Here is a 72,089-nt window from a genome sequence, read left to right on the forward strand (position 1 = left end):
CGGAACGAAAAAACATTGCCGCGCACAATTCAGTGGCCTCATTTACTTTTGAAATAGCACCAATTTTTTTCCGTTCTATCCAACTCTTCTTAAATTTTATTCAATAAAGGGATAGGAACCTTTATTGGGGTAGATAAGGCATACGGTTTGGTATTTTTGTTCATAGCTATGTTATAGATCCATTTTGTTTTCCCTAGACCTTTAAACAAATTTGGGAATTTTTCGTGATAATCGCTACCTAAATTTATGGATTTATCGTGAATTTTGCTTGCATTTTGTGAGTTTTTATCTGAGGCACCTACTGAGGACATATTTACCTGTTCAATAATCTTGAGAGCCTGAATCGCGGGCCTACCCAAAAGTGCCTGATTCAGTCCCTTTACAACAAATATGTCTTGTACACTGAATGCATTGTTTGATTCCAGTCCACGTGTAAATTTTCCCTGCACTTTAAGTTCAGAGTTTCCAGGTCCATACAGTTTTCTTTCAGACTTTGTTAGTTTTTGGTCTCCGATTTTACGTATATCCCTCTCAGGAATTACAGTCACATCAGCTCCAGTATCAATCTTGAATACAAGTGAAGTGTTGTTCAATCTCACACGCGTTATCCACGGCTGACCCTTCTTTGTGCTAACAGTCCCTATAAATCCAGGTTCCGCTCTCGATTCTATTGTGCGAACTGCTGATTTTGACAGTCAGCATTTTGCATAGTGTCCTTTTTTCTTACACTTATGGCATTCAGCTTCTTTTGCTGGACATTGGTCTCGAGAATGATTAACTTTCTTCCCACATCTCACACATCCTTTTCTGCTGACATTATATTGTTGAATATTTGGGATTTTATGTCTGTTTCCCATATTTCAGTGAAGACGATTTTCCTACATCCATTTCAGTCATTCGTTTCCACTTGCTAGTATCGTTGTTTGTTGCTTTTTCACAGCCCCTTTTGTCGAGCTTGACTAAAGGCAGACTCTAGAGTTAGATTTGCATCTGACTTCAATTTTTCTGACAGTTTTGAATCTCGCAGTCCAACTACAAGTCGATCTCTGATCATGTCATCATGTAGTGGCCCGAAATTACAGTCATCTCCTAACACATAGATAGCTGTAACAAAACAGTCCACTGTTTCTCCCTCTTCCTGTTTTCTTTAATTAAATGTTGCCCTATCAAAAATTGCATTCCTCTTTGGAATGAAATATCGCATGAATCTATCTGTCACGGGCTTCTACTTCTTTTGATCTTTCTCTGTCAGGCTGAACGAAGACAAAATGTCATCAGCCTCACTTCCCATGGAATAAATCAAGGTATTCACTTGAATTTCTTCCTCTTTTCCACTAAGTTCAAATGCTTGAAGAAAGCATTCAAAACGCTGAAACCACTTTTCCCAAGGTTCAGGTCTCGAAAAGTCAAGTTTTTCCAGATTTGTAAATTCAAATGAAGCCATTTTCAACTGATAATTTCAATCCTGTGTTTTTACCGCTGCCACCATGTAATGTTATTACAATTATCTGCTAACACATAGATAGCTGTAACAAAATTGTCCACTGTTTCTCCCTCTCAATGTTTTCTTTGATTAAATTTTCCCATTGAAAAATTACTTTCCTCACTGGAATGAAATATCACATGAATCTAGGTCACGGGCTTTCACTTCTTTTGATCTTCCTCTGTCAGGCTGAACGAAGACAAAATGTCATCAGCCTCACTTCCCATGGAATAAATCAAGGTATTCGCTTGAATTTCTTCCTCTTTTCCATTAAGTCCAGATGTTTGATGAAAGCGTTCAAAACGCTGAAACCACTTTTCCCATGTTTCAGGTATCGAAAATTCAAGTTTGTCCGGATTTGTAAATTTAAATGAAGCCATTTTCAACTCTTATAATTTCAATCCTGTTTTTTACCGCTGCCACCATGTCATGTTATTTGTTATTGAAGAATAACTGCTGAAGGCGTTCTATACTATTTATTAAATACAAGACATTAATATAGGTAAGAAGGGGAATAAGAACTGCCCTGAGAGTATATTTCCCATGGAACCTAAACCCTGGTGCGTGTATAACATATTAAACCAGCTGTTGGTGTGTAACAGTTCTAGTCCAGTGTGGAATATCTGATTACTTTTACTGTCAAGTGATATTTCAAAGCTAATTAGATTAAAGCTTACAATACAGAAACGAACATATTCAGTGTGTATGCAGACAAGGTGCTCACCCCGTACAATGAAAACCAGCTGCAGGTTGCCACATGGTTGGGTGTTGTGCTGGTTAAAGCAGGTTTTTGATAGATGCACACCTGACGTAAGGCCAAGGTTTATACTCTATTACCCATATTACATGCATCAATCATACATCAAATTAAGATAGGTATAAAAGGTCATTTTCAAATGGCCAGTTAAACTAGTGAGGAAAACCAGGGAAATTCTTTTTTTTTTTAAACTAACATAATATAAAATTCGAAAATGTAGAGCACCACCATAAACATTTACAATGAGTCTATCCAGGTAAAGAGAAGGAAGGATGTGTGAAGAAAGGTACCAGGCCCAACCAAGCTGGCAGTCAATTGGATGAACGGCTTGTCATACTGACCCCCAAGATTGATGAATTCATCTACCAACCAGGCAAAGTTGCGTACACAACATCAGGTGAATACATGGCATCCATAGGTTCCAATACCCCATGATACACTGAAACACAAGAAGCTGACATGCAGGATGTTGTTCACATCCTGTATACAGTTGGGCCTGGTAGGAAGACTGTCCAAACATGTACTGTGGACACTGGTAACTATCATAATACGGCTGTGACTCAATCTTTGGCAGACATCTGGCTTGGGCAAGAATTGCATATTTTACAGCATGACTGCCATATGTGCCAGTCTTGAAGGGCCATGATGTGAGCACTGCCAGTGTTCCTTGCATTCTCTGGTTGTGATACCACACCAGCCTTCAAGAGCAAGGGGAATGGCAAAAGTCAGTCTTACAGGCCTATTAAGAAATGACAGAGACATTTACATATCTGGCCCATCAGCCCTTTGAGGTCCTGAATGTAGATTATGATCACTTCCAGAAGGTTGAGACTGACTGCCGGTTTGTATCATTAATTCAACCCTTTAGCTCCGTCGATGAGACAATGATGGAACTCTTCCACCAGAGGCATCATGCCACCCACACAGGATACTAATTCAACATACTCAATGGGTAATACCAATCTTTAATATGAACAACCAGCACACAGACACAGCAAGTGGTTCTGTCTCCTGAGCCAAGGTGTTAGAATCATGAGTGCCAATTTGGATGATAATACTGGGCTGATTAAATGACCCCTGCAAAGGAGACTGTTCTAAATGCAAACATGGCAAAGTCAACCTGGACTGTTAAGCACTTTGTACCTGCAAATGTAATTAAATATAGCTCACTCAAACACTGAAAACATTGCAGAAAAGTGACAATCTGAACCGAGACACTGAGAGCACTATATACAGCATGTATGATAACAATAATCATGTTGACAATAACAACTGTGAATATTGGTGTTTATTGGAAAATGATAGTTTACTATAATAAATATGGTCTTGTAGAAGGCATTATCAGTGTCTTGGTAGTGTTATACTGCACAAAATCGGACTCAGAAACCCCTATTGTGGAAACGATATGATCTTCTTAATGACTCCTATAACCTTAGCCACATATTTAATCAATGTCAGCCATCATTCATTTTGGTGTAAGTTTTTTTGTGGTAAAAATTCAGAAAAGGTAGGATGAATCATGTGTAAAAGTAATTAAGAGTAGAAAATGCACCCCAATATTCTCAGGGTTTGAAATATTCATCTGTTCATCCCAGAGATGAATAATTGTTTTCTCTGGCACATCCAATATTTACATTGTCAGGACAATATGTTTTCCAGCAATCTGCTTATATTCTGGATGGTGAAGCAACATCTAATTTCATTGTAATCTATGGACTGTATATTTAATGTAGTCATTGTCAAGTGCACACAGAACATGGGATTCAGCATTAAAATTTACCCTAGCAGTCAGTAAACTGCTGCACTTTTAGAAAACTCTGACAGAAAAATTCATTGCGAAGTGAGGTGAGGTTCTCAAAAGTTACTACATAAACTGCCCATAATGCTTAATACAGCTCTACTCTGCTTCCAGTGCAAACAACCAAATAAATGGACTTAGCAGAATGATGCGCTACAAGTTCAACAACTAATATAAAAAATTAAGTTTATTCCTAAAGGAACTAATTAAAAAATCTAACTTCAACAAGAAATCAAACAAGACTGACAGTCTGAAACTTATAAACAAACACGATTGATATCTGGATCTATCATCATGGATGATCAATGTATATAATTTATATACATATGAATAATGTTTCATTTTATCACCAAATATAAAATTTGCAAAAGAAAAAAAGAATATGAATAATGTTTCAGCCACAAGTATGATGACTGAATTATTGATTTTCACTCATTCAGCGATATTGAATTACTGATTTATTTTAAGAGACACATAAAGAAACAAAACTGTTGATCAAGAAAAACAATCAGAAATGATAAGATGATTAATCAGTTTAAGATTAATAAAAAAGGAAACAATTTTTACAAAAATAAAATATTTTTCTACGGAAGCACTTTTATAAATTTAAATAAATTAATAAAACCATTGATTTTACTATTTCAATACAAAATAATGAAAGGAACTCATCCACTTATCTGTCGCTAGATGGCATGAATTAAATTATGGGATTTATAGACTGTTAATCCTATCCGAACAGCTTTTGTTCAAGAGAAGGTTTTAAAACAGGGAACCTGAGAAGGTTGCTAGTGCACACAAGTTTTTGGAGAAATAACTTTAGACGAGTTCATTTAAAACAAAAGAAATGGATTCACGTGCATTAACATTAAGTATTTTATTCAGCTGGTAACCATCTGAAACAATGATGTAAAAAACAGCTTCATATACAATCTTACTACCATTACCAAATGTCTTACTTCTGATCTGGAATAATGACAAAGATGGATGTGGGTTCAATGCATTTATTAAGTTAGAACAAAAATGGAACAAAAATAGAATGAGGCTGACATGAAATTACAAGCAAATAATTTTCTCATCTAGCATAAAATAAAGTGTTGCCTATGTACTAATTACATAAAAACATAAGTTTCTCATTCACCTTACACCTTATTAGAACATACATATGTGTTTTTGTGTGATTTGCATTTTCTACATCGCTTAATTATTTTTACAGTTTACAGTCATATCGCTATGATGTGGCAGTTTATAGTAATGTCTAGCACTGGGGCTTCATGCTGCAGATATGTAGCATGATATGTGCCACCGATCCACATTATTCTGAGACCAGGCCAACCAGTCCTAACACTAACTTCTTAATGTTGAGTGCCAAGTGAGGCAGCTATTTTTACCATTTTTAGAAGTTTTCCCTATAACTTGGCCATAGTTCGAACCTGCGATCGAATGCAACTGAGGCGGACGCTTTAACCACTTAAGCCTCCGGAGCAGTAGAACATATGTAAAACTGGACAACACATACTTAATCACAAATTATGAGACATATATTTCCATTAAGCTAGAACTATATTTAACAAAATAAATTTCATACTGACTGAGAAACACGTGTTCACAAAGAAAAGTTAAATTGCTGTACATGATAATCTGATACATGAATTTTACAACAAATGAAACCACCACGTACAAAATTTCCACATGGATTTGATATGGAATCCATATGTACTTTTACAGAAATATCCATATGGACATTTTTATTCTATAGTTGAAGAACTCTTATGGATTTCAGTGTATCCATATGGAAATGTTACAGATTCTGTACATTCTCCTTATGGAAAATCTCATGGAATAGGCTAATTAGTCCATTCAGCTCTGATTAGGTTGTCCATATGGAATAAAATTATAATTACATATGGAATTTGGCAATAATCCATACAGAATTTGTGAATAATCCATATGGAATTAGGAAATACTCCACATAGAATTTGTGAATAGTCTATATGGAATATGCAAATGGTCCATATGGAATTTGTAAATAGTTCATCCCATACAAAATTTTCCAGGCATACTTAAGGCGGATTTCAGATGGGTTTTTAAAGCGCTTTCTGTCTAAACCACAAAAATGCCTGCTTCAGATTTCTGTTAAACTGCCCAATGATTCTTAGACATTATTGGAAATCAATGATAAATATTCACCATAAATTTTATTTTGACAGACATCATCAAATCAGATTTAGGTTTTTCTTGTCCTCATTTTCTTTCTCGCATACAAAGCCTAATACATGATGGCATCACTTAAGTCTTTTTTATTTCACTAAAACGTCTGGTGAGATTTCACAACTATTTGACTAAAACTTTTGTGAGATTTCACTACAATTTTGATCATTATACAGTATTTTACTCAAGTTTTAAAAGTTTTTCATACATTTCAGAAGGTTTCAGATTAATAATGAATATGAATTAAACAGGACTTATTAACCAATGTGATATTAAGTTTGCATGAATTTGTTTATACAAATGTTGTAATTATATGCCATCCAAGGCAAGATATATGGGAGTTAATAATAATAATAATAATAATAATAATGACTTTATTTAGAGAAGGTAACTTAATAAATTACAGAACTAATCTACCTTGAGGCCTTCTATATGTTATGTACAATATATACAGTATATACAACATGATGTGAAGAATCTGGCTTGACACTAAATAATTAAGTGATTTTAAAAATCAAAGTATTAAACCTGGATTATATGCACAGGCAACTGTGAATGCAAAAACATATATAAAATATAAAATATTAACCTGCATTGAAAAATTCAACTGTGAAAATAATGCAAAATTACAAAAAAAAAGCATCAATTTGAGACATGAAAAGAAGAAATGCTAGAAGCCTGCCTTGTCACTTGTACTGCAACTTGATTTTTGATTAATGTACAAACTACGATGCTGTTGTGGTCTCTTGAATTAGTCCTTGTATCACAAGCAGCTGTGACAAACATTTATCATGATTTAAGTACTCTTATTTTAGACTGAATTCCAACACACCTAGAATATTTTGATAATATACACAATAATTCCTCATGATATTGAACGATGATTCTACGTGTGGGCCAAGAAAATTCGGCAAAGATATGACAATCTTTGATAGACATGGGTATTTCGCAACAATTCCCACCAGTGATCTATATGTTGTCCTTCTTAAATTGACCCTGGTAGTGAACCAGTTTTGAGTTATATAACTTTGAAATCACCCTGGTTCAATTCATTGTCCTATTTAGCACGTTTGCCGCTACTGTAGAGCTGTTTAAAACCAGTCACTAACTTGCCACACTTACTTGTGTGTAAGAATAAAACATCTTAGTGCAGGATAATCAGTGACTATGGAAAACTCATCATAAAATTATTTATATAGACAACAGATCTCTACTGGAATCCTAATTATTTAGTTTATAATAAAAAAATTTAATAGGGGACTTGCTCGCCTCTGGTGTAAAAATGTGAACAGCCCCTATATGTGGCTTACCTACTGAATTACTGGATGCTTACGAAATGAGTTGTAACATATTTTCATACATGGCATGTGGCATTCGTATCCCAAAGAATTCAAATGAAATTATTTTGAGAAGTTAGATAACTTGTCTGTGACATAATAATAATAATTATAATAATATATGGATAAAAGCTGAACGGAGGCACAATCAAGAACAATGCTAATATCATCAATTGAACCAAAAAATGAGTAATAAGAATGTTTATGTGTGTCTCACAATAAAATAATCTGATATGAAATGGGTGAAAAAGAACTAACCTGTTTTTTAACTTTTGTTTCAAAGATATAGCTGCTAATGTCTTTACTTTACCATTAAGAATAGTAGTTAATATGCTGTTATATCTGTTCATTAAGCTTTGAAAAGTAGTCCGCATTTCAAATTATTTGATCAATGTATAACTGTAATTAAATACTAAGACAGTGTTATGATTAAATGTGTGTGTGTGTGCATGTTTTTTGCTTCACCTGATCAAATATCATTTGACGTTTTTTTAGACTGACTGATGGAACTTAGATGATGTTCATCCAAATATATTTAGAGGAACACATACCCTCTGTTAAGTTTTCTTCCTTGTTGAGTAGTGTTCAAATTATTGGATATCTTTGAAATCGTTGAAATTTCTGTACTGATAAAGTTTTGAAACCTGGGATAAAGGTATCAAGTTTTGCATCCAATATTCTGAGTTGTGTATAATTTTTTTAAATATGAACAAAGAAAACAAATGCCAGAGTAAACATTCCTTTAAATTCTAGAAGAATATATATTTGGTATATACATTTTTATGACTTGCATTACTTTTATCAATATGTACAATATGATTGCGTGCTAATTAAATCAAAAACATTAGAAAAATCTATATAAATACAATAAATTCCACCAATAGGTTTACTCAGTTGTTTTGCTACTGCATATGATGTAAACAATGATCAGTTGTAGTGCAACCAGTACGATAACCAGCTAATGTTTCTAATGTACAGCAGTATTCTGTTCCCAACCCACCTACAGATATCTCCATTGACACTTTCCAAGCTCCAATAACCTGATAAACTTCCTAACTTATAAATTGCCTTTCATTACTATCATCAGCCAGTATATGCTGAAAGTTGTTGTTGTTGTTGTTGTTGTTCTAGGGTTTAACGCCATTTTTCAGCACAAGATAGGCTATACATGGCGGCCAGTATAACTGGTGGAGGAAGAACCCTGGAAAACCCAGGGAAGAACCACCGACACACGAGAAGCTACTGGCAGGCTTTCCCACGTACCCACGCTAGCCGAGCCTTGGACTCGAACACACGCAGACAGAGGTGAGATGGCAGTGATCCGGAACGGTGAGCGCTTTAGACCACTCGGCCACTCGGGGCCCCTATGTTGAAAGAAACTGTCATCTAAAAATGATGGGACTGAAGGAAGAGCTTGAAAATGAAATGCCTCCAGGAAGAGACAAAACTGAACATACTTTGTATGGAGGGAAGATTGGAATATGCAAGAAAATATCCTGAAAGTTGATGGCACACAATGATCAATCAGGATCTAAGAAGGCAGCCAATGTTTTCCACACATTCAACCAATTTTTGTTATGGTGTAATGAAATATCAACTACTGCTATAATTGTGACTTTAGAAAACATCCATTTTAAAAGTTCAGATGTGTCATTTGAGACTGATGTACACTTATGTTCTGCTTAAAGGTTTGTAAAGCATGCTTACACATTAATTGCCTCCAGTACTCTTTGAAAACTTACATTTACCCAGAAAAAATGGAGCTCAAAGGCTTCTTGCATAATATCTAACATACTATGGCATAATCTTTTCAATTCCATATGATGTTGTTATCTTACACCAAAATATACTCAAATGAACCCTACATAGACATAATCGTTGCCTTTACAGCTTTTGCCTTCCAAGAATCACAATATTCCTTTAACTGTTCTGTTTTGATTCTTTAAACTTCTTAAAGAGGCTCATTATTAATTTCAATTTCATATTTTGCCTTAGGTCATCTCCAAACCAAAGAGGTTGCTAAACATTCTTGCCCTGCAGTGGCATTAGGTTTTCCTAACAGAAGATGAATAAACATCCAAAGAAAGGAGGGTATAATCCTGTGAAGAAGAGGATGAATAAGGGCCTATCAACCTCCCCTTACATGCGCAGCAACTTTCATTCAATTCCCACATCTCACTGGTCCAACAACAGCAAAATTTACAAACGTCCATATGTGCAAACCCTGTGCACTCAGATCGGGGCTCATTTCCCACATCTTGCAACATAATACTCTCAAAGAGAAAAAAATTATATAAAAAAAATATTAAAAATGAAAAATGCCAGACAATACTTACAATAAAAGGGGATGAGAGTCAACAGAAACAGTGCCTCAGATAAGAAAGGCTACACCACCAAATTAAGAATAAAAAGGAGAAAAGATAACACACAAATATATAGCAATGACTGAGAAGAATAATCTGTTGAAGAAAAAAGGCGGATGGAATGACAATACATTTACAATCAAAAGCAGAGTCTGAATTTGCCAAGCAATATAACTAGTGTAATGTATACACTCGTCCAAAGATAAAGTGGAAAGTAATTTCTGTATCTTGGCTGAGAAACAGGAGTCTAGCTGTGATTTTGTTCATTTTTCTGTTCCCCCATACTAATTCGAGAAGGGACTAATCTGGCTTAGGCAAGGGAATGTGACTCCTGGAAAAAATAAGCAATACAATAGTAGCAGGTTTGTATTACTGCTATTAAATGTGAAGTTGCGGTCAAGTCTTTTCATAAGCATTTTCAAGTTAAAAAGTAATTCATAATGGTAAAACAGTCAAGCAAAAAATTATTTCACAATTTGTCTGACATATGTCATATTTTGATACACACAGTTAAAAGAGATCTTTTAGTATCTCAGTCTCATGCTGATAGGTCTTATATGAATAGTGTTACTGTAAAGATCTTTAAGATATTATCATTTCTGTTTTAATAAAATATCTGACATTTCAATTACTGAAAGTATACATTATCTATGTTTACATAAGATCTGTTAAGAAGCTGTTTAAAATTCAACTGCTCAAATTTCAAGTAGTGAATAATTGATGTTTTTGTTAAAGATTATCATCCAATGCCATGTTATTGCAAACCACATGGAGAACAAGGTTTTCTAGATTGCTGATAATTATGCAAAAAAATTCACTGTGTTTGCTAACTATTTGCTTTTGATAAACTACCTTGCAATCTAATTCCAGGTAATCTGTTTGCAAGGGGTCTCTGTTCAATATAAACATTTGAAAGAGGCACACAGATGGATGGGTAGCCAGACAGGGTGAAGATTAGGAATATTTTTGACAAATCAATACAAGCGATACTGCCAGAATTTTATTTAAATGGGGAAGTTCCCCTCCACCTTGTCACCATAAGAAGGGGGAATAGAGAAAAGGGGCTTGAGAAAGAAATAGCCATAGTTTATTATTAACCAAACCTTCAATATCCATCTTCCTTTCAACATGTTCCACCATGTTGGAGCTATGTTGAAATCAAAATCTTTAAAAGATGCTGCCTCAAGTTGAATAAGCATTGATCTGTTTGTTTCTAAGCCTAATCTGTTTCGTATCTGTGTATGAATTGTGTCATGTACTGAAAACATGTATTTTAGTCTGCTGTCTGAAGGGGCATATAACTAGCTAGCTAGTTATCTATAACAGGCGTCAGCAACCTATTTTACATAGCGTGCCACACAAAACCTCTTGATGTGTCACCTTCTGGCACTCATGCCATACATTGCCAACCACTGATCTATCATTTATGATAAGTGTTATTTATTTTTCCACAGTTCACAGGTATTATCATTTGAATACTTATGCTCCAAAATAATTTTTTACTAACATAAGCTGTGCCAAAGTATAACATTTTTGAATCTGTGCTTTAGTGACTTAACTATGCCAGTCAACCCCCCTTTCAGCTGTATTTAGAAATAAAATTTAGGAAAATCAAGATAGCAGGCATTATCAAACAAGTTAAAAGTAGAGTGCAAATTTCATTTCTTTTGTCAAACAATTTAGTCTGGTGACATCGTGTTCTACCAATATATATAGCTCTATCACAGTTAAGAGAAACAAAATAAATAAGAATCTAAAATTGAACTTAAGAATGAAAGATACTTATTTGATCAAAATCCCTGTCTGAGTAAGCAGAATATGGTACTGATGGAGATGATTAAGGAATGAGAAGAAGCTTCCTATGGCTTCTGTTTCATGCAATATACCTATATGTATATATACCATGCCCTGCTCCTCATATAAGAAATGCTTAATTTGCATACTTAGAGCAGTCACTGCCAATACACTCCAATGACCATGAAAGGCAAGACGGTGAAACCACTGCTTGGTTAAAAAATACATGGCAGCTGACCACAAAGACAGGTAATGACTCATTACATGACATTTATATAGAAAATTTTCAAGGGGGAAATTATAATGGACATTGTGACTGCTGAACTCAGGTAGTTGTTACAACATATTTGACTGTACATCTACTGCTTTGATCCTAAACTGTGATGACAAAAACAACACCTTTGATTGTTTGAGCTATGCTTTCAACATGGCAGAAGTACATGAAGTCACGGTAGATATGTGCCAGTGACTACTAAAGGCAGAGAGGAAACACTGTAAAGGAAACACCACTGCTCTTAGCCCAAATGGTAGGCAGCCACTACAACCTGGCCATTTAAATAGGAAATTTGCAGAGGGGTAATTAGAATGGCTGCTGTGAAGATGTGACCATGGAGTAAAGGTGAAATTATGACTTGTGTGACTGTATATCAAGTTCTAGAGGAAAATAAATATTTTAACTATTTTAGAATCTGTAATAGCAGAACTTTTTGTTACCTACTTGTGTTTTTCTACAGAAGGAAAAGTGGTATCAAACTATATAGTTACATCAAACAGTGTTGCAACAAATCTAATATTCTATTACCGGTATTTCAATTTCAGATCTTTTATCAACATTATCTGATTCTCATTTCATAACATTCTTCACTGCTTGCGACATAACCAAAGATCACTTTCTTTCTAAGCTAACAGTTACCTAATCACTTTCACAAAGCCGATTTAATACAGTTCAAACGGTTAACACATTCATCTGCATCTTCATCGGCTGCTGTGAATCTTTCATTCAATTCTGAAAATATAAGAAACACATTTTTTTTAAATTGTACATTTTTGGGGATGGCGGGTTATTTCGTGATAACATTGTTTTTTGGTTTGGAAAACAAAATAGTCTCAGTTTGCAAAGTATACTGATAAAGACTTCTTTAAGTGCATGACTGATAGCACTGATCCCGAATTAAGTTAAAAATGCCTGGACTCCCATTCCAACAGAGATTTTAATCACTACCAGCTGTAGAGGTTGTAATTGGTAAATCCAATTAAATTCTCTATCTTTCCTCAGCTTTTTATCAGATTAGAAGATTTTTATTATCTGACAAAGAGTACAGTTTGTATTGTGTTCAGATATTTTAAAGTATATCGACAATTATGTAGTAGCAAACTCTGGGCTTGTTAGAGTTTTTAACCAGAAAGTCCAGTTTTCTTTTTTTGTTAGTGATAATCAATGTAATTGTGGAGGAGAGATTCATCCGATTCTGTATGGTTTTGGGATCTGCCAGATTGGTATCCCACTGAGGGTCATCTTTTCTTCTGATTTAAAATTAATTGTTAAAACGTGATGACAGAAAGGATGTGGAGGTGTACCCTCTATTTCTTGGAGGAATCTAGTCACTCCCTGTCCCTGACTGTAATAAAATTGTTTCATTACATATACCAATACTGTACATGCGTAGCTGAAAGCCTATTAATCTGGATAAATATTTTAAAACTTACTAAATAACCAAGTGGCTAATAATTTTTCAATAGCACTGGTCTTCTTTGTGTAATTTATTAAAGCAATGTCATCTGTACTAATACCAAACATCATGTCATAAGGTATAAACTAAACTCACATATCTCCATATAATGTTTTCACATTCTTGACTCTTCACCACAACCCCCAGTTTAGTAAGTGCATACTGTGATATTTTTCCAAGTCTGTTATCAGACCAGGGCAGCTGCAGTTTTCTGCTAGATCATCATAAGCTAGTTCAAATGTAGCATCACCAGAATAAGGATTTATCAGATATTTAAAATAATTCCTGCTGACAGTTCTCTGAGGCAGCAATGAGAAGTTTTGTAGTCCATGCAGTCGCCTGGATCATTTAGTAATAATGTGAAAAGTGTCCATTGTTCAGAACATGAATATATCTTGATAATAAGGATGACAATACTTTAGGATAGATGAACTTGTAACAATCAAAGAATTTCAAAATTACTTTAGTTATGAACGTTTATGTTTGCAAAACCATTTTCAGTCATGGAAAACAAAGGTTGCCGATATATCATTTTGGGTTTTATTCGAATTGTAAAGAAACTTAGAGAAACATTTAACATATAGCCCAATAATAAAACATGATGACCAAGTTCAAATAATTATCTTTAGTGACATTGTTGAAGGTGTAATTTTAAATTGAAATTTCAAAAGTGATAAAGGTCTCCAATTTATTCAAGCAGAATTTTGATCACCAGATTTTTTAAGGAATACATATCATGACCCTTTGATTTGTAAGAGTGACAAAGAATCAGTTTCATATGAATAGCTCAGAACTTTAACTGCAAAAGGTCGTAGATCAGTCTACAACAATGGAATTTCATATTTTTCCATTTCTTGTACTGAAAACAGAGCTTTCAGTAAGTCATAATTGTCATATGTTGATAATATGTGTGTGTGATTTAGACTTTTAGTGTAGCTTTAAAAAATTGAGTCATATCACTATGATGTCTGCAGTGTGGCAGTTTATAGTGCTGACTAGCTCTGAGGCATCATGCTGCAGACAACACTAACCTCTTAATACCTAGCACAGGCCAGGGTTCGAACCTGTGAACTCCTGCATCTGATGCTCTAATCACTTTGGCCACCGGAGCAGTCAGGTTGATACTTCTTTAAAAATGGATTAAAAAATCAGAGAGCATGTTTCTGTCAAAGCCATTACTTTCTGAACTTCTAGTTGAATGCATATTTCCACAGATGAACATTTGATCAGGCAAAATAGTGTCATAACTTATACTATCCATATTTATTCCTTCCCCAAGTCTAATGATAGATATCAAAATAGCCAAGAACTTTCATCTGGATAAAACCGAAAAAATGACAACTTTTTCTGATCAAGTTACAAATCTGACACAAGATATGTTTAGTTCTCAGTTACTGTACCAAGATATATAATTACATTTGGGTTTGGGCTTTCAAAATAGACAATGAAACAAATTCTTCAATAGTTACAAGCAAGAACTGAATTGTCCCTCACAACGATGATAGCAACACAGCTAATTATACACCAAAAAGTAAACATTAATGTAATTTATACACTGAAAATGTTTTCAATGTTATAGATGCATCGCACGTTGGAAATCCAGTACAAAAATGGTTTGCTTGGAGAAGAAATTTAAAAAAATAAAATAATTATAGAACATATTACAATGATTTCAATCTAAGACCATTAAATGACTAGAATATCTCCGCTGATTAAACAACCCAATATCAGAAAAATGAGAATTGGCAAGTTGTTTTCACTGCAAACAAAATCCCATGCATGTAAGTAGACATTTATGTAGATTTGTGTATGTGCATGTCTTGTATGCCAAAACAAACATGGCTTTGTTTGAATGTGATTATATACTTACTGGATTGGACAGGTTCCAAAAGAGGCATGCTTCTGTTCAACTTCTGACCATATTTGTCTCGACCTGTAATTAAATTTGTTTGCTCATAAATGTCTAATACAGAAGCCAGATTAGTTCCTAAATTTGTAATGGCAGATATATAAATATTTAATGAGGCTGAGTAAAACAAATACCCACTTTCAAATTCAACCAACCCACAACAGAAGCAATTTTAAAAAATTATGATACACCATCTGATGTATTCTATTAGAAAAACATTGCTACTTACAGAGGCATATCATTGTACATAATTTCTGGCAATTTTAATAATGGGATGGGGACAGAAGTGATTTAAATGACACCTCACCAGAGGTAACCGATACTGAATTCTTATTGATCATATAATCCAATGCATATATTATTTGCAGTAATTCTTTATAATCAATCATCTTTTGTTCTCATTTTTGTTTTACTGTCAGCCATGTATGTTGCTAATAGTGTGAAATCACACATTTTCTTGGTGGCCTATTACATGATGACATGATTCAGTCCTTTAATACCTAATAATTTATACTCCATGAATACAGATTTTATATTAGGAATTTCTAATGTAATATATAAATTATGAATTGTATCCTTCCTAAATTGTCATTCTTTATGCTTATGATCATGTGTACTTATTTCCATGATCGCTGTTTTGCTAAATTGTCTTTGACATTAGCCATGATGCTTTTGTTTTGAATGATAGTTAAATCTTGTATTGCTTAAAATTTACGGATAAATGCTGTGAGTTTTTGTTATTCTTTATTCAATAAATGATTTTGTAAACAGATATTACATGATTTGTCAGAAAAGAAAAGAAAACATTATTGCCTGTGGAAGTGATGTCACATTATTTCTGCCCACTTTTACAGAATATACTCTCTTGTAAGAAAAATATGTTACCTTGTTGCATGACTAGTATAAAATTTAAAAAAAGTAAAGTATGACAAACAATGTTGCATCATAAATTTGATTTAAAAAATGGAGAGAATTTTTTCTCCAATGTACTATTCAAATCAGTGCCACTGATGTTAACTCTATTTTCAATCGTGGCAGCATCATCATCATTGATGTCATTGCAGTCACATGCTGGACTTTGAATCCAGGAGTCGCAGGTTCCAGCTCCCACTTCTAGTCCTTTGTATGAAACTAGTACTTAAGATCCAAGGGTCTTCCTCGGCTGAGTGATGCAAGATGGTTGCCTTGTGATCACATGCCTCTCATCATGCATATTCAAATCTGATTCATATGCAAGAATGTTGCCAATTACTTGAAGCAGGTCAATGATTCTACCCAGATAGTCATTTGCGCCTGAAAAGTACTTAGGTATTCTTCAACAGAAAAACTGGCTGCCATATATAGATTCACTTGCACTGAAAATGGTGTAAAACCAATAATAATAATAATAATAATGCTTTATTTATAGAGGGTCACTCATTAGTCAATGGACCATTCCGTAGGCCTAGTGGTTAGAGAGTTCACCTCGGATGGGGGAGGTCGTGGGTTCGATCCCCGGCCAAGTCATATCAAAGACTTACAAAAATGGTACTAACAGCTGCCTTGCTTGGTGCTCAGCATTAAGAGGTTAGTGTTAGGACTGGTCGGCCTGGTGTCAGGATAATGTGACTGGGTGGGACATCATACTGTATGTCTGCGGCATGATGCCCCAGTGCTAGACATCACTATAAACTGCCACATTGCATACATCATAGTGATATGACTGAAAAATTGTTAAAGCTACATTAAATATCTAAATCAAACACACACATTAGTGAAGGACTATTCTCCCTTGAGGCCCTGTTAAGGAGAGTAAAACAATGCACGTTATATGAAGATAGCAATAATTACTGTTTATTTTAACATGTTTAGTATTAAAATACTTAATTCCATTATCTATTAGAAGCACATACATACTCATGATATCTCTTCTTAAATACTCTAATATTTTCAGCAGATTTTACATGTAGTGGAGGCTTGTTCCACATAACTGTACCAGAGTACTGGAAGCTCTTTTTAAATTGCTCTGTTCTTGGTTTTGGTGCTAGAAGGTTTCCATGTGATATTGATCTCAATTGGTATTGTGTTGAAAAAGGCCTGAATAAGTCCTGAAGATACTCTGGTGCAGTTCCATGTTGACATTTATATAAAAGAAATGTCTTGTGATAATCTATCCTGTCATATATTGTGAACCATTTGAGTTCTGTAAATAATGCTTTTGAGGGATGATCAGCAGATGCATCTAAAATTAAGTATGCTGCTTGTTTCTGAAGTTCATAAATCCTGTCAAGCTCAGATTTAGCACAGTTTCCCCATACATTTGAACAATAATCCATTGTTGGAAGAATATATGACTAATGTAGTATAGATTTTGAATTTCCATAGGTAAATATTTTTTGATTCTGCTGAGTAGGGCAATGTTGGATGACAGTGTTTTACAAAGCTTATCTGTATGGTCATTTGATAATAAATTTTTATCTATGGTCACACCTACAAGCTTTTCATGTTTGACATTTTCTAATGGATGATTATTTATTGCAAGAGATAGTTCTGGGTTCTCTGACTTGTGTAGCTTTTGTGATGTCCCCAGAGTCATACATTTTGTATGATCTATCAGCAGCCTGAGGTCTCATCTGTAAAATGACCTCAGGTGTTGGAGGGACCTAAAACACCAACTTAGCTGTGGCCCCATGTTCCAGAGTGGTCTAAGGTGCTTGTCTTTACAGATCACTCACACATCTCATCTCTGATTCTGAGTCTCAATTTGACCAATGTGGATATGTGGGTCTGTTTATTCTCTGTGTCTTTTTGGGTCCTTCCTCCACCAAATATGCTGGCTACCAAGTATTGCCTCCTCCTTCCAACCTCCCCCCAAACCAAACCAAATAATCAACTGCAGAAGCACTAGTTCACCATTTTTGCCAAAGCTCTGTGGGTGTGTCCATTACGACCTTTGTAACTGTCTTTAAACATGAATATAACCAATTGTGTTTTCCTGTTATTCATTGCATGAAAAATCATCACTGGTCTCTGCAAATGGATTTGTATGCAAGCAGCTTGTATCAGTTTCAGGGGTGAGCATATAAGATGGAGAAGCCTTGAGTAAACTTGCATCACATACCTCCAAATGTTTTACATTTTTAGCTCACAAATGTAAATTTTCTTTCACATTATCTAATGTTCTGATGAGAAATATATATCAGAGCTTATTCAGTGACATATGGAGATGTGCATAGTCTGATAAATACTTTTAACAACCAATTCTGAAAAAGTATCAATGTTTTTTATTGATGTATTTGGATTGAGTAAACTACTAGAATCAATAAACGTAGAAATCAAGTCTTTCATGGTAATGGCATGGAGTAGATCAACTATTAATTTAAAAAATTCAGATTGTAAAATAGTACCAAAGTCACAATCAATATCACAAATTTACAAAAGATTAAAACAAGTAAAATGTTTGATACTTATTATTTTTGTGCTTCTTTTCATTTGATAACTCATGATAAATTTCATTTCAAGATGAACAGTTTAATATTTCAAAATGAGCCAAGCTGTTAAAACAAAACACTTCCAGACACCGAGCGAAGCTAACAGTCTTTACTGCATTAAGAAGCTGTTTGCTTGGTTCTAAGATATCAGTTCTGCCGTAGTGAAACTCGAAGTAAACCAAACCATTAAATCCAAATGAATGGAGACAGAGTAAAAAATATTAGAATATAAGTGGCTGTCATAAGGTTGAATATCCAACATTTTTCTCTTCTATTCAGCTAAATAAACTATTGTATGCTCTTAAGACAAGTCTGTCTCTAATGATTATCTGGCCTATATTTTTTTATTTAAACACTTATTTTTCAAAGTTACAAAGTCATTGTGTGTTTGTCTCTTAAAGTCATGAAAACAAATTTTTCAGTAAATTACTTTTCTCAGAGAATACTTACCAAATCACATTACATTAGGAATATTAGCCAGTTACTTTGTGAATCAAGCGTGAATAAAAAATGAAAATCATCTTTTTCGTTCTATCTCATTTAGAGAAAGGGCAATAACTCTTGCCCCTTACCTCCCCATGCCACAGCCAGGTGTCATTAGTTTTTAGCTAAGCGACATAGTAATGAAGATGCTTGCAGAACAGAGTAGTTGGGAGAGATTTTAAGTAATGTTATAATGGGAATGCTGAACATCTGACCTCTACCTCCGTTATCTTCCTGGGGAAGTTCTGGGAAGGACGGAGGTCTGATTTTCCCAGTTCACAAAAATCCAAGATGATCTAGAAGAGAAAGAAGATCATCTCTGCCTTGGAGTAGGATAGAATAATGCATTTCTGGAGGATGTCATCCAGGTACACTGCTGTCATTGTAAATGACACTGACCAGGACTTGGAGCTGATGCAAGGTCTGAGTAAATGCCATGGGGCTGATATTGAGGATGAAGGGAATAACTGTGAACTGATAAATTGTGTCAGGGTAAGCAAAGAAAAGAAACGGAGAAAAGTTCGTGACAGTCAGGTTGGATAAGGATGTAAAAGATATGCATTGGTCTGATTGAGACTGAAGGCATACTTGTCCAATCGAACGGAAAATGGATTGAACTTGCCATCTTCATCTTGAATTAGTTGAGGCAACCCTGTCAATAATGGGTCTCAACTTGCTATTTGCTTTCCAAAAAAGAAACAGCCTTGAGTAAAACCTTGGGGACTGTGGCCTGCACAAGCTGCACTGCCCCATTTTTATTTTTTTTCTCTTGATGAGCAACCATATCAACTGTTGTAGAAAGGCACCATCTCCTGCTTTGATGGTATATTCATGAAGGGTGGAGAGGAGGAGGGGGGAAGTGATTGTTGATGAGCGAAGCCCCTCTGAATGACCTGATGTGCTCCACTGGTTCCAACATGCCGCTGACAGCAGTTAACTCTGTCAACATGTGGGCACCTCAACTGTATGTACTGGAATTGGAGAATACCATTATTTCTGCTTAGGGCTTCTCCAGTGGGATCCCCATTATCAGCCAACCTGGGTTGCACCACTGATGCAGGAATGATTGTATCTCTGACTTAATCAACTTTACCACGATGACCAATATTAAAACCCTTTCCACAAAGCCCTGCAATGGGCATGATGCTGCCATAAAATGGAACTCTGAATTATGTCATTCATGTATTCATCTTTGAATCTTTGGAGGATTCAGTCTTTTGTCTTTTTCTGATCATCTGTGAAAATATTTAAAAAAACATTTTTGCTCTAACACACACATTTACTAGAATCCATTTTTGACAACTTTTAGTGTCACTTAAAATTCTTTTCACACAGCTTGCAATGGGCTTGATGCTGCTTTAGAATGGAATGCTGTATTATATCATTTATGTGTTCATCTTTGGAGGATTCTGGCTTCTTTTTTTCCTTCTAATCCGGATTCTGGGAAATTATTTGAAAAACATTTTTGTTCTAGTATATGCATCAACTAGAATAAATTTGACTTGAAATAAGAAAACACGGTTCTGTATTAAATATGAATTAGAACAAAAAAGTCTAAGAGAAAAGATTAAAAATTAGAAAACCAGTCTGTTTTCTTCTAAGCCATACAGCTGCTGTAAAGAGAATGTAATAATAGTACATGCAGGTCTATTGTACTCTGGTACCAAAAGCCATTAGACGGGACCAATAGCGCACTATGTATTGGTTCTTTAACAAACATGGAAACGAATCCATGGTCACTGGTTTGAAAGTAGAAACCATCATGTTTCTTGAAAATAGGACAGCTGCTATAAATATAACATATTAATGCTGTTAGGAAAGTGCAATTTCACAGAAGCCATCTTTACTAGAATATGATCTGTGGGACTGATGTGATGTTAATAAAACTTAGAAAATAGCTTATTGGTTTTTGGAGGGGAATGTACTGAAAAAGCATAATCAATATATGGGTAAGCATAAGGTGTAATTTAGTGAAAACAATTTAATGATTATACCAAAAGTGTAATGGTGGGCATAAATGCTGATTGAGGGGACTTGAAAAGGAGCGCTATTGTGGCAGGAATGTCCTTTGCAAGGGGCGCATAAAAATATGGCTGAGCGGGATCAAGTCCACTGCCGCATTGATTAATCCAAGGAGTTGCAAGAACTCTCTTGCTGAAATCCAAGTCATGTTGGACTCACCAAGTTTGATGATCCTGATTACACGAACGAGGAAGCCATTCAGGTTGGTGATATACCTCATACCCAGATGGACAAAATTCCAGCATGGTTGAGGATTTTTCCTAGTTCACTATAAAGTCTAGATGATCTAGAAGTGAGAGGAGCTCATTTCTGTCTTGGAGTGGAATAGAACTTGCCGTGTTTCTGGAGGATGTTGTCCAAGTATGCTGCCATCATTGTCAATGAAGTCAATCAGAATGGGGTAACGATGCAATCATGTCAAAAACCCAAATGCTCATGCTGAGGCCACAGGGTAGGACTTTGAATTGATAAACTGTGTAAGCAAAATGGAGAAATTCTGTGATAATCAGTCTGAACTTTCTCTTCACTTTCCAAGTAAGAAACAGCCTTGAATAAGACCCTGGAGGTTGTGATCTTTGCATAATCTCAACTGCCCATTATCCGATGAGTAACCATCTCCTCTTGTAGAAAGGCCTTAATCTCCACATCTGATGGTACATTAAAGAAGACAGAAGGTTTGATAAATGAAACCCAAAGCATTCTGAAATGACCTGGATCACCCAATATTATGAGGGAATAGGGAGATCCTGTGAGCCCAAATTTGCTGGAGTTGGCTTCCCACAGGTAGGCTGTCTGCAGATGGTGGGTAGGGTAGATCAATGTTTATGGTTAGAAGGCTTGAAGACAGCAAAATTTGCTTTCTTATCTCTGTACAACAGCCTCTTAGTTTGCTTAGGCTGTTGCCTCTTGGCTTTGGGTTGGGATCAACACTGGTTTCCACCTGACTGAAAAGATCCCTTGTCTGAAGGCCACTTAATGTCCCTCCATACTGGTGGAGGCTAAATGTTTCAAAATGCCTGTGTGAGCTAAGTGGCAGATTGGAAGGGCAGTTCCTCTAAGTTGCCTGCCACTGAAATTCTTTGATTCTTCCTTCAAGAAGCAACTGTGATGTCCATAAAGCCAGTGTATGATGAGGTTTGAGTGACATGGACGACAGACATGCATCATATTGTATCAGACCTAAATTGGCCGAAGCAGTCATACATACATACATACATACATACATACATAGGTGTCAACTCCTTGAGATGAAAACCTGTACGCCAGACCAATAAAAACCTTACAAAGACAACAAAAAAAATTTACATGAAAAAATGTATTCATATGTTATATAAGATCAACAGTTTGAAAACAACAAATACTATACACAAAGTATTTTTACACATATTTACATAATTATTTACATTTCTGAAACTTTATTTCATTTATTTTAGTTGGCTGAGCAAAGAAGCTTTTGATGTATGCTCCTTTCTTCATTTCAAATTTTCTTTCATGCAGTTTTATCATGAAGTGTTCCTCCAGATCATCCAACTCCACCACTTGATTGTCTTTACTGCATTATTTTACAAAAAGCATGGGAAGATCCTAACTTGGATACATCTACAATGCCAGGGAAGACTTTAATCCAATCAGCCTGAAACTTGCGACGACCTCGGTCAGTGTCTTCAAGCTTATGTTTCTTTGAGTTAGGCTCAGCCATTTGATGGATGGAATATTTCAACTAGCGAAAAAAATAAAAAAAATAATTAAAAAATTTAGATTTGACATGTGATATAGGATGATCTCCCAATTACAAATGTGTTATGAATTTATATTTTTCCACAAAACCCCTAAGATATTATGCCAGGAGCTATCCAAAAATTGAATTCTAAAAATAAAAATAATTCACAAAGTAGCAGTCCAGAAGTTTATGTCTCGTAAGCTGTCGATCATTTCTATTAAAAGTGCATGTCTGGTGTCTGGCGTTTGAAAAGTTATGAATGTTTTATATGGTGTGCTGATTTTGGTCAAAAATTTGATATAAATTGAGTGTTGCATATTTTTGAGCCATGAGAATGACTTCCCTCAGTATCTGTACTACTTCCATCATCATGGCAATGGAGATTCCTGTTTGCATTACGTATCTGACAAACTTAATTCAAAACTATGACAGCACAATAAAATGACGGTGCTTAATTCAGCAGACTATTTCATTTTAATTAGTATATTGTTTCAAATTTTAATAAATTGACTATCTCTCCACACAGAAAAGTCAGAAAAATTATGGTTATACCAACCTTACCACCACACTTTGTAAAGCAGGAAAATTGATATAAACTGTATGCATTTGATAGTAATAAGTATAAATAATAAAAAAATAATGTATAAAATAAGAAAACATACTTACTCCACAGGTAGTTAGTCAATATTAGAAATCTGAGTGAACATCAAATTTCAGAGTGATAAACGACAAGATCTTCACACACAGGAGTTGAACCATGAATGAAACTTGTTACATCATCAAAGGAAAAGCGTGGTTTTCGTATGATTTGATTGGTTGTTTTGGGCCACCTTGCAAACATAACGAAAGAAAAAAAAAAAATTTGTAACAAATCTTGTACGAAAAAAACAGTCAAAACGGTTGTACGGTTTGTACACTGAGAAAAATGGGAAAAAAACGTACAAATTATGGGTAAACCGTACAAGTTGACACCTATGCATACATACATACATACATCCAGTAACAGACAATTAAAAACTAACTTGTTTTGTTTTAATCAGATCTATTTTATCTCTAAAAACTCTGCAACAAAAGTGCTATATTCCATTTTGAATAAGAAAGTAATTGTGAAAAAAAATGCACAGGGTTCTAGGATGCTGCAGATATAGTGTCACATCATACAGACTGAGATCAAAGAGTGGCTGTCCATGCATAAGAAGCTGAATTCTTCAGAAGAAAAAAATGGTAAAAGGAGAATATTGTTTCAAAAATTTAATCATTAATACAGGAGTCAAGAGAAAGGTGGATAATCTAAGAATTCCATTTGGAATATGGTTTAGCATAAGGATAATCCCTGTTGATTTCAAAAATGTTTTCCTTCATCATAGAGATAATAAAGTTAGCAATTTGATGAAGCACATACAGATGTAAAAAGACCATTCACAGTTAAACTGAGGGTTATCAAAACAAGAATGAAAGATATTGTCCGACCATCCCAGTTTCCCACCAGACGATTTACATCAATATTATACTGAACTTCCATCCTGTTGTACCTGAAGTTGTTTAAATGAACAAAAAGCAAGACCAAAATAAATATGTGAACAAAATGCATGTTTGTGATATTTAACCTACACACAAAAATAGGTCTATTCAAGGCCAACACATCCATGAGTATAATCATTTTTTGTTGCAACAGCGATTTCAAACAAACTAAATATGATAAATTTGAAAATTATCTGATTGATTTCAGTCAAAAGAAAATCATCTGATATATAAACACCCAAGTTTGTTCTTTAGTTTTGTCTCAGCTGCCAAATAAGAGGTTCCTTGTTCAAAACTCATGGTGGCATCTAAATTCTTTTTTTTTATAGTACAGTAAAACCTGTTATGAGAGACCGCCCCTTCTGCCAACCAAAAGCGGTCTCTCAAGACAGGTGGTCTCTCATAAGTGGTGTGTGAAAATGGACTGGTTTTCAGGGTCAATAGTTAGCATTGTTGACAAATAAATAAAACCCATACTCACTGTATATGTATCATATCCTTTATTCATAAATCTTGTTAAATATTGCATGCATTCCTCTCAAAATATCTTTATATAATAAAGATATACATCTATCAAACAACAAGAATAAAATTTATATTTCAGCATCACATTAATATGTACAAAAAATGAACAGTTAGATATGATGTATATATCTTATTCTATACACTTATTCACCTGTTTTTTTTTTAAAAATCCATTATACTTTGTTGACATGTTTTACACAGCTGTTTGGTCTGAACATGTATCTCAATTATTGCCTTTTCCTGAATCAACTTTCCACTTACTGGTATGTTTTTACTCCTTGCAACACAAAACCACTCCCATACTCGCTCGGTCAGATCTCTGTAAACTGTCCGTCGTGCCGTGGCATATTTCCTCTGTGCTTGTGCACCTTTCTGCCATTCGTTTCTAATGGACTCCTTGTCCTTGATTACATTTTGAACTTGCGTTTTACCGACGCTTAAGCTGACTGCTATTTTGCAAGCAGTCTCCCGTTTTTCATTTCTTTCAATGACATTAATCCTTTCTTCCAGTGTTAAAATTTTTCTTTTTTTTCAGAGGAGGTTCTGCCATTGTTATTAGTGTTGACGTTATAAAGACTATCGGTTTTTATCAGGTTTTGGGGAAATGTGGAATAAATATATATTATGTACCAATGAATGAAACCAAAAGACATAATTAACTCATCAAGAAACAATACATTTATTCTGAGACGAAGTTTAAATCAAAAGCGTTATAGCTCGACAAACAAAGGTTGCGACCATCTGCACCCAGGTAAACAGATAGTGGCTTGGTGAAACACTAACAAAAGAAATAAAAAATAATTTAAAAAAAATCCGGAAATGATTCTCACTTAGTAGTATTAAAGACAATGAGCTCTTTCACCCTCCAGGCCTTATGGATTAACTGGAAAGACAAACGATGTACTCTAACCTACACTGAAGCCCTTTCAAACAATTTCTCACTGGGACATAAGGACTACCGGCGTTTTGTGAGTTTTCATAAAGATAAAGAAAAAATAAAAACCTCTAAATTGACTGCGTATATCCATCATTACTCCCTTTGATGTTACTCTTACTGGCAATTCACATGACTTCGGCACTACAATGGCGGTTAGTGACATGTACTTTAGTCTGGTTTACTGCAGTTTACAAATGACACCGTACGCTGGAGTTGTAAATTTCACAAAACTGATACTGTAGAAAGACACATTTTTTAAAAATACTTTATTAAAGCAATCTTTACTGTGTATGCAGTCTTTGTTACAAAGGATTAAATGATGGTTAGAGGTGTTTATCTCAATATATGGTTGTTCAACTATAGTGTTATTTAATGTGCACTTTGTTTGCATACTACATTTATCCCGAGGTCTAGTGTTTTCAAAGGATTAAGTTAAGGTCAGTGGTGTCAATCTGTTTTGTTTTTTTTGGCGAGGCGGTCGTTCATAGCAGTGTCAAAATGCACATTTGGCCAAGAAATCGCGGTCGCTGGTCGCGTTGAGCAGGTGGTCGTTCATAACAGAGCGTTTATATAGTAAAATCGATCCGTGCATTACGATTGTGGTCGGAAATGACAGGTGGTCGCTCATAGCAGAGGTCGCTCATGACAGGTTTTACTGTATTATACGTTCAAACATTTTTTGAAACTCGCTCATTTCATTTTTTAAATTTTGTTTTAAAAACATTTTAGTATTATACTATGATGGGCAATTAACCTAGCAGTAATTAGTCAAGAATTACAAAGAACACATTCATTACATCAGTAAATAATTGGTCCTGGGAAGGAATGCATCTCAGTTTTTGTCTACATTATATCTTAAACGTGCAGTCTAAATTAATAAGAAGTCCAGAACTTCCTAATAAGTTAACATATCAATGTTATTCTGATGCCACTTCTAAAAATATATAGAAAACTTAATATTTCACACTAAATGCCATCAAAATGAACAAATTATTTGTTTGTCTTCTTTTTTTTCCTCCTACTGCGACCCTGAAGAAACTCTGCAAACTTTTGTTATAAAGAATATGGGAATTTAAGCAGCATAACCTCAACTGCCTAGCTGTTTTAAATATAATGTATATTTTACTGTGAAAATAGGTATCAAACTTGTGTTAAAAGTGTATGATGCAAAAATACCACTAATAAGGATCCTTCTTAAAAAGTAAAGGAAAATTATGTATCACATTTACCTAGCTTCCCTGGGATCTTCCTGAATACATACAGGAAATAGCACAGGATGAGCAAGGAAACAAGAGAAGTGATGGTATCGATTCCAAGAAGGGCTAAATTTACATGGTCTGATTTGCTGTTCCCTTTCTGCTCTACTACTGGAGCTGAAAATGCAATTAATTTAGATTATAAGTTACAAGTTGGACATAATTTTTATTGTGTTGAGTCACAAGGTAATTCATCTTGGATTTCTGCTACTTTCCACATATGCATCAATATACCAAGCAAACTGGGTCAAATCTAATGTGGGTGTAACAAACAAATAGATGAAAATAAAACTCATTTAAGCTTTAAAATCAAATAATTATGATTGCACATTTGCTGTGATTCACTTAACAATGGACCAAATTTGTCATGATTAATTTACTCTACTCTGGGCATTCATCCATGTGCCATTTTTCTTAAGTGTGTGTAAAAGAGTCTAATATATTCAACATGGATGAACAAAATCAGAAAATCCACTAATCACTTCAAGTTAAACACTGGTCAATGTAACCCATTATGGTAAGACTGAGTTATTCTCCTTGAGTTGTATTCATGTCACATGCCAATTGTCATGAGTGAAGGTATAAGTGATTTGGCAATTGAGTGTAATGAACGAAGAAAGATAAAAACATGAACACATAGACAGAATATTATGTATCCTATTGTCAACAAAGGTGGAGAACAGCTATAAAAAGGAGAGTAAAATAAATAAAACAACAGTACTCAGTTGTTAAATTAAGAAGATAGAACTTTTGTTTCTTTGTTATTTTTTAGCAGACATTCTTGTCTTGTCTGATGTTGTTGAGATTGAGTCAATAATGTACAAAGTATTGAGTGGGTTAGGGGGTGGGGTGAATGATTTTTTTTTGTTTAACTTTTTATGTTAGCATTATTCTCTATTTGCATTGTATAAACTATGCAAGCCAACAAACAATGATACAGATCAGTCAGAACAACTTGCAATATTAAACTCCAGTGGATTATTATATTAAGTAAGGTGCCTGGTTTACTCAAGAAACATGTACTCCACTGCATAGATCATTCATACTTTGTATGTCAGAATTACTCAACAACACTTTCATAAACCTTGCACAGTGCATGCTCTCCTTGGTATTTATTGGTTGGAAAATGCTGTAACGTTTCCAATGAAAGATTAAAACAGACAGGTTATTTAGGTCAATCTATAATTACTACACACAGTTCTCAGAAATGTACATGCTGCTTTATTAGGAACATGTATTTGACTGTAAAAGAGCAATGAAGGACTGATGGACTTTCATTTTTCTTTTTCCGAATGTCATGAGGAATATAAGTCCTTTCAGTGTACAAGTGATGCTGTTTTATCAATAGACAAAGTCATTTTATGCATAGATTACAAATTACCTGTGGTCACAAAGCCTTTGCTTTCAATCAGATTATCTGGGCTTATGCTCTGAGTGGTGCTATTTTTTACATGGAATTGGTTCCTAACAGGAACACAAAGCTTATGTGAATCATTTTCACTGCATTTGATGGCAGGCCCAACTGGACAGCAAAATGATGAGTTTATCTCTAAGTTACAGCCATCAGCCTGAAACACAGCATTGAGATTAGATATATATAACATGTTCATAAAAATGTGAAACTAAAATACAAACAGAAACTACTATTTTAATCTTCACCATATGTATTATGTATACAATTTATCTTGTTGTAATTGTTGTTGCTGTTGTGGGGTTTAACGCCATATTTCAGCACATGATAGGCTATACATGGCGGCCAGTATTAATGGTGGAGGAAGAACCCGGGAAAACCCCTGAAAGAACCACCGACCCATGAGAAGCTACTGGCAAGCTTTCTCACATACCCACATTGGCTGAATCCAAGACTCGAACCACCGCAGGCAGCAGTGAGATGGCAGTGATCCGTAACGGACAGCGCTTTAGACCACTCGGCCACCCACAATTTATCTAACTGCACAGAATGATAATCACTAGCTTTTATTAACTAATTTTCATTTTCAATATAATTAATTAAGAATGAAATACAATTGGCATCTATGTAGTCATAAATGTTACAAAGAGTGCTCCAGCTTAAAATATTACACTGTTATATTACAATCCACAATACAATGGAGGGAGGCTAATGTCAGGTCACCAAAAAATGCTGTGCCAGTTGCTGGGGTAATATAAACTTTGCATTGACAAGAAAAAGTGATCAGCTGAACCAATAAATCAACAAGAACTATTAGACTGCTGAGTTAAAAAATGATGAAACTGGTCAGGGCCAGGGATGACTAGAACATCTCAATGGATGGGAGTGAAAATCTCCACATTTCATCAGGCAGTACCAGCTTCTGCATGTGACAAAGAGGGGCACATACACAATTAAAGGTGCATTCACATGATCATCATTCTAAATAGTGAAATGTAGGAGAAAAAATACTAATTTTAGTAATCTAATGGTTACTTGTCAATACTGCCTTGCTTACCTTCTGGAATGTTTAAGTTACTTCCTTCCACCCTTCCATTATGTGTTAAATTCTATAAATCTTACAGAGAACCAGAACTAGTATCACTACCAGTACCATGTCATCAGCTAATGGATGATACTTTCATCTCTGATCCAATCCAGACGACACTACGTCCATCAAGGCAGAATGGGAGAAGAGAATCTTACACTATTGATAGGCAAGTATTAAAATTATTAAAATTAGCTTTGTCGTGTTTATTCCCCCACCTCAAAAACACTTCATTTTAATAGTAGCAATAAATTATCCGTCACTATAGCATCAATGAATCTGCTAGTTCAGCTGGAAACTGATGGCATTAAAATAATAGTGTAACAATATATTCACCCTTCTAGTAGGGTTGTCTACCTCTGCAAGCTGGCAGCTGATTGGGCCACATTTATGCTGTAACCATTGGGCCCAAGGACAATATTACTTCACTCTGGTGTACCAAAAACCAAAATTAAAATGAGGAGAGAGTAGTAGTGTTTAACTCATGCAATTTTTCTAAGCCCCATGCATCACAGTGAATCTAGTGAAGAGAGAGTGGTAAGGTTCATTCAGAAAAAAGAAACCTTTCTGATGGAGTTGTCATGGTGGCTTGCAGAGAACAGCTCTACACAGAGTCCTAAATTATTGGTTAGTTGCCGCAGAGTGGCCTTGTTCTAAAACATGGGCATGGTTTACCATTTATGATCCCTGCAAGTATACTCTAAGAGAACCATTGAGAGAAAGAGAGAGGCACAGCTTTATCTGCAAAGTTTTCTCTTTTGGGGACAATTTGCTTACTTTTTTGAAACTGAAACAAAAATATTATTATTCAACTGATTATAATTTCTATGTTCCAATGATGATATTGTAATAGACATAATGTTAAGTCAAATTTTAGACAATAAAATAAGATAATAACAAGAGCTCACAATATGTATTAATATTACATTTTGTGCAATTCATCTTATTCTATCTTTAAAAATCCTTATCAGAATGTACAGATGCATTTTTTCCTTATTTCTGTCACAGTTCATATGATATACTTTGTGTGTGTGTTTGTGTGTGTGTGATTTGGATTTTTAAAATAGCTTTAACAATTTTTCAGTCATATCGCTATGACGTTTGCAGTGTGGCAGTTTATAGTGATGTCTAGCACTGCATGCATGGGCATCATGCCGCAGACATGTAGCATGATGTCTCACCCAGTCACATTATCCTGACACTAGGCCAACCAGTCCAAACAATAACCTCTTAATGCTGAGTGCCAAGCCAGGCAGCTGTTTAACAAAGTACCATTTTTATAAGTCTTTGGTATGACTCGGCTGGGGATCGAACCCACGACCTCCCATATCCGAGGCGGACACTCTAACCACTAGGCCACTGGAGCGGTCTATGAAATACTTTGCTGATTATCATGTGAAAACCAGTGATACTGCACTAACTTTATTAAAAAGAACAATAAATAAATATAATTAAACATTTAAAAAATTTCACAAAAAATTGCATTTATTCCTGATTGAAGTGAAATGTATGCGTGTGTTTTGGATTTTTAACATAGCTTTGACAAATTTCAGTCATATCACAATGATGTCTGCATTGTGACAGTTTATAGTGATGCCTAGCACTGGGACATCATACTGCAGACATGTAGTATGATGTCCCACCCAGTCACATTATCCTTACACCAGGCTGACCAGTCCTAACATTAACCTCTTAATGCTGAGTGCCATGCAAGGCAGTTGCTAGTACCATTTTTATAAGTGTTTGGTATGACTCGGCCAGGGTTCAAACCCAAGAACTCCCACATCCGAGGTGAATGTTCTAACTGCTATGCCAATGGAGCGGTCCTGATCGAAGTGAGAAAACAAATCACAGAAATTCAGAAAGTTACCACATGCACAAGTTCTCATTAACATAATGTATGGTTTCTTCTGACATCCAATCGCAGGATTATAAAGGGGTAATTTAAACTTGAGAAAATGTAGTCCTTGTGGTTGCTGCATGAACATAGAAAAACAAATGATTCCTAAAAGCTAACTTCCCATGAACTGTTCTGGCAATATAAAGACAATGATGAAGTTCATTCTGATACTGAATTTATATGTTTTGTGGAGAAAACAAGATGCATTCATGGACTTAATAATAGAAACATAGGTAGGGGCACTACATAAATGTGTGTTAGTCTCAGATGTGTTTTAATGTGTATGTGTGTGTGTGTGAGAGAGAGAGCATTAGTATTTCACATCTTTAATTAAAAATGTACTATTTTGTATTCATAATCATTCTTTTCTTCCCTTACATAAATGGTCACAAAAAGTAATCCTAGATATGTAGCTCCACTTGTACATTTTGATCATAGATGCTCATGTGCAATTTACTAATAACATAGCATAAATGAAGCCATAGCAGTTTCTTTCCTATGCCACTGACTGATTAATTTCAAATGTCAGCTGATAAACTAAAAGCATGCCTAAAGCTCATCTGCATCTTTTTTCTTTGCCATTATGCTGATAATAAACAACATACTTTGGTTTAAGTGAAAAGTGTATTTCTTTTTAACTGAATGAACATTTTATACAAAGTGGATATTCCACTGTTTGATTCCATAAATGAAAAATGTGTGAATAAATCAAAACAGTGAGTACCAAATTGCTATCTGTTCATGTTTTCCATTCCTTGTGAGAGTCATATAACATTAATAACATTGGTAAAGATTATTTGTTAATGAGGTGAGATAAGATTAGTTGTTTAAAATGGGCAATGTCTCACACAAAATGGATGATGGTCTCACACTAAATGGGTAAATCTCACATAAAATGGACAATGGTCTCACACAAAACTACTTAGATTTAATGGACAATGGTCTCACACAAAACTACTTAGATTTAATGGACAATGGTCTCACAGATACTTAGATTTAATGGACAATGGTCTCACACAAAATGGACGATGGTCTCACACTAAATGGGTAAATCTCACATAAAATGGACAATGGTCTCACACAAAACTACTTAGATTTAATGGACAATAGTCTCACACAAAACTACTTAGATTTAATGGACAATGGTCTCACACAAAACTACTTAGATTTAATGGACAATGGTCTCACACAAAACTACTCAGATTTAATTCTATCTTTTGTTATTAACAGTGAGACATATAGTACTCGATCATTATGCTTCCTTGCTGCAGAATTATATCACAATTTATTCCTGCCTTTTACATTTCAACAGTGGGACACATTATCAACATCCATGCAAAATCTATGAACTAACCTTAGAAATGATAAACATTACTCCTACGCACACAGCACTGGACACCAAATGTAGTTTAAATTATTTATTATTTTTAAACCATGTTTCCAACATTAGGAACTTTATTTGTGAACATATCAAAATAACTGAACTCTTTCTTTTAGAATGTCATTAATATACATCTCTAAGACAGCATGTTTTTTCACTTTATAATGTTGATTTACAACTAAGACAATATCATTTTTCAATTCCAGGCACTCTGATAAAACTGAAATACATAGCAGTGCAAACCTTCTTAACATCATCAAAACGGTTTGCAAATTTTAATATATGGATCACAGCCAGGCCTATCAATTCTACAGTTTCTCTCTTATATAATCTTGGCAATAATAGCACACTCAAATTAAGCATATACGATATTATATTTATATTTGGTTATGATCTCTCTCTCTATATATATATATATATTCATAAAATATGGAATCCAGAATCTCTTATGCACACGTTTTCATGATCAGAATGGTGTTTCCATTTAGAAATGTCAAAATTTATATCGGGTACCCATCAGTCCTAACAGGTGGCTACCTAGGTACCCGATCAAAGGGAAACTATTAAATGTGAACTGCTCTGTTGTTGCTTCACACATGCCAACCCTCAAGAGAGGTGTAAGAGAAGGTTGTACTAATATAAGTAGCAAAAAAGCATAATCTGAGCATAAAAAGAGCAATCAATATATTACATGCCATAATTAAAGAAAGCTATATGAAAAATGTACAATTATTTTTGCTACCTTACTGGATGTGAAGTTCAAATTTTTGTCACAAATTGGCTAAATCCATGTGGATTAGTATTTAGTACAAAAGTACAGACACAAAAGAAATTGATAAATTATTTATGCGTAACAATCACTTTAATTAGTCTATATAATAATAATAATAATGAGGACTTTGTATAGCGCCTAATCTTTAGAAGCTCTAAGCGCTTTACAGCTTTAGACATCACCTATAAGATAAGAGACATAATATTATTACAAAAACAAACAGCATGAAATTAGAAAAAACATTAAAAAAAATAAAAAACATGCTGAGAATATTTCAGGTAGGAAACATTATTAGGTCTTTAAGTTTGTTCTTGCTGTCAAAATAAGTGAGATTTGAGAGCCCTCTTGAATGGGATCACTGTGTCTTTGTGTCTAAGTTCAGTGGGCAATTCATTCCACGTTGCTGGGCCCTGGTATGCAAAAGAACGCTGTCCATATGACTTTGTTTTCATACTTGGAATAATGAATATATGATTGTCAGATGAGGAGCGTAAGTATCTTGCTGGTATGTACACGAGTGAGGTCAGATAGGTATGTTGGACTAGAGTCCGACAGTGAAATGTAGCACAGAGAACAAATTGTGTGTTTGATTCTGGATCGAATGGATAGCCAGTGTAGGGTACAGAGCAGCAGGGAGGTGTGTTCTGATCGTGGTACTCTAAGTATGATCTGAGCAGCTGTGTTTTGAACTTTTTGAAGTTTCTGAAGTAGATATTGAGATGAACCAGACAGAATTGAGTTACAATAGTCCAGTCTTAAAAGTACTAATGAACACACAAGCGTTTTAGTGGCATCAACTGAAAGATATTTGTGAATTGAGCTGATGCATCTCAGCTCAAGATATGCAGCCTTGCATATGTTCATGACATGTTGGTGCAATGTGAGAGTACGGTCCAGAGTAACACCTAGGTTTCGTACTGATTGTGTGAATTTAATGTTGTTGTTGCTGATATTTATTTTTTTAGGTAAAGGATGTGAATGAGAAAGTCTTTGTGTTGTGATCAGAATGGCCTCAGTTTTATCATCATTCATCTGCAGCTTGTTAAAAGTCATCCATGACTTCACATCAGAAATGCACCTCTCTACACCTTGGATGGTAGCATCAACTTCAGTTGGGTCAGGCTAGTGTTGTATATTTGCGTGTCATCAGCGTACAATTGATGAGTCACTGGATCATGATTTATGACACTTGAGAGCGACTGAGTGTACAGAATGAAGAGAACAGGTCCAAGAACAGACCCCTGTGGAACACCACAACATAGATCAACTGGGTTGGAGTGTATTCCATTTGCAGATACAATTTGTGTCCTGTTGACCAAGTAGGACTTGAACCACAGTAAGGCTGTATCATGAATGCCAAATACATGCTGGAGACGGTGAAGTAATATATCACGGTCTATTGTGTCAAATGCTGCAGACAAATCTAGGAGGGTGAGGACTGTAATCTTTCCACTATCCAATGCAGAGAGAAACGTCATTAACTACTTTTAAAAGAGTAGTTTCAGTACTGTGGCATGGGCGATATGCAGATTGTACATTGCTAAAAAGACTGTTTGAATTTAGAAGGTAAGCAAGTTGTTAGGTAAGCTTGGATGTCATGCATCAATTTGGTTCATATTTATCATACGGAGGTTTCTCTTAGTAGCAGATAAAGGTGGAGGGTTAGGGACTGATACGTCAAGATGGCATATAATGCAGAGGTGATCTGATGCAAGGTCATGGGATACCAGGGAGGACCGTAGAATGTTATCATCAGGTCTATGAAGAATCCAGTCTAAAATGTGACCATGTTTATGGGTGGGTTGGTTAACTGACTGTTTGAGGTTGAAAACATTAATGGAATCTAGGAGTTTTGATGTATTTGAGTTTCCGGGACAGTCAAAGTGAAAGTTGAAATCTCCAAGAACAATTAGGTTGCCACCTATCAAATTTCCATAGTCCAGGAGATTCAGAAACTGCTCCAAAAAGAGAGAGTCAGCCAGCTTGTTTTTTTCTACTAGGAGGAGGGCAGTATAGGCAGAAAAAATGTACTGCATATATATCTACAGCAAATTTTGCGAATAGTCATAAAGCCTACAAATGATGACCATTGTATTATCCTTGACCTGCCTTGGTTCATCCATTAATGACGCTCTAATGCAACATGTTTTCAAGTTTAACAAAATCACTCTCCTCTAACATTTTTCATTCATATAACATCCATCAGCCACACTGATACACCCGGGGGGGTGATTTTAATGGGGTATGGCGGGAATTGATATCTGTTGCCATTCATTTCTAATTTAGGCTGGTCTGCTACAAATTATGGAGAACTCGCCCCATGGAGAATTTGCCCCATGGAGATCTCATCCCAGGTGTCAGAAGAAGTCGCGCATGGTGGTCAGAGAAGTGGTCCCACTTCAACTGGAGAAGTGGCCCCAAGGAAAATATATACTAATTCTGAGATGTCACCACATGGTTGTTAAGGCTTTATTTACTGTTGAGTTTCTTCAACTTAATAACTTACTAAATCTGTAAAATTTGCAACAGAGTGAAGCCATCAGAGAATCAAGACATATTTCAGTGAAAACATTTCAGTATTTCTAACTCAGGTCTGTTTCTATTAATTAAAAAAGATACTCGCTGATATAATTTAGATACTACTAAAATAAGAGGGCAAAATTAAACTCCATTGAAAATAGTTAAATCAACTGATACAATGAATGGTCTGCTCTTTGGTGGATGGAGATAAAACGTATGAGGGAAAATGGAAAACAACATGTGTGGGATGGAATAATTGTGATAAAAAACAAGATATGCATAAAAATTCTGTGCAAATAGTTTTGCATTTAATTTATGCTTCTTCAGGCCCGAAATGTTTTGAAAGAAACAGATGACGTCTTTTACTTTAAAGAAACAATTACGTCATTACATAATGTCATAAATGATATGGATCATCATAATTATATATATATATATATATATATATATATATATATATATATATATGACTGGATCTAAAAGATACACAAGTTTCTAATAAAACTTGAATTAGTAAAATAATAAAATAAAATAGAGACAAACAGTCATACATGCAATCATATAGTAATAAAGGATATACAATATAGCAATTTTAAAAAATTATACAATTTTATATAGTGCATTGGCATTAAGTCCATTAGGATACAAAGTATCTAACTTATGAATCCAATAAGTTTCTTTTATGAGTCTATTCATGTCACCATGCACAATATCTATTGGCATGAAAGAAATATTGATTAGAGAGTGATTACTGGTGTTAAAGTGTGTTGAATAATTAAAGAAAACTGAGGATCTCTTCATTTTTTATATGAAAGCGATCATTATTCATTCTCTTAGAAAATTGTTGAAGGGTTTGTCCAACATATTGCATGCTACATTTTTTTTACAGGTTATCAAAAAAATCACATCAGTTGATATCCAGTTAGTGTTATCACGTAGAGAAAATACCTTTTTGTATTAGCACTACTGAAAGAAGTACTTTCTCTTATGTTTGCACATCGAGAGCACCGGTGTATGTTAGATTCAGATGACAAAAATTGGATTTTCTTTTCTGTCTGTTTAGTTCTAATTAGAAATCTTGCATATTCTTGGGTCTTCTATAAGCAAAATTTGCTCTATTTTTGTAAAGTGATTTTATGCTAGTTTTATTAGATAAATTTAAGAGACTATAATATTTATTAATTATATGACCTATATTAGGTAATGAAGGATTATATTGTATTGTGAAAGAAATTACATCTCTATTTTACATTCTGCTGTGTTTAAAGCCTCATGTTGAGTAAGATTACATGCTTTGTTCAGTGCAGAATCAATTACCGGTAGTATTATTACATGTGTAGGATAATTTCTATTTTGGAAATAAATTCGTAATTTATTCAAAGAATTTTGTAATTGACAATCATCTGAAAAATAATGCATCAGTATCTTTTGGCCTGGCTATATGGTATACCGTTTTCACATGACATAGGTTAACATGAAGAATATTCCACATATTGGTGGATATTAGTTTCCTTGATATGAATATTTGTAGAGATAGTGTTATCAATATTTTGTATTACATTTACATCTAAAAATGAAACATGTGTACTAGATGCAGTATAAGTAAATTTAATTGTCGGGTGGACATGATTTAGGCGATCAATAGATTTTTCCAGTTCTTCAGTTCAATGGTTCCAGATAATAAATATGTCATCGAAAAATCTGAACTAAACAGATTGATTAAACTTTTCTTTTTCAAGAAAATCCTTTTGCAATTTACCCATGTAAAGGGAAGCGTATGAAGGAGCCATAGGACTACCCATTGCCATACCAATTATTTGTCTGTAATTCGTATTATTAAATTGAAAACAATTATTTTGCAAGATAAGTCTAATTATTTTACAAATATCTTCACTAGATAGTGTGCTATTTTTAGGCTTGTTATCAAGAAATTATTTATACGCTTCAATACCTTCTGCATGTGGAATGTTGCTATGCAGTGATGTTACATCTAATAATACCAGGATTGAATTATCAGACAGCTGTAGAAAAGACTTCAACTTTTTAATGAAAGTAGTAGTACCTTTAATGTATGAAAGAAGTGATGTCATTAAAGATTGTAAAACACTATCAATAAATTTGGATACCTGGTTTTCAGTATATGAATTACAACCTGATATAATGGGTTGTCCAGGAAAATTTAACGGTAAATTATAGTCAGAATTTGTATGAGTTTTGGGTAATATGTACAACTGAGGTGTACATATGTTAAGGGGGAAAGTATCAAATTCTTCATATACAGAAATTTGTTTCTTTCTATTGATGGTTCATTGTTAATGTGTTTGTAGTATTTTTCATCATTTAATTGACGTTCAACTTCTTTAACAAAATCTTCTTGATTCATAATAATAATAATAGTGTTTGACTTACCATCCATTTTTTTCACTATACTGTCACCATTCATTAGATTATCTAAAGACCTAATGTCATCCTTAGAAATATTACTATGATATTGCTTTTTATGATTACCAGTTAATATTTCTTTTGTGATCGCATACATATAAAAATCTAAATATGAATCACATACACTAGGTTGTGTAAAAGATGATTTAATTGTGTTAAAATAACCCTTTTGTTTAGAATGAAAATAATTTGATTTACTCTCTGAACTGTTGTATGCTTTATCATAAAAAAATTCTTATAATTTTAGGCATCTAGAAAAATTAAAACTTTCTTCAGCTAATTTAAATTTATTGACATTTTAGTTTGGGACAAAATTTTAGGCCTTTGCCTAACAGTATATAGTCATTATCAGTTAATCTCTTATGTGAGAGATTTAACACTGTTTCTTTATCTCTCTTAATTTGTTATCTTCGCTTTATTTCATTTTTTCCATTATATCTTTGAATTACAGTGCAAATGTAAACCAGAATGAAATATATTCGCAACTAGGTAATCAAAATATTCAAATTACGATCAATAACTTATTTATTTTAAAGAAAAATATCAAAACGGTTATCTGGGTGACAAGTTTTGGGGTGACTTCTCCAGATATGTTGGGGCAAGTTCTCCCAGGGCGAGTTCTCTATGGGGCGAGTTCTCCTTATACTGTCTGCTACATATGTAGCATCAACATAGAATGAATCTTTGACAAACGGTTTCACATTCAAGAAACCAGTTTGTTTTCTTCAAACTGTTTTATGTAAAATTCATGCACAAATTACCACATCTACACACATGGTGAATTTTTATTGTATTTTTGTTTTCAATGTTATTAAATAAAAAGTTTTAAAAATCCCTTATATTTAAATATTGCAGTAAAAATTTAATTATGTATAGTTGTCCAATTTTTCCCAACATGGTATAAAAAGTGCATGTTATGGTAGCCAAGTTTTTGTGTTGCCTTTGGATTGACAGAAATATCTGTCTTGGGTTTCTCGCTAATAAAAAGAACCAATAAACAAAAATATAAACAGAGACCCTGATTTGAACAGCTAACACTCATTCCAGGGCCATAAACTTGTGGCAAAATTGGCATTAGTTAAACTGGACTTTTCACTTGTGTTTTATTTTATTTGAATTGTAGTAAGTATTTAACTTTTATTTTGTTGAATATTTCTTAATCAGTATTTACAATCACTGTTGATGAAAAGTATTGACCCAGTTAATGTCATCAGAATCTCAAGAAAAGCACGTTTAAGTCTCAAGAAAACCCATGGATGGACATGAGGTTAGGATAGTCTAGCTTGAAATATCAGCACTGATTCTTAAAAGGTCATGCAAGAATGGAAAGAAGTGTCCTCCCTTGTTTTATTAAATAGTACATGTATGTAACAGTACATGTAAGGCAAATAAATTGTAACTATACAAGCCCTTGTAATGATGAATAAATGAGCACACAACACGAGCCTCAAACTGTAATAATTATTTTGTGGCACGATCTGAACTTGGAAAACATTTATTTTACGGGTACCCAGGTATTCATTTTATTACCTGGGTTATTATCAACAGGTGGGTACCCAAGTACCCGGGTACCCATTGGCATCTTTATTTCTGCTGTGAAATTTTTTTGTGACTGATTGTTTTGAAGAATACTGTCTCAATGTTATTTTCAAAACTAGTACTAAAATGCTAATCAAATTTTACTTTCTTGATGCATGACAAACTGACATCTTTAAAAAATATTAAAATTAAAATTTTACCAATTATAATTATACACATAAAATTTGAATTCTATATAAAAAAAATTAAGTGGTAGGAAAATTAATACTGTAGTAGACATTTAAGTGTTTGGGACAAAAAAGAATAAATGCCCTGAATTTTTCATCACTGGGCACAAACACATTACTTCATGAAAAATGCCATTAAACCCTACAACAACTACAATTACAACCTCATGTTCCAAAGCAAAGTGTGCACGTCACACACTATATCCACTTGGTCACATTAGCTAGCTGCAAAGCAGTATATCACATACAGAAGCACACCAAATAATATTCAAAGAAATTAATTTACATGTTTACATGAGACATGTTAATCACTGATGCACTGTCAGTGGTAACTATCCCACAATAACTCCTTAATATTTGGTTGACACCCCCCTAAATATATTGGCCTTGTTTCAAAATTCCTACCTAGAGTATTAAATTGCTATCTGATTTGCAACCATGCCTCTACTGCCAAAATATCAAAACAATACAAATTTCTTCATATTTACTACATATATTTCACCTTTTTAGCAATGCAAATTTTTTTAACCATAGAGGGATGATATCTGCATACAAATCCTTACTTGCAACATGTCTGTTTGTACTTCTATGTTCAGTTCAAATCTACATGTTCTGATCTTACATACAATGCAATCATCAAGGATAGCTTCTTCTTGTGACCACAAACCTAGAAGCACTTCAGCTATTAGCTTTATGTAGTGTACCAACCCAAATCTGCTGCATGTTTGTGTAGTACACAGACAGTGGGCTTTGTAGACATGCATTGTCATTATAGTCAGAAACTGGTCTTAATGAGCCCACCAAATCAAATTGTGATGAAATTCTAAACCCAGTGGAAACTAAGCTGATGGAATCCCCATGCTGTTTTCAGTTTGCCCACAGGAGACACTGAATGACACAAGTAGTCTTCCTTTTGGGAACCAGGTCTGTTGTTGAGTTCAAGATCTCCCGAAGGAATAGATGTGAGTTGATGAAGTCTTGGTTTGAAATGCCACCAATTTGCCAAAAAATGTCGTTAAGTACAAACTTTCAGTGTTCTTTGACAGTAAATACAAGCAAGTAAATTATGGCCAGTGGAACATAAACTCACCAGAAGCTGAATTGGAAACTGTAACTGAAAACTAGAGAAGGGATTAGCTCAATTTATATCGCTTCAGAATGTGTCCTAGTCTGATCACTACTGACAAGCTGTGATACAGATCTTGCAGGAGGGACTCTTGGGGGGCATTGTTCATCAATCACACATCAAATTACACTGGACAACAAATTTTTACAAAAGTCATGTTACTGAAATAAAATTAGTCAATTCTTATCAATTTTTATGTGCTGAACACGAATATGACAGTCAAATTGCAAAATTGGCTCTAGTTTTTTTGTAATCTGCAAGAAATTAATGTTTACATAACGAAATGCATTCCAATAGTAAAAGGTCAACTGTAATAGCCTACCTATAAAAAATCAAGTCATTGACTACATCTTAGATTTCTTCGCCTGTCTCTTGTACAGCTGTTCGGGAGCATCTCTGAGGAGTGTCCAGCAGTAGTCAGCCAGCATTGTAGTGGACCATTTTCCCTGGTATCTTTGTTCCATTGTTGTGATATCTTGATGAAAACGTTCGCCGTGTTCATCACTAACAATACCACAGTTGCTAGGAAAGAAATCCAAATGGGAATGAAGGAAGTGAATCTTTAGAGACATATTGCAGCCAAGTTTCTTATACTTCATCAACATGTCTTCTACTAGTTCCTTATAGTTTTCTGCCCTAACATTTCCGAGGAAGTTTGTAGAAACTAGGCGAAAAGCATTCCATGCTTGTTTCGCGTCACCTTCCAGCAAGTTGTTGAACCGGTCATCTTTGAAAAGCTCTCGAATCTGAGGACCCACAAAAACTCCCTCTTTAATCTTTGCTTCGCTGAGTCGAGGGAATTTTTCATGCAGGTATCGGAATGCTGGCAAAGTCCGGTCAATAGCTTTCACGAAGTTCTTCATCAAACCTAGTTTGATGTGAAGGGGTGGTAGCAAGATTTTCTGAGCCTCAACCAGAGCTGGGTGTTGGATATTCTTCTCTCCAATGGCTACATTCTGCCTGTGAGTCCATTCCTTCCTCATGTAGTGCATTTCCCTTGCTCGGCTATCCCACTCGCATAAGAAACACATGTATTTTGTATATCCTTGCTGCAGTCCCATTAAAAGGGCAACTACCTTCAAATCACCACAGAGGTGCCAGCTGTACTTGTTATACTCAATGGAATTCAGTAACTGCCTTAAGTTATCGTATGTCTCTTTCATGTGGACAGCATACGCTACTGGAATAGATGGAAGAATGTTTCCATTGTGCAAAAGCACAGCCTTGAGACTCAGTTTCGAAGAGTCCACAAATAGTCTCCATTCTTGTGGGTCATGAGTGATTTTTAAAGCATTCATGAGGCCCTCAATATCGGAACAGAATATCAGATTACTTTCCTTTCTGAAGAAAGGCTCCAATTGCTGGTGGCGCTTTCGATATGCAGTAATTGTGACATCTTCTTCTAGAAGATTCCATTGTTGGAGTCTTGATCCTAGCAATTCTGCCTTGTTCTTTGATAAGTCCAAATCACGAATCAGGTCATTTAGTTCTTCCTGTGTTATTCTGTGTGGGGTTGATGATGCACCACAGTGAAAATCTGGATCACTGCATGCTGATGGACCAGGAGAAGAACAGGTCGACTCACCTTTGTCTTCGTCAGATGAATCAAGAGAATATTCTGCTGGAGGTTCTGGAATAGGAAGTCCCTCACCATGTGGAACTGGTCTCAATGCAGACGGAATGTTTGGGTAGACTATTCTCGACTTCTCTCGCTTCGTTATTCCGCCGGAAAGAGGAGGAACCAAGCAGAAGTAACAGTCATTTAGGTGGTTGCTTGGCTCTCTCCACACCATTGGGACTGCAAAGGGCATTGATGACCTTTTGCAATTCAACCACTGTGAAAGCTGTGTTGTACATGTAGCACAGCATATATGCGGAGCCCAAGGCTTGTCTTGGTCACCAACCTTGTATCCGAAGTAAAGATGATATGCCTTCTTCACTTGAGAATTGATACTTTTCTTCTGGTTGGCAAATGTCACTTCCCCACAAATATAGCAAAAATTGTCCGCGGTATTAACACACTTTCGAGGCATTACTGTTCTTTACTGTATGTAAATGGATAAAATAATAAGTTTTATGTAACAGTAGCTTGAACTGTCTCGCACAACGTCTAAAATATTTTAAATGCTGAACCTATCTGATTGGGCTTTATATAGTACACTGCTTACGTCAGCTTCAGCAGCCGCCTGGCATTAGTATAATAGGCCTACACATGTATAGTACACTGCTGACGTCAACTTACTTCAGCAGCCGCATGGCATTAGTATTGCGTTGCATCAGAAAATGATGCAATCAACTGTGGATGATGTGAGCATGATGGTATTATGCAATGTTACATCATTATTCCGGATGTTGCTGCAGTCCTACTGGAGAAATTTACACAGTGAAACATAGAAAATGAGGTATATGAATATCTTCAAAACGAGAGCCAATACAAATTTTTCACGGTTATATTCGTGTTCGGCACACCAAAATACTACAGATTAGGGCCTTTTCAAGTCAGTAATGATTTCACTGTTGACCAGTGTTACTGGAAGATGGTGCCAGGATCTCCAGCACTTTAGGAGGGAAGAGTAGACAATAAAGTGGAAGACTTTGCTGGCATTTCTTTGAGGAATACATGGGATGTAAAAATCTACATCCTGTTGGTTGACGTAGACTGCCCAATTACTGGGCCCTATGACATTCCTGAGGCATTAGACTCCATCTTGAATGGTTCCTCCTGAATAAGTGTTTTGGGCACAAAGGTTGTTGATGAGCTAAAATTGTATGCCTTGTTTGGTGATGAGGAAGATATGGGAGTTACAGTAAGCTCAATAATGCTTGTTTGCAACCCTGTCTACTACCTTTCTGCAGAAATACATCCACCTCTTCCCTTAATTGAGCCAGGTTTTACTGGTGAAAAGGTATGGGCATCCTTGTAATAGAAGTATTTTCCAGAGATGAAGCTGATATGCATCATCTAGTATTGAAAGGACCCACATATCTTCCATTATGTCCATTCAAACCTCTGAAAAGATATGAAAAGTGGACAAGTGTAATGCCTATGGAAATCATGTGAACAGCAAGAGAAGATTAATTAAAGGCAATAGGGCCTCCACTATTACCCATCAGAAAAGGGCATAGAGTACACATACTTCCGCCCTTTAACTCTTCAAGCTGGGTGAGAGGAGGCTTGAATTGACTTCTCTTTCTGGACTATTGAGGCTGCATCATTATAAAGAACTTAGAGGAAAACTCCAAGGGGAAGTCAGGATGTAGACACTTTGGGGCCAGCATTGACATACCAGGTGGAACTGTGAGGGACAGGCACAGTTGGTCCCACAGGTCCTAAGATTCCACGGATGGAATGAGACTTCTGATAAGAGTATCAGCCTTTAACAGATCAACCCGAAGAATGTTATTACTGTGATCCAGAAAGAGCTCCAACAAGTGATGAACCATAAGGAGTAAAGATTCCTGAATTATGAAGGTAGTAATACATAACCTAGGCAAGAAATATAATAAGCTTCACTGAAGCAAGTACTAAAATAAAATTCCAGAACCACCAAAGAGGAATTTCTTACCATAATGCAAGGTAAGAACTGAGAAGAACACCATTAGTGAACGTAATTAAACAAAATCACCTAAACAATCGAGTGAGCTAAATTCACAATAAAAATAATGAATGCACTAAGATGGGATAATAACTTAATTAAAATCGAAAGTTACAATAATTTCCCAACAAAATTAATTTAAACATGATAATGAAAAGCATTTTCCCAAGAAATGATTGAATATACCTTAGCATAACAAGTGTCAAGAAAAATGACCTCAAGAAAAATGACCAAGCATGCCACATAAGGCAATCACATAGTAGTCAGGATGGGTTGGGGTTCTTTCTGTTCTAGATACCGATAAAGTTCCATATAATGGGAGATTGAAATTATGAGCTCAGATGTGGAGATTTAGTATCCCAGAAGATATGCAAGGCAATAGTGAGAGAGCTGTATCACTGCTATTAAATTTCCATGTAAAGGATACTAGTCTGAACATCAGTTTTGAATTTCATATCAAAGATATTTGATTAAATGGGTATTTGATTAAATAGCAATTATACACAATTTTCAGTTTTTCATACCACTATCTGTATACTAAACATTCGTCCATCTCCCCACTCTGGTGATAATGGCAGTCTTTCACATGTACACCATTGCTGCATGGTTGGTTCTTGAAAAGTAAAAATGAAGGTGATTAAAAAACATTTTGTTAATATAAAGCTGCATGTAATATAATAGATTTAATTTTCTTCTATGTAAATGATGAGCAGTCTATTTACCTTTATAAATATTTTCTCTATCATGCTTATGATATGATAAAATGTAATGACAACTACAGAATAAAATTCAATGTTTTCAAGCTTATGTGAGTTGCTTCAAAACAACCAACTCTGCTATATACACACACATTCATTTTTAATGTCATAAAAACGTTTTTAAATCATTAGTTTTAGTTCAATCAACCAGAACTATGACTTGAAACAGATCCAAAGGCCAACCATTAAATGACTGAATTTTCAAGAATGAATGTACAATACTTTTCAAGAACATTGGTTCTTGAACAGTTCGTGAACATTTCAACATGAAACGTTCACAATCTGTTCAAAAACTAATATTGTGGAACAATTCATGCAACTTAAGTTCTTGAAAATTCAGCTATTTAATGTTCATGAACTGCTTATGAAGCGTTACTGTGCATTTTATGAATATTTCATGAAAAAGCGTTCTAGAACAATTCAAGAAAACAAACATTATAACTTAATAAATGCATGATTTTTTACTATCTTGTCCCTCATTTCATGAAGCAAAAGAACAATCACTTAAGATGATGTTTTCATTTTTACTTAAAATCTTGTCATGTTACCAATCAAACACACAGTAATTGTGAAAGGGTCAGGCCTATTTTTGATAAATAGTTTAAATGGTTTACTTTCATTCCCTTGACAGCATGGTAAGGTTTTCCTTAAAATTTAGTTATTACCAAATCTCCTGTTCAATACTCTTACGGCCTGGCATCAGTAATTTAGTGATGCCTTGTATTGACCAATTCTTTTCACTGTAATACCAGAACAACAGTGTTTTAACTGTCTATCGACTGCTACAGTAGCCTAGTGGTTAGAGTGTCCGCTTCGGATGTGGAAGGTCGTGAGTTCAAACCTTGGCCGAATCATACCAAAGACTTATAAAAACGGCACTAACAACTGCCTTGCTAGGCACTAAACATTAAGAGGGTAATGCTAGGACTAGTCGGCCTGGTGTCAGGTTAATGTGGCTGGGTGGGACATCATGCTACATGTCTGTGGCATGATGCTCCAGTGCTAGACATCACTATAAACTGCCATACTGTAGACATCAAAGCAGTATGACTGCAATATTGTTAAAGTTACATTAAAAATCCAAATCACACACACACACACACACACTTGACCTTCTATCAACAAATCCATTTCTTTTAATATTCTGTAAATGATCATGATGTCCATTGGTGCAATATTTTGATTTCCAATTGACCAACCTCATCAGCAACCATTATTCAGAACACACTCAGCTATTTAAGTGATGTAATTCAAGATCATGCTTCATTACAGTAAATTTATAAGGAAAAAATCTGATTTCACTAATACACTCAATCAATTTAAATTTTATAAAAAAGGAGGAATGGAAAATATCGATATACCTAGATGTTTACTGATGACCAATATAGCTCATAAGCCATGCAATTCGAACATCTCTCTGATTTTGATAGCAAAATATATCATGGTCAGTAAAGGTATAATGTCGGCTGCTTCAGCAGAAAAACAAACAAATTTCAAAGAACAGTAGAAGAAAATAAGAATGTTTGATTTGCAAAAGATACTTGACATCAAAATAAAATATCCTACTTCACTTGCATAATGTTCACAATCGTAGTAAGTGCTGATTTCCCTATATGAATTTTGTCAATTTCCAATTCTATAAACTCAGCCTCAGGATCAGTCTGAAATTGTCATGTACAAAAGTTTAAACAGGTGTAAAACTACAAATAATCAAGATCTATATACATCTATGCCCATGACTGAAACACGAATATGATCAACCCATGGTGTCCTTAAAACGTATGTCTGATTTATTGATAAATCACACTTATGTTGACCTTTTAATAACAAATCATCCAAAAACAATAATTTGAGATTATGCATTTAAACGTTTTCAGACATTCTCTGGTTTTATAATTGCCTTAGAAGTTTCACTTAAAATAATAATGAAAACAGAGTGAGCTTGCAGTTAAAAGGTAAAGTTATGACAGAAATAGTCTTTTTCACTGAATCATGCTAAATTCAAAATCAAATGAACATATATTTTTATTATTATTTGCCAGGTAATTCAACTGCAACATTTGTGTGTTTCATGTATTCTAATTTGTTTCCAACTATTATCATGATCATTTCAAATGATTTTCACAAATTTTTAACTACCTTTCTTTTAGTTCTTTAACTGTTTATGACATGTTCCAGATTTCTTTCAAGAATTATTCATTTCTTTTTTAATGAACTATATTTAAATCGTTTTTAGTACATTAAATGTTCTTGGTATATTCATGAACTCATTCTAAAACAGTTCTTTAACTCTTATTATATACCTATAATTGATCTTCAATGATACTTCATTAATTTTGTTCTTTAAGTTATTCATGAACTGTTAAGGAACTGAAGTTCATGAACAGCCAAAAAACAATTTCATGAATGCTTTATGTTCCATTTAAAAATAGTTCATAACGTTCATGAACTGTTCATAATTTCAAGAACTCCATTTCGCATGGGTGCATAGTTGACATATGAATAGTACTTTGTCCTTTGAAAAATGTTTAAACTGAAAGAATTCTTTTTACACCTTATTAAATCAAAACATGTTCTCAACACAACAAATATTTTTATACCTATAACATTCAGCCAGACTGATGGTATGTTTGAGCTTTCTTCCCATGCAATCACAGGATAAAGTGTGTAGTTTCCTATATCTTTAGCAGAGACGTTTGTCAGCAAGATTCCATTATCACCATTTTGTTCTACTCTTCCATGGTATTGTGGATCTACATAGAAGCCATTTTTCTTAGAAATGTAAGCAATCACTATTGTACTATTAAATCGCCATTGGAGCTGTCTGATTTCCTCATTGGCTTCTTTAATATATTCCCAGGTCAAATTTGCAGTCTGGCCTATGCACTTGTCAATTTGTGATGATTTGGTGACCCATGTAAGTCCTGTATATACAGCAAGAAAAGAACCATTCAGAAGACAGCAAAGCTCCCCAACACATATCATATTCAGACACAACAGTTTTGATTTGCTAGTATACAATGTAACTGATATTAAGTGATTACTGACACAAATCAAATACTTACTGTACGTCATTTATTTTGTTGTTATTATGATGATACAATTCTTAGGATATATGCTCATATCCAATTTGATGACTTCACAATCAACAGTAACCAAGAAACTGTTCTGAACATTAGATGTGTATATGATCACTAGAGCATGAAAAGTCATAAACAGATGCATTTTCATTACTGTACAACCAACAATGTCCCAGAAACTAACCTAATGTAGAAAGTACATGATTGCAATGAAAAGTATGTCAAAGTGACACTTGTTTGATATGGTGTAATTAATCAGGATGTAAGGAGATATTAATTTCATATATACACAATAATAAGTGTCTGAGAAATGCACTAAACATAAACACCGGTATGTAATTGGTGAATAAAGCATGACAAGTAGGTTTGACCAAGTTTTGGTATGGTTTTTATGCTCATCCTCTAAGCCTGCATATATCTATCAACTTTCATGACTACAGAGACAATAGTATCTGAGATATATAATCTGCCATAAAAGGTGTACATTTGCTGAGGATAATGTCAACAGACATAACACCAAGTGTATAGCTTAAACTCTCCTTCACTAAGAGAAGGTGAGATAATAAAATCATTCTTGCCATATGCTGATGCTATTTAACGTTCCAGTTTTTCTTTTAACACACATATTGTAATCAGCTGTACAGAGGAAAACAACTAGTGGTTAGAGTGTCCACCTCGGATGTGGGAGGTTGCGGGTTCAAACCCCAGCTGAGTCTTATAAAAGACTTATAAAATTGGTACTGGCAGCTGCTGCACTTGGCATTCAGCATTAAGAGGTTAGTGTTAGGACTGACTGACCTAGTGTCAGGATAATGTGACTGGGTGGGCCATCATACTACATGTCTGCTGCATGATGCCCCAGTGTTAGACATCACTATAAATTGTCACACTGCAGACATCGTAGTGATATGAACGAAATGTTTTCAAAGATACATTAAAAATCCAAATCACACACACACAAACACATAAAAAAAAACATTAGTACAAGAAGTACATTGTCACTGGAACCTTCTGATATTTAGTTTCATATTTGTATTACTCTGAAACTGATTTATCTCATGAAATTTGTCATAACAAATACAAGTAATCAAGTGCATGCTACATGTAAGCATGCAACATATTGATCATAAACAGTTATTGAAGGGATTTCAGATAATTACCAAGATCTGTTTCTGTGAGATCTGGATGGCCCTGAAAAGGACTGTTGTTTGTAGCCTTGAAAAGGGCTGTTTTTGGCCACACCTACCATGTTGGAGTCCACTGGTCGCATATCTCTCTTCCCATCTGTTTTCACCCTGTGGATTAGCTGACATAGAAAACTTAAAAATTTTGATAGTCATATCTTTGTATGAAATGGTGAAAAATCTGCCACTAAACCAAATGCAATAAATTTAGTCACACACACATATAAACACACACACAACACAACAGTGCAACCCATTTCAAAGGAATCAGATTATCTTGTGGAAAGAGATATAATTTTAAAAGCAGTAATCTAAGTCTTAAAAGGTTTCACTGACTTATTCCCATGGAATTTGGTACAAGACTAATTGTATTAGTCGTGACATTATCATGTTTATGAATTTTACATGTTTGCAGAAGAGTCTTATAACATTTTCGGCTTACAAATCTCTGACTGTGCTCAGCCTTCTTCAACTTCAGTCTTTTTAAAACATTTAATTTGGTGCCACACTGATGACAGAAGTCATGGCATCCAGAGCCTTCTATCCAAGCTGTTTTGTGTTGGTCATTCTTTCCCATGTGTTTCACTTGAATCTGTACAAAGTACTTGTAAATGTGTTCCTGCAGCTCAGGACTTACAACAGTCCTTTCTTCTTCATGATGTATCCACGGGAATCATATACTGCACTGACCATGAGATGGTAGTGACTGAATAGAAACCATCCATATTATTCAGGGTAAGCTAAATCTGTTTCACTCCATGTATGGTGTTCCATACCAAAATGAAATGCTACTTTATCTCAGTCTCCCAAGCAGAAAAATCCTGCTACAGCTAAAGATTTGGGAGTGCGTCCTTCCCATAAGTAGGTCCTTTGCCTTTAAACATCTGGAATCAAATGGTAAAATCAAAATATTAGCAAGACAAAACCATACGAAACATGTATTCTTCTTTCAATTGGTGATTCATGATGAGCTTGTGGTGTCAAGTGTGACTTGTGAGTGCATGGATGACATCTACGTAGTGGCATACATTCAGCTTTTTGGTACATTGATACATCCCTTTGTACAAAAGGATGGTACTGTGATGTGATCATGAAATCGCATATGTTTCTGAGAGACAATGTGGCTGAATGGTCAAATAAACTTGGAGTTTTCACTAAAAGGCATTTTATGATGTCCAGATGGTCCTAAATCAAAATGGTGTTGATGTGACAGCCAATATGCTCACCATCTTAAATTCTTACTTTCATTAATAATCCTGAACAGAAAGTCACATCAACATATTGGGCTTTGCAGCAGAAGACATTTTTATCATTAGTTGGTAAAAGTGGTGCTGACCTGACATCGGGCAATACAACCACCAAGTCAACCAGCTTAAAAATTTAGTTATCTTTGCTTCTCAACAGAAAGTCATATCAATGTTGGGTTTCTGCCTGAAGACTCCTGTAATATCTAGCTGGTTCTTAATTAAAATGGTGCTGACTGACCTACAATATGGTAATTATAGTGTCCTGTTTGAAAATCTTGTATTGCTACTCCTAGGTAAATGGATGAATCTACTCCTAGGTGAATGGTTGAATATGGACATGGATTTTCCACTAAAGGACTTCTTATTATCCTCAGTTGGTCCCTAATTAAAATGGCATCAAATTTTATGGCCACCTAATAAGTAGCTTGAAACTCTTAGTATTACTTCTCATCCTAAATGGATGGTGTTTCACCAAAAAATGGTGCTGATCTTACATCCAATATGGATGCCACATATAAATTTGGTTAATTTGAACACTCAGCAGTTATAAAGAAATGGTCTAATCTTTAATTCCTGGACATTCTTCTCCATCAATAGCATGTCAGCCTATTAGACATACTCATCTTTTCAGTGACAGAAATGAGTGATTATGTGCAGAACATATTCCAAAGTGGCATTGATCATGAACCTGTTAAGCATTCAATCTGCTGAATGTCAATCAAAACCCTGTGAGAATGAATTCCAGCGTGAATGTTTAACAAAATAAATTGACAGCACATTTATTACTCACTGGCAAAGAAAATACTTAAACAGTATTTAAAAAAAAAACATTTTCATGACCTTTTAGTGCTTTTACTAACAAATTTATATTGTTATTTGATGAAGTACCAAACACAATAGACATTGTAATTTTTTGACGTCATCCATGATAATTTGATACTTTTAGATTCAACAATCATTTAGATTCATTATTATTTTGTGTACAAAACAATACTGTATCATGTATTTTGAGGATTATTTAATACTTCATGCATATTTCTGGAATAATTTAATGTATCTAATCATCAGCAGGCAACAACTAGCTGTGTCAGTAAGAAAAAGTAATATGTCAATGTCAAAATTTTGATACTCCATTTTCTTTAAAAAAATGTAATGAGCCAGTGATGTCATCAGATCAAAACCTGGATTGAACCAATTTATTTATGGATTTATTTATAATCAAAGAATGTGCAGTTGATATGTATCAGCTGGAGAACACATCATATAGCCAAACCCACATAAAATACATCATAATTTCTTCCAAACAAGTTTCAATAGAATTTATAATAGTCCAGTCACATTTGCTACATAATGGACATCTGTCCTTAAAGTACAACAAAAATCTAGTTCACATCACATTTTTCTCACACCCATCACATTCTCTGCTTCATTATCTTTATCACATTGTTTCATACCCTGACTTTTCACCTTCATGTAAAAAAAGGACAAACTACTTACCTTCTGTGAAATTTATTTCAGAAGTCAATGTTAGAATCAGAAGGAGAAAAGAAGCTGAATTCCACACGGTGATTCTGAATGAGAAAAAAAAGATATTTTATTTGTTTCTAAAACTTAATTTTGCAGACTTGAACAACAATTGTATCTACATAAAAAGAAAATTGTTCAAGTTCAACGTAAATATTTATCTTTAATGCCTTTTGAAAAAATCTGCCTCAGTGTAACTACATATCTTTACATATATTGTGGTGAATAAATTATTTAAAAGAAATAAATACATTATGTTTTTCGTTGATTGATTTGGTTTGCCATTTGTTCATGCAAAGCACATATTGAATAACAAAATTAAGACACTCTAATCTAAAAATTACACTCTTAGGAATTTAACAAATTTAGCTTTTTTTTTCAACCTTTACACTTTTGAAATATAAACACATATGAATAACTACTTCTTGCAAACTGTTATCATTTATAAAAAGTTTTGCAAAATGTTGCCCCAATCAAATGGTTTAAAAAAACCATGTTTTCCCCCCATGAAAATTAGACATAATTCAAACAGCTCAAAATCAGTGGCAATCCGACAGTATATGACTAGTAAATTTCCTGCTGGACTAGTAGTTTTCATAATTGCAATTGTCCAATGGTAAGTAATTTTCAGTTATTGTTTGGCATTATGTCAAGGGCTGTACTAGTCAATTTTGCAATCTCCTAGTCATTCTGACCATAGAAATCCAAGTTAAATTATATGCCTGACATGGACTGTGCAGCCCCAAAAAATGCATATTCTTATACTAGTTACATCTAAGGTATAGTATTTATAAGTACAAACCTGTTTGTCCCTGATTTCATTTTGGCACAGCAATCTAATAAATAACATCTCCATGGGCACCACTGTTTGAGATCCCACTGTGTATCCATTAATGATGCAAAGTGGTAAAGCTCTGTTCTCTAAAATAATATTTTCTGCAATGTAAATAATAGTCTTTAATTGTAAATTATGTATAATAATATTGACTATCATGTACCATTTATAATTGCTGGTCATCATTGCCAATTATTACTGGTCACTCATATTGGAAAAAGTTCTAAGGTTATTATATAGTTATGATATTGTGTTTCATACAAAATTTCTGAGCCAAACTTGTGCACGGGGCAAGATGCACACCAATCACTTTTAGGTAAATTATGAAACCCATATATCACTATCTGGAGTTGTGGCTTAAATTGAAAACCCAGCGATATTTATATATAAATATGGTACATAAATATTATATAATAATAATGATAATAATAATAATAATAATGAGGAATTTGTATAGCGCCTAATCTTTAGAATCTCTTAGCGCTTTTGCAACATCAGACAACACCTATAACATAAAAAACATATATAATGATATGATTACAAAAAACAAACACCATGAAATTAGAAAACATAAAGAACATGCTGAAATGTTTATGGTAGGAAACATTATTAGGTCTTGAAGTTTGTTCTTGCAGTCGAAATAAGTGAGTTTTAAGAGCACTCTTGAATGGGATCACTGTGTCTTTGTGTCTAAGTTCAGTGTACAATTAATTCCACGTTGCTGGGCCCTGGCATGCAAAAAAGCGTTGTCCATATCACTTCATTTTCATTATGGGAATAATGAGTATATGCTTGTCAGATAAAGAACGTAAGTATTTTGCTGGTGTGCACACATGGGTGAGGTCGGATAGGTATTTTGGACTAGAGCCCATCAGTGAAACATAGCACAGAGAACAAATTTTGTGTTTGATTCTGGATCGAATGGATATCCGGTGTAGGGTACAGAGCAGCGGGGAGGTGTGCTCTGATCATGGTACTCTAAGTATGATCTGAGCAGCTGTGTTTTGAAGTTTTTGAAGTTTCTGGAGTAGATATTGAGATGAACCAGACAGAATTGAGTTACAATAGTCCAGTCTTGAAAGTACTAATGAATGCACAAGTGTTTTAATGGCATCAACTGATATATATATATATATATATATATATATATATACATACACATGTGCAATTCATAAGGCAACTTGACTTGGAGTCATATGAAATTGAGAGTATCTTGGTGAAAGTTTCTAAACATAAAACAAAATCATTCCTAGTTGGTTTCATTTATAGGCCACTTTCCTTCAAAGTAATTTGGAATGACAACTTTCTGAAATAAATGGAAAATGTTCTTGCACAGGAGAAATAAACATATACACTTTGCAATATAAATAAGGACCTTCTCAATACTCAAATAAGGAATCACTAGATGGAATTTATTGAATCATTAGGCCTAGTCCAGCTGGTAAATGAGCCCACAAGGGTAACAGTAATATCAAGCACTCTTATTGATCATATTTATACCAACCTACCAGACAATGTGGCTTGTGTTAATGAACCAAATGTTGGTCTTAGCGACCACTATCCTACTTTGTTGATAAGAAAGGTAAAATGCAAGAGAAAAAAGAAAAAGACAGACAAATCTATCACTTACAGATATTTCAAAATTTTTAATGAAGAACAATTTCTCAATGACCTATATAAAGTTCCATGGAATATGATCCAAAATTTGAATGACACAGATAAAGCTCTGAGCATGTGGACTGACCAATTTTGAACTCTAATAAGGTCCGATTCTAATCTGTTTTGGATAACTTCAGTATCAGAACTAGATGCATCATCTACAACAAATCTGTATTTGTGGATTCATTATTTAATGGTTAATCATTTACTTAGATAAGAAACAGCAGAGGACCTAAAACAGAGCCTTGAGTGCCCCCTGAATGAACAGAGCAAGTTTGTGAGCTAATATTGCCAAATTGTTGAGACCTTTGGTTTAAGTATGATCTAATGCAGTTTAAAGAAGGATTATCAAACCTGTCACAGTTCAGTTTTTGTAGCATAGTTTCGTGATCAACAATATCAAAGGCTTTCTTGAAGTCAAAGAAAACAATCCCATTCCTAGAACCATTACCATTTTATAGTAGCCAAAGATATGTTATTTTCGCAAGTTCTGTTTGGCATGAGTGGTATTTTCCTGACTGTGCTTAATGAAATAGAGAGTAAGTTTTAAAAAAATCATAGACTTGAATAGCTACTTGCTTTTCAAATAATTTTGATAATATAAGTAGAATTGATATTGGTCTGTAATTCCCAGGATCCACCTTTTCTCCTTTCTTAAAGATAGGTGTAACCTTTGCACATTTCATTGTTTATGGAAAATGACCACACATTATACTCTTTCTAAAAAATATGTATATCCTTTGCACATTTTAATGTTTATGGAAAATTACCACTCATTATACTTAAGTTTATGATATGCATTATTGACAGTGTTATTACTGGTGCAGCAATTTTAAGAATTTGTGGACCAATAACATCCAAACCATGGTACTTATTAATACTCATAGAGAAAGTTTTCACATAGACCCTGAATATTGACTGATTTAGTTTGCTGTAACATTAATCTGATCTCATTCAGTGTAAAGAGGATGTGGTGGATATTTATGTTGACAACTGGCAGACGACTGTTGAGGAGGCTAAACACAGGATAGTTTGATCAAAGGACTGATTTTCAGACATGGCACAGTGCAATGTATTGTTTTTAAATTTGACAGATTTCTTTTCATCATCTTGATTATTTACATAAACAGATGAAGAAGATAACAAACAAGACTTATATGTTGTACCATGCCCACATGTAGTAGAGCTGCATACATCAGACTGCTAAATATGAGATTGATTTACATCTGTACAAGAAGACAATGACATATTAGACACTTGAGGAGCCTCAGAGGAAGAAGTAATTTTAACAGTATCACAGTTGTTTACAGGTTAATAAAATGAGCTTTCTACACAAATCAGATTCGTTTCATCAGAATATGCACAGTTCTATAATTGTGCAACAAACTTAGTACCTGTATTGGTACACTCTGTTACTTTTGAGTGTGAATTTTGTCAGTTAAAATAGTGTAATATAACATTTACATCCCACATAACAGAATTATCCCAAACAAATTGTCATAAAAAGAAATTTATAGCAAATTCATGTCAATTTATTATGTGATGTAATAAGAGGTGTATGTGTGTATGTATGTATGTGCCTACATGTATTTATGAATATATGTATGTATTCTCTTGTATTGATGCCTACCATTGTAAACAATGTTTGATAATGTTCAGATTAAAAATGATCTATAGTCTGATAATACAAACCCGATTGTTTGTACCCCTCTACCGATTTAAATCATGGAAACCTTTAATGGGATAAAAAGTGCAAGGAACTTAGTCAATTCATTCAGTGATTTAAAGTTTCTAACCTGACTCTGAGTAGAATGGCCCTAACACTGCATCTTATGCGCGTTTCATGCTTAACGGAAGTTTTCAGTGCGATAGACGGACATGCTCTGATCCATTTCCAGTTTCTGGACAAGTCCATTTTCAACATAGGGGTGTATCATTACTACACATGTACATACATAAGTCGTCTGCTTCCTATATTTACAATGTCGAATCAAGCAAAGGAAAATGACAACTACGCTTTTCATGTGGATTTAACAAGCAGTTTAATTTCTATCTTCATGCATGCGGAGGGATATAATTCCAAACTCTCAACGTGATATAATTTACGCAATTATTCTGCATTTGCCATACAGGATGAACTATGTCATTATGTCGTCTGATGGGAATAAACTAGCCTATAGTGTACGCAATATGGCGCTGTGTTAGTATGGAAAGTCCGTTAAGCATGAAATGGTGCAGGGGATGCCAGCATTAGTGCCATTCTGGTCTCAGTCAGGTTAGAAGTTATAAATCAATGTTTCAATTGACTTAGTTCTGTTCCTTTTTATCACATTAAACTTTATCGTTTTTTAAATCGGTAGGGGGTACAAACAAACAGGGATGTAGAGTCGGACTATAGCTGGAAGTTGTAGTACTAACATATACGTATCAATTATGCATGTATATATGTACATATGCATATCTATATATGTGTGTGTATGTGTAAGTCTGCTATTCAATACTATCATTGTAAATATTATTAAATATGACCGAAAAACTGTTTTTAACAACAATAATAAATTAGTATTATTTATTTCTTTATTATTATTAAATTATTACCAAGTCGAATGCCTGAGCTAAACATTGGTACCATATTTATTACGCTACGTGAGATATAACTTGAAATATCAGTGTTAATTCTGAAATAGGTCATGCGAAAAAAAGGTGTCCTCCCTTGTACTATTTTTTACTATATGTATGACTGACATATAAAATGTAAGCAACGATACGAACCCCATGTGATCGGGGGATGAAACGGCGTAAAACTTAAGTATGGAATACAACTCGACCTAGTTGGTGTCCGCTACAGGTAATGTTAGGGGGAAAAAAGCGGAGACTTATTTGCTGGTCTACGGAGTACCTGGTTCTGTCCTGATCAAACTGACAAACTATGTTTTGTGTGACAGTGTGTGTCACACATGCTGATGTAGGATAGGAAATATATTTATTTCACCAAACATTAGCCATTAGGTTCATGAAAATACAATTGGTACCGTGATACCAGATTGTAAGGCTGTTCAGAGCAAATATGCTTCGGTTGCTGGTTCATTTCGGATTATTTACTGAGAAAGTATAAATTAGAAAGCTTCAAAATTGAAAGAACGCTTTTAAAAAACGTAAATTGTCATATCTGCACTTGGATCGGATGTACACAAAAATTTTAAGAACACCCTTTTTAGAACCCGCGGTGATTTTAACGAGGGTAGCAAAATACAAATTTGTTAAATTATTACGTTAAATTATGAAAATATAACATCAATTTAAAATCCCAGAGGTGATTACTAGAGTGTATCCAATATGAGGCACAGTATACTCAAACGCTGTATTATCGCGGGCTCTATATTATCGCGGCAAACGGGATTTCCCGATTAATTTTGGACACGCGCCGTCTAGCAGTTGTTTACATATGTAAAGCTGTAGCCAGTAAGGACGCAAATATCGTACAACACAATATCCTCTAAAATATTTACAATTTTTTGTAAGTTTACAATGAAAAAGAATGAACATCGCTTTTTTTGTAAATTGCATTCATTTACGTTATCATCATATAGAAAACTCCAGTCGAACTTGCTATACCATCATTGGCTTTGATTATGAAATATATTCAGTGTATTGTCTGATGTTTGATGAGTATAGGTCATATACTGCTTGTGTCATACATGTCCTTACAAGGTTACGGTTGCAATTTCATTTCATGGTAGCCAATATGGACCAAAATTTACAAAATGTTATGATTAAACTTCTTATAAATATATAAGAATATAATAAGAGTTAAACGTTCTTGAAATCAATATTTCAATAATAATATTAATAATAGTTGTTATATATTCACATTTAAATGCCCACATTGCATTTAAAATTCATATAAAGTTAAATAATAATTGCTTTTAATTTGTAATTTTGTTATTCATGGAATTACAGTTGAATTACATATGTGTGTTTGATTTTATTATTGGATGCTTTCATTTATTTTGGAAATAGTATGCCAGTACAAGCGTGGATATTTCTTTTCATAGGTAAGTGGTATTTTATATTTATTATAATACCTGCGTGCTACCATACGTAAAATAGGCAAATACCGCGATAATATAGAGTTGTTCCCCCATTGTACGTTAATCTGGGTCAGTCACCATAAGCTGTTATATTTACATTTACGAGGTTCGATTGACAAAGCATTCTCATAGGAATAGAAATAGGGGAAATCATTGAAACTTTATAAATAATAAGTAAGCAGCAATAACAAAACAATTTTAATATGTACCGATAAGAACATTAAGTACCGCGATAATACAGCGTTCCAGGCTACTGTGCAGCCCGAAGCCATAAGCATAATTTGTGATAAGAAGCTTTTCTTGTTCATAAGACCCCCAACCTTAAGCATTTTATCTGTTCTGGCCCCTAGCCAAAACAACAACAAAAAGTTGGACTAACCTATGAGTTGAATCCACACTGACATATGCCTTGTACCTCCTGAATCGAATCTTTAAACTGCCGCTTTAAAAATCCGAAATGTCTTCCCGCTCGTTCTACAGCAGTCAACGCACCAACGATATTATTAATAAAGTAAACTCGGGTAGACTGACCTATCAGATAGCGATTTCTTTTTGTTTAGGGGTATCTGTGAGCTGACGGGCAACAAAGTACCTATAAACCAGACCACAAACCTGTATTCGTATTAATGAGAGGCTACCTATCAATATCTTTAGAGGTTTTCGGCCGATGTATCGAAATACAAAACAACGTGAAAAAAGGAAATTGTTTGGTTATATTTTACTTGCTGTGCATTACATTTCTAACTAGCTACATAAAGGTTAATACTGGCGACAAGGAATGTTGTATGAAGTAACTATAGCGCGGTAGCTGGTTCAGTTTAAATATAGAAACGACGGTTAACGTGAAGAAAACAAATAGTCTTTTTTACGGGCGGCATTTTTAAAACTTATATTCAATTCAACACAGATCTTTTAATATTGCTACACATGTATCTAACTGAATTAAAAACTTCTACAATTTAATTAGAGAACTCCATATGTCAATTATTGACCTCATTAATTCAAATGGAGACCTAATATTCTGTCTCATTTGTAGATGTCTATAACTGAACTGCAGAGACCTCTGTAATAGAATTAGAGAGGTGTGTAATACAATTAGAGACTTCTCCTTGGTCGCCAATAACAACACACACTGGACTTTTTCCAACTCTGGCAGAGTCACTAATATAAAAACTACATAAATATAATAAGAGGAAGAAAACTACTTCAGTTTTTAAATAACTCTCGAGGGGGTTAGTACTCTTCTAATTTCAAGTGAGAAAATGGAAATCAGGCCCACTGCCAGCCCGGGCAAAGAGAAGATAGTACAAATTCTCCAAACTTGAATGGGTTAAGCAACCAATAATATTTGACGAACAAAACAAAGAGTAACCCTGCTAAATTTCATTTATTATTTTATTATTTTTGATGACACAAATATTTATAACACATTGGTGGGTGGACAGGGAAACCCATAGCATACAATACTATTGGAATAAAACAGGGTGCTACTTCTATGTCCTAACCAACCATATATGTTGGTATGAGACTATGAGGTGTTACTCTTCTAGGGCGCCCGCACATAAGGGTAAGGGCGAGGGAAATACACTTGGCTTCTAAAGTACAATCGGTATACTCCGACTCTGGATTATAGCGGCTAATCTAATTCAAATCAGATCTCCACTACACTAGGTGTACAATCTGATTAAAATCAGATCTCCACTGTAGCAGCAGAGAGGGCAGACAACCTAAAATTGGTTCACTCTCCATTTCGCAAAATAGGCCTTCCTGGAAAATCGCAAAAGTCGCGATTTTTCTCAGTATCCGGCGTGAGACAACCCTATTCACCGAAATGAATATACTCAAATTTGACTTACTGATCGCGGAAAAATCTCAGGAAAATACGCGATCGTGTCGGTGTCAAGCTGTAGGCAGCATCCTCTCTGCTGCTATTATTAGGACAGAACTTTAAGTAAAAGTATTACGATTGAAATTTATTATAAATTGTATTAAAAGTAATTTTTCAATACTTTACATTGAAAATAATTTTCCACTAAAATATATGGAGATAAAAATGATATATTTGTGAAATATTACTGTATGCTAGTTTATAAAGATCGCACTTTACAAGCAGGTGCAGAAACCCATACAATAATACAATACATTTCGCTCGTAACTAAATATCACCAAATTGTCAGCACAAAATATACAATACATTTCGCTCTTAACTAAATGTCAACATTTATCAGCACAAAGTACATTTTGCTCGTAACTAAAAATCAATAATTGTCAGCACAATTCGCTCGTCTCTAAGTGTCATCAATTTAGATTTGGAGGGAAGCTGCAGAACATGCAGATTATTAATATATCAATATTGGATGCGTTGCGCAGATGGTACACACGATCGCCATGGAAAAGTTCAAGGGGCATGTTCTCACTAACATTGAGCAAACGAAAAACTGTATAAATAGCGAATCAGGCTTACGAAGAATTAATTCGTTGCTCCAGTCAGAACAGCTCTGTCTTTTCCTTACAGGTAAGAATCGTCTGCGTTCGCAAACTTCTTTAAAGAATGTGTACTTTTTAATTTTTGAGACTTTAACGGTAAAGTTCATATTTTCCAACATTTTTGTGAGTTCTTATTTTTTATATTATAATATAATGGAATGTTTAATTGTATTTGTGGTATGTATTATTGGAAAAGAAGAATTCGTTACCAACTTCATGTTTAGATTTAATTTGCAAATACAAGATTCTTTAAGTAATAATGATTCATGTTTAGTAACCTATTCTAAATTAGTATCCTATTTTAGCACGATACATTTCTTCAAAATTATCGTTGCATTATTCGCAGCTATTGCATTTTATACTCGTTGGATATCATAATGTTAATTGAGATTTAAATATCTATATTGCATTCTATAAATTACCATTCAGTATGTACAATGAAGTTGGTAAGCACGTTGGGAAAGTGTAAGTTTATATGTATTTCTTGTATTTTAAATATAAGGCTTTATATATGTATTTTTAGAATATATCATTATATATATATATATATATATATATATATATATATATATATATATATATATATATATATATATATATAATTCGTTGCGCCAGTCAGAATAGCTCTGTCTTTTCCTTACAGCGATTCCGTACCTCATTCCCCAAAGATGTAGTCGTATCTTCACGGTTAATGGTGACACCCTTGTTAGAAAGCCTGAATTCCCTTTCTCTCTCCCTCTCTCTCTCTCTCTCTCTCTCTCTCTCTCTCTCTCTCTCTAACCATGGGCAAAGACATTTCTTAACTTACGACTAATTCCTTCTCATAGCAAGATATGAGAAGAAGGTTATGATACAAACCATGTCATAACACTATTATCCAAAAATTGTATCAAGACCGACTCGGTATCTTGCTCGATGATCGTGTAAGTTTATTGTTACAAATCCATGCTGGGATAACTGAGCCTGACTACATAAATTTCTAAACTTAATTATATCCATATCACCGCTACACCAGGTCTGATGAATATTTCGTAACGTGTGAGTATCAAGTCCGTTAAACACAGCAAGAATGTTACAATTATCCCTGATCACTTTAGGAATTTGTGTATATCGCTGGGTTAAATAAATCACATCGGTGTTTTTGTGTCTACCTCGATGAAATATCCTAGCTGGATTTTATTGTTTATTAAAAATTACATCATCGTACTTGACTAAATTGTCAATAAACCCATCAGTATGATCAATAATTGGCGCTTCATCGATATCAGTGATAAATTCAACAACATCGTCTCCGTTTTCATTTAACGATTTAGCATGTTCATTAAAATCCTTTAGTCTGCAGACGGAGATACCAAATAGTACTGATCCCACCAAAGCCATCTCATTATCAAATTAAGTAGCAGTTGTGTTTTACCACTTGAGATGTTCCTATACTAATCATACGAACAGAATCTGGTAGTGCAGCATGATTCTTGGCTGGTTCTTGTGTTCGTGTTGCAGAAAAATCAATTACATTCATGGTATATAAAAATAATATGGATTTATATTGTGTGAAATGCAGGGCGCGTACCCCCACAGGTGATCTACAACTATTACAACAAACAATAACAGATCAGCGGTTACGGGTAAATGTGAACGATGTGGTACACTTTTTAAAAAAATTATTCCCTCACACTCAAAGCCAAATAATATTATTTATGAAAAAAACGAGGAGGTGATATTTCAGCAAAATTAATAAAGTTACCAGGGACTCCGTGGGCTAAATACTCAGGAGAAAAACATCTCCCAGGATATGATATTCCTGTGGCCCTGGAACCCGACTTGATATCAGACTTGACAACCAAGACCAACCAAAGCCAGATGAGTATCCGATAAACGCTTTTGATAAAGCGTGTCATGCTCCCGATGTAGCTTATAAAATTAAAGAACTGCAGCACTGACACATATCAAATGTTAAATTAATTCATGCGCTAAATTCCATTAGAATAAATCTTTCAGTGAATCATTGGCTAATTGGTTAGTAAGATCCGCGATGAACAGTTAATTAGCTTTAGGTGCTGGTAATTAATTATAAATGGAATCAATTTATTTTCCCCAAGAGGATACTGGAAAGGTAACGCAGCGATTAGTAAACTCGCTGAAGCAGCAAAGGTTACACGTGTTACTGCTAATCAAAATGGTTATCCCAACAGGCAATATGGCAGATTTATTTACCACCACCTAAACAAATTCACTTTGCACATTTTAATGTTAGTGTTCCTAATGAAGTTTATCAGGCTGATATTTTATTTCTGCCACATGATGCCATTAAAATCCAAAGACATCAAATAGCATACAAGTACGCGTTAACCATGGTTGATGTTGCAATTAGATATAAAGAAGCAGAGCCGTTATCAGCAAAGACAGCAACCGAGGTAGCCTCTGCGTTTAAACGAATTTATCAACGTGTACCCTTGCAATGGCCACAGCTGTTAGAAGTTGATCCTGGCAAAGAATTTCAGGGTGAAGTATCATCGTTGATGAAGCAACATAACGTCACCATAAGACGAGGATATACTGCAATTCATCGCGATCAGGCAATTGTTGAACGAATTAATCGAACACTTGCTGAGCGGTTATTTTGATATCAATACGCGAAGGAATTCATTCAAGACAAGAGATCACGCGAATGGGTTGCAAGATTACCAAGTGTGATAGCCGCGCTAAATAATTAAATAACTCGAACAACTGCGTTGAAACAAATGAATGCAATCAAGAGCGCGCGTAAAGCAACACAAAGACGTGATTTTTCAGAACTGCCAATGCTGGGTAATGACACTGAGATATTGATATGAGCCGGGTGAACTTGAAGGCTGTAAAAAAAGAACAATTGATCCTATTTGGAGTCTTACCACAAACAAGATATCTAACATAAAATGATCCACGGGTAGACCCGCAATCTACAGACTGGATTCAACTGCCTCTCAGCGCGGATTCACACGTGAACAATTACAAGTAATTCCTGAAGACACAATTATCGCCCAGATCACTAAACTAGCACCCCTACGTCGATTACACTCAAGACAGGTCAACATCGTATTTTCACGTGTATGACCGCGACTAATATCTTTTCTATCTACGGTAAATTGTCCTGGATTATTAATCGAGTACTGCCACATTATGAACATTTACAGCTTTCACATTGATTATTCTGCTGCTGCTTTAGCGCTATGATAAATTCAACGTCAAGATCAAAATCGCGTTTATTTATTTTTTGTCACTTTGTTGATAACCAGCCAATTTTGTTCTTATTATATCCTTGTCAATATCATCATCAATTATTTCTGACTCGTCCAAGACAATTCTTCGCAGCTGAGATATTCTTCTGACTCTAGACACTGCGAGATAAACTAAGTTTGAGCATTCGATACGATCATGAACGATCCAATCAACTGTTTCAGTAACAGTTAGTCCTTGAGATGAGTAAATTGTCATTACGTATCCTAGCATCCACAGGGATTTATCAGCGTGTAGAGAATCATCAATAACACTGACATCAACTGCGACAATAAAATTTAATACTAGATTATGTTTCTCTGTCTGTCCTAGTATATCAACGTCAATATTCTGCAGTCACGTATCAACTGGTCGATAACACAGCGGCACTGGCAATGTTGGAAATTTTTCTTTATGTAACTGAAACAACCGCTGTTGAAGTGTGCCTCTGACTATGTTTCTACTTGCCACTGTCAAATCGTTTGGTCTCCACTTTTGTAGAAATTCGTTCATAGAAATTTCCGAAATTATTGTACGAGCTATTTCACATTGAATTTTGTTCGGTTGTAATCTGATTAATTTCTTGAACTCGTTTAATTCTGCATCAAGAGATCTATACTCATCAGTTATCTCCGAGCAGTAATCTGCAAAATTATTTAGCCAATCGTGTGGAGATGGTCAAACAAACGGTGGTGGTTGACCGTGATCGCCACACATTATCACATCTGTATTTTTCAATAACAACACATCTAGAAATGTTTTTAATATTTCCAACGACACTGTGTACACTTCATCCCAAATGATGATCTTTAGAACATATTTCTCTCCCATTCGATTGGGAGTCCATGTGCCACCGCTCTATTTGAAGAATAAAAACTATGATAAGTTCAAGAATTTACTCCTCGTTGTTTCATCTCCCTGGCAAGTCTGTGTGTTGGTGGTAGCACAATCATATCATCGTGTTTCTGTCGAAATAATTCGATCACTCGAGTTCTCTTACCAGAACCTCCCGGCCCGTTCAAATAAACCGTCTTGTGTCTGGATACTGGATCATACACTGCTGGCTCCGACGACGATTCTGATATCTGATCGCTGCGATAACTCTCTTTGATTCATTAGTGCTTGTAAACCGAGCCAATAGTTCTGAATATTTTGTATTCAAGTAAATGAATCCGTTGCAACTCTAAATGCAGTGTCAGGAGATACATTTATCATCGATAGCAAATTTATAGAAACATAAGCGTGCATTTAAGGTCTTAGATGTGTATACTGAGGGGATTCTCCATCAGTGTAACTAACAATTGTGCCAGACTTTATTCCCGTCAGACAAGTAAAAGTTTCTCAGGTCACAAATTATATTTCTTTCAGCGGCATCAGCAATTATGAAATCTAATTCAACATCATCCATAATTAATCTTGCACAATGCCGTTTATGCTTATATGCTCCACCTTGAGTAAATATGCCAATTATTCTTCTACCGAGATCCTTTGCGGTTTTTCGCTGTTGCTGAGTTTAATCCTGATAATATTAGGAGCATCATCGACGATGACAACAACAGGAGTATTTGGACATTCCTGCTTATATTCTTCGATGACCTCATCTACACTGATACTCTCCGGTGTTGGTAATCAAACCGTAGTCTGCGTTCGCTATGATATAATTGCTTCACTGATCATCAACGATATTAATATGCTACTGTCAAGCATATATCTTAATAACAATATTGGTGCCGAATGTTTTTCCGAGAAGTGTCTACCAAGCCAAACATAACAACACGGATGAAGATTCTTAGCGAATTCAAACGACACTACACGAGAGAATCCTGTCAGATCAAAATCGGGTAATGGACCATTCATTAATCGCCACTCGTGTCATTTCGCTTGTAGGATGTCCGAATCTTTAAAAATATTCAGCACCCTGACCCATCCCGAGAAAACTTACCGGATAACACGCGACCATATCCACTGAAATGGCATCCTTGTGGTTATATTCGGTATTCCACAAACCGCCAAGTCCATATTCAACACAACGTAATTAAACATCTTGGATGAACTCAACTCGTGTTGGTCTCCATGAATTTATCTCTCTCGCGATGTGGGCAGAAACTGACACAACTGTAAAACAATTTTTTTATAATTGCTCAGTATTTTCTGAGTGTCTTTCCTCGAGTTTTCTCATTGCGAGTTGGAAAGATTCTTTACGATATAAATCACCGTTGGGTCTTACAAATTGATCCTGTTCTCAATCTTCGGAACTCTCAAATAACAACACTGACACGGGATCATTTTTACTTATCTGGTTAATAAGATCAGACATTCCACTGAAGTAAAATCTCACGACACGATCTCGTGGAAATATTGTTACTGCGTTAGTCCACGCGTGCGCATTGTGATCAATAATCTCAATTGGTGTTCCCTTTCCTTTATTCGCTGATTCATATAAAACCTCTCCGGTTAACGTTTTTACAGTTATAGGAAATTTTAATTTACTTGATAACCCAGCGACATCATTTAATGTCGCTCCTGTATATTTGACCGATTCAGCCCACTTCGCTATTTTTTCACGTCACAAATCCTTTAAACCATTTCTACGCTTTGCATTTTTAAAATATTCTGTTATTCGCTCGGCTACACAATTAAATGATGAAAATTCCATCGCGGCAAGATCATTATTGTTAGGTCTATCAATTAGTTGATAAATTGCATAAATAACCGCGGTTAAGGATACGGAGTAATATGGTCTGTCAATCCCAGTCAACATTTCTGGTTTCGAATCTTTACTTAATATAGCAGTTTTTTCCATTAGCAAGGACAGGATCATGTTTGTAACGGATAATCCACGTATCGAAATCTGCTTGCACAGTAAAGCTTATTCTGAAAAGATATTTCTAATTAAGGTAATCGATAATCGTTTTCGCTCGTTTATCGTTCATTGTAGCATCAATGACAGAGTCGACACCTTCGGTGTCACGTACAATTTTGAATGTCGACCACACATGAGATGCCCCATCATCACGAAATTCTTTTTTGGCATCCCTGATAATATAATCAAATCAGTCAGATTTCGCCTCTGCGAGTCAGGGGTTAGTCTGTCAAGATCAAACCTAGAAGCTTTTCAAGGCTTGATTCTGGATAATCTCTCAAACTCATCCATACTATATTTCAGACAAGTATTTAAATAAAACTATTATATATATATATGCATCGGTGCAAATATCTTATGATACGATCACCAACTCCATGTGGAAAATCATGTGTAAACGAATTATGCGGGCAACGTTCACAATGTGTTCGTAATGATAGTTTAGGCCCAAAGCCTTGCCTACGGTTGGTGTCGGAGTGAGAGGACGAACACAGATGTGTGTGCAGGACGGTGGTAAACGGTATAGAGAACTGAAGCGTTATTATGATAAAACAAATAATGAAAGTGACAGAGCTATAAAGTGTCTAAAAGATTATCTAGGTTCTCAGACAAATTAAACTTTAGACTAATACATTATATATAAATGGAGCAAAAATAATTTGTCAGACGTCCCACTATTAACAATTATGATGCAAATCGTGGTGGTATCATCAGACATTGTCGGCTGAAAAGCCTAGTTGGTTTCGTTCACATCCATGGTTATCTCGTGTTTAGTGTTTGGGGCAAGAAAAAATATTACTGTCATCGTCTCGTGTACGGGTGTTTCTTTGGAGAGAGCAAAGACGGTCTTGTGAACGAGCACATCAAGAATATAAAAATCGATAATCCTGTATCCAATATGAGAACTGTCACCCAAAACTAGAATTGTAAGTCTGGTAATACTGGCTGTAATGATAAGAGCGTCAAAGCAGTTGTATCCATACATTTAGATACGGATGAAGAAATAATATCAAAGTATGGAGCTGGCAAATATTTTGATATTCGCATGCCCTCAGTACGAAAGGTCACAGAACATATATATAAATCCGCATTCTCTAAAAAATACAAACAAAGAATTATTTTCGAATCTCGTTAAGAGAGATAACCGTGAAGTCTTTACTAACTACATATTTTTTATTTTTGTCAAAGATTCCCATTCACATACTTTTTCTTTTTCTACCTGAGAGAAGAGAGATAATTCTGTAACATAGCTTTCCCCGTAGTTGTAGTCGTAATTAAATCTCTATCTCGTAATTAATTAACTATCTAAGTCGTAATTAATTAATTAACTATCTACTTTGTAATTAATAACAAAAAAGGATATTTATGGTTTCTAACTTACAAACAGAAAAAATAACTGCGAGTACACATTGTACAACAGTGAGTTATTTTTAGATCCGTTGCAGAAATATACAGTGTATTTGATGAAACAGTCGGAGGTATGGACCAATGTAACTGTTATGTTATCAGAGTGATTTTACTCAGTACTGTCTGTATTACACTTCTCATCGGGTAACAACATAATAATTTTTAAATCATATACCAGTATATTTGAACCATGGCGCAGTGGTAGCCTGGCTGATTCTTGTTCTGGGGTCAGTGGTTCGAATCTCGTAACAGACATATTGTCGACGGTACCGATTAATAGGTTTTTCTATATAGTGGGAGCACTAGCAAGCCCGTGTGCATCTCTCATCACGTCAAATACGTGGTGAGTGTGTTTTGCACTACCCCGGGATTTGCTCTTAGAGTTAGTGTACACAAATGCATTTCGCTCCAAAATAAACAGTAGCGTGGATGTATAAGCTCTTAGTCACAATGGGACCAAAAAATATTCAGAAAGAATGTTGGCTAAAAGAAACGGTCATGGGATACAAGAAAGGTCTCAATCAAAAGACAAATTTATTTATATATATAATGAATTACGAAAATTTAAATAATTTTATTTCTGCTACTAAAATATTAGAACACGACGGTATAGATATATATGATGAATTAAATTATGAAAAAAATTATTTCTGTTTTTGAAACTTTGCAAGAAGCTAAAGACGAGGGAAGATATATTTTACCATCTCAATATAGATTTATAAAGAAAATTCAGACGGCTGTGTCAATTACTAACCACAGTAGAAGAAACGCGGATAAAAGAATTTGTCAGTCTCCCTCGTGCAATCAAAAAATTAGGTCAGAATAATCTCGTGAATATGAAGCAAAGAAGATAATTAATTCTCGTGTGAGGCAGCTAAGAAATATTATGTCAGATCGTGAAACGATCGAAAACGAAAGTTCGACTCGTTGATTTCACGGACGTTATCGAGTACTTGGAAATGAAAGTGAAAGTAGTTTGTCAATCCACAAGGACGGAGAATTTTGTTTCTGCTATTATATTTTTGTGTGAAATCAGTAGATTTACACGATTTTGACTACATTACTACTTTCCGAATTCACAAATTCGACAAATGTTCAGTAAAAATTAAATTTCTTATGAAATCTGAGCGACAGCTTGGGTTTAATCAGTCAGTATAAAAAATATCCACCTTGACTATCAGAAGAACTATTTTTTTTGGTACTGATTTCTTGAATCCATGAAAATCGTAAATGAAAAATTGAAACTTTTCACGATGAGATCTTAAGATCTTACATATAAATTAATATTTACAATCTTATTTCTCAAATCCAGCAAGTGGCCCGATTGGTCTGTTAGTTTGAAATTTATTCTTGATAACAGTGGAGTATGGCAACGTAGATAGACCGGATTGATCGCCTCTTGCACAATCAAAAATTCAGATGGTTTTCCGTAGTGAACGAATAAAGAATAAATCCTTGCTGCGCTTGATTTGACATTGTTGTGTCCGTGCTGTAACTTCAATCCATTACATCACACACGAAGATTGACCACGACCACTTGGGTTATATTTGTGATTTCCGGAGATACATGTCGTCCTTGTCCTTGTGGATCATTATTATGCCGGAGAATAGTTGCCGGCGGCAGTGTTTCCCTGTACCGAGTAAGAATATCAGGGAAGTAATCATCGATTACATCACTGACTGATTTTTTAAAAACTCGGTTGCGTTATACCCGGGAAATTTAAAATTTGGCAATTCAGCTTTCTTTATCGAGTATGCAGTTAAAAATCGTTGTTTGTATTTGAGGTCTATATTTCCAGCATTACTTGTTGACTGCATTACTTGAATTACTTGATAGTTAATATATTTCATATCAAATACAAACTGATTTCATATTTCTATTTGTTTAAGATTTCACTGCGTGAACTTGTTATATCAAAAAGATGTTCTTGGAAAAATTGCTGTAGTCGGTGTAGTTGTTGCTTATGTTCTTGATTAATGATTTAAAATATTACATAATTTCATCAATGTGCATACTATATTCACGAAATAATACAGAACCGCGGGGGACCTTTAATATTCCACCACACATTATTCTTATCGATGAAGGTAATATGAACACCACGGGTCACTAATACTTAAAAATTAAGTAAATGATTTTCATATGATGATTTAATTTCGTGGTATGAATGTTTGTCCATGGTATAATCAGACTTCGCTGGTTCATGTGGCGGCAGAGGCGTCAGTGGTGGAATTTCAGGCCATCCTACCACTGTTCTGATAGATGATTGATATATATATATATATATATATATATATATATATATATATATATATATATATATATATATATATATATATATATATATATATATATATATATATCCACGGCGTAGTCGCGGGAGT

General features: G+C 34.7%; 1 protein-coding gene across 1 annotated transcript; it reads right to left on the bottom strand.

Annotated features, from left to right (window-relative positions):
* Positions 1-12,663: 12,663 nt before the first annotated feature.
* Positions 12,664-60,173, bottom strand: LOC149774216 (uncharacterized). Its single transcript, XM_089945644.1, has 9 exons — positions 60,072-60,173; positions 53,910-54,043; positions 53,081-53,154; positions 48,673-48,996; positions 45,839-45,927; positions 28,695-28,881; positions 27,287-27,430; positions 15,341-15,403; positions 12,664-12,746 (listed from the first exon to the last, which is right to left on the bottom strand). Exons 2-9 carry the CDS (start codon positions 53,996-53,998, stop codon positions 12,664-12,666), a joined length of 1,053 nt encoding a protein of 350 aa, XP_089801770.1. The 5' UTR covers positions 53,999-54,043; positions 60,072-60,173.
* Between the last annotated feature and the right edge of the window lie 11,916 nt (positions 60,174-72,089).

The sequence above is a fragment of the Sinohyriopsis cumingii genome, unplaced genomic scaffold (genome assembly GCF_028554795.1).
Source record: "Sinohyriopsis cumingii isolate HCF-2022 unplaced genomic scaffold, ASM2855479v2 utg000379l, whole genome shotgun sequence".
Classification (NCBI taxonomy): domain Eukaryota; kingdom Metazoa; phylum Mollusca; class Bivalvia; order Unionida; family Unionidae; genus Sinohyriopsis; species Sinohyriopsis cumingii.

Excerpts from the sequence above, each read along its gene's own strand:
- LOC149774216 (XM_089945644.1), bottom strand. The coding sequence starts at position 53,998 with ATGGATACACAGTGGGATCTCAAACAGTGGTGCCCATGGAGATGTTAT. Across the intron at positions 53,155-53,909 it reads ATGAAATCAGGGACAAACAG|AATCACCGTGTGGAATTCAG; the intron begins GTTTGTACTTAT and ends TTTCTCATTCAG. Across the intron at positions 12,747-15,340 it reads TTTGGAACCTGTCCAATCCA|AATTGAATGAAAGATTCACA; the intron begins GTAAGTATATAA and ends TTATATTTTCAG.